Below are 72,089 nucleotides of genomic sequence, written 5' to 3'. Positions count from 1 at the left end.
CAGTTAAATTTTAATTACAATGAAAATTTTTAGTGTAAGTAAGTTCCAAGCATCTCATGGGACATACTTATACTAAAAATTATCCATTGTTTATCTAAAAATCAAATTTAACTGGATAGCCTGTATTTTATCCAGCAATCCTACTTACTCATCATAAAAGCCCTATGCAATTGGTTTTATCTTCCCCAATTACAAGTGAGGAAGTCGAGTCTCAGGATCTAAGCAGATCAAGATCACACCACCGGGAGGTAGCAGAATCCATATTAGAATCCAAAGCCCATATTTCAATCCTACATTCTGTGTACTAACTGAAATTACATTTCATATATTTAACAAACATATAGGCAGAGCTCCATATGTTTTATAAAAATTAGCTCAGTTAGTTCTCATTACAAAACCTATGAGGTAGGTACTATTATTATTCCCTTTTTATAGATGAGAAATTTGAGGCACAGTGAAGTTAAACAACTTGTCCCAAATCAGATAACAAGTAAGTGGTAGAGCCAGGTTTCAAAGCTGGGCATCAGAGGAGAGGGTATAGCTCAGTGGTAGAGCATGTGCTTAGCATGCATGAGGTCCTGGGTACCAGTATCCCCCATTAAAAAATTAATAAGTAAGTAAGTGAACCTAATTCCCTCCAAGACCCCCCAAAAAAGACAAACCCAGGCAGTAAGTCTCCAGGGAGTAAGGCTTGAGAACCTGGCCTCTTTCTCTCCACCCACCATTATGCAGTGTTGCTTGTAATAACACTGTCTCATTTCTACATTTTGAGTTAAATAACTTTGTAAAAAATGAAACAAAAAGTGCACATTGAAAGAAGCCTTAGAATGTGATTTGCAATTAGTGAAATTTAGATATAAGGAAGCTATGATGCTCCAGGTGATATAAGATATCAATGTCATGAGTAGAACAGAAATATTACATTTTGAGTTTTAATTATCAAGAAATATTAAGTTTAAATATAGTTATTTAAGTGAATATTAAGACATTGAGCTATTTTTAAAGTTTCCTAATGTAATAATTTTGAAGGTGATTGAGTTTCATATAATTCCTAAAGCAAAGCTTACTTTAAGAAAAATATTTCCCATGAGGTCATGTTAGCTCACTGACAATAATGTGAAGATAGTAGACATATCTGCAGTGGCCAGACCTTTCCTATTTTCGCTCCAGACACAGCTTCAGCTGCCCATGGGACTGTCATTATTCCTACTCTGCATCTCCTCACTCTCAGCTCTATTTCTAGACTCTCATAAAGCAAGCTTACTTCTTTCATCCATTATGGATATGTATCTTAGTAAAAGTTTGTAAGGAATAATGCTTTAACCTACCAAAGAATTTAATTTTAATGTTGAGGATTTTAGGCATAAAGACAAATTTTTAGAGGAGAAAATTTTGGGTTAGTCCACTTTTCCAACCAGTGAAGTGTAGCCCTTATATGATATATCAGTTTAAAATAATTTCAGCTGCCCATAACAGAAAGAAAAAGTAACAGTAGCTTAAACAAGAGGGAAGTTTATTTCATTTTCATCTAAATTAAGTCCAGAGATAAAAATTCTAGGGTTAGGTTAGCAGGATCACTGTGTCATCACAAACCTAGGCTCCAATCTTTATGTTCTGCCAACTTCTATGCATGGCTACTATATTCAAGAATACCTCCAGGACCAAGGCAGTGACTAGAGTTCCAGCCTTTATGTCTATATTCCAGGCTAGTACCTACCCTATCAAAGGTCTTTGAAGTCCTACAAGCTTCCACTTATATCTCATTGCCTGGAAATTAATCACATAAACACATGAGGCTAAAAGAGTTTGAGAAATACAGCCTTTAGCCAGCCACAGTCTTCAAGATTATGTTACAAAGGAAAGGGTGGGGAAGAGAGGGGGGATATTAAGAAGCAACTACTGGTTCCTGTAGAGTGGGACTAGTTATTTCACTTCTCAGCAGAGGTGGCCTTCCTATGACAATAAGAAATCTAAGATCAACTGGATATTTTATGTGACCCTTCAAACCCAGCTCCTGGACTTAACAAGTCCTAAAATCCCCAATGCTGCTAGACGGTCACTGAATAAAACACACATCCCTTTAGATTTTGTTTTGGGAATATATGCATGTGTTTATGTATGTAATGGAAGGTGATCTTAGATTACACTATGTACAGAAGCATTATATGACAATTACAATAGTTAAACACTGAAATAGAATGTCTCAGAGAATCTAAAAGATGCCATTCTTGAGAAAGAGCTAAACATAGTACAGGCATTCATCATGCTGGAAAAGAATTGGGAGAGGAGTATGGGACTAATTGGGCAGGGACATGACGTGGCAAAGTTCTTAGCTTCATGATTTTGTATGTGGATTCCAAGTGAATGACTGACATTTGAAAAAAATAAGCTCTTTACAATATTAGATAATCTATGTTCAAAATCTGATTCAAAGACACTTATTATAACTAATCATGAAATTTAAAAATCCAAGGTTTTTGGTTTAGATCTGTTAAAACTTGAAAGACCTCTACTCTGACTTATACTGAGATTCTAGAATCTCAATCTAAATCTGTATGTTTAATATGTTTAATATAAAATTAGCATGAGTTGCACTTATTTACATTATATTTCAACCTTGATTTTAGTATCCTATCAACCTTTCCTTTCTCTGACTATGCCCTGATGGTGACTGACATCTCAAAGTTCTAGCCACCTGTGAACAGAGTTTTAAATATCACCTTCTTGAATTAATTATGCATAATGCTCAAAATAGATTTCGAAGGCACTTACTGAAGCAGGATTAAGTCAGAAAGGAATGTGATGCCCACAAAAACTGTTTATCTTTTGTATAACTGGCAACTATCAGTATTTGTATAACAAACAATAAATTGAGATAAGCATAATTAAAATCACATATTTTGTGCTAAATTTATCAGTTCATGAAATGTCACTGTATAAATGTCAAGTCAGTCAACTAAATGTATAAAAATGACCCTTTTTATACTCATGAAGAGAGTTTTTAGGCAATATCTCTTTTTTCCCTGACAACACATTATTCTAGTTGGTCCTAACTCTGGGCCGTCTGAGAAAAGCAAATTAAAAGATATGGGCTTTGCCTTCAGGAGATCTGCAGTCTGCTGATGTAGAAACCATAAATATTAAGGAAATGCAAACATACAAACTATGAGTACTTAATTAATTTAGATCCAACTCATTGGTGTTTTTTAAAAATCCAGATACAATATGATAAAATTCTGAAACAATGTTCACTTGGATTCATATTTTGTGTGCTATTTTTTATAATGTTATCATGAACTTACTTGACTTCATTGAATTTTATCTTAGTTTCAACTTATACCTTTATTACTTGAAATGATTCTGCTTTTAAATAGTTGATAATGATGCTTTTCATATCTTTAGACAGAATCTTATCTCTTCCAGGTACTCATATTGATTCCACATATATTTTTTGAGCTTACTGTGTGCAGGGCACTACTCTAAGGACAAAAATTAATTAGGTTTTATTTTATGTCCTGCCCCATATGCAGCAGCATATCCACTTGCTGAGTCATTAACCATCGTCAAACCCCAAAAAACTTGTAAGTCATTTATTTTCCCATTTGTTTCCATTCCTTGCTCTTCCCAATGGCTTCAAATTTTGCCCCTAAGAAAATAACCTCTGATTCTTTTCTTCATCATTTGTGTCCTACTCAAATTTCATTCACATGTTACCAAAAACAAAAAACATTTGCATTTAGAAACCCTCTTTTAAACTGATCCTCTTCCAGCACATCCTTGACAGCCTATGGATACATCCTTGGCCATCACTGTTCCTCTGCCCTCAGGCATAGGCCTTCCACCAGATTTTCTGGACTACTTAATAGGAACCTTCTGGTCTACTAAGAGACCTTCATTCTGCACAACCCACAAGCCATGTTCACACTATTTCCTTTGTTCCTTCATAGTGTGTAAAAAAAAACAAAACAAAAAACACAATAAAACAAAGATCCCTGCCTGCATGGAGTCACATTCTAGTGGGGTTCTGATACTCTCCTGGGTGAATTAATAGTAACAGCTAACACTTACGGAGTGGTGTCTACATACCAGGCACTGTGCTAATTTATTGCATCCAACTCAACAAATATTTATCAGTGCCTAGAATGTTCCAGAATATCCTAGGTGCTTCAGCTATAACAGTGAACAAAACATACCCTATTAGAGGGAGAGAGATACTAAACAATGGCCATAATAAATAAGCAAATTATAGAATGTGTTAGAAGGTGACAGCTACGGAGACACACACACAAAAGTAGAACAGGATAAACTAGAACAGGAGCCTTTGCAATTTTAAATATGGTGGTTGGGGTCATAGTCATTGAAAAGGTAACACTTCAGCAAGGACATCAAGGAGTTGAGGAAGTTAACTCTGTTGCTATCTGAGAGAAGAGTACATAAGGAAGAAGGAAGCGCCGCGACAAATGTTCTGAGACGGCACGCCTGGCATGCTCTAGAGCAGCAAGGACGCTAAAGTCCGCCCTGAAGAGTGCAAATGCGGAAAGAGCAGATGAGGTCATAGGGGTAAGGGGTGCCTTTTGACTTTGACTCTAGGTGAAATAGGCAAACTTGAAAGTGAACAAAACTAGGATCAGTTTTAGGACTTGAAAGATATCTCCAGCTGCAATGTTGGAAACAGATCATAAAGGAACAAGGATACAAGTAGAGAGATCAGTGAGGAACCTAGTGCAGAAATCCAGGAAGAGGGGACGGGGTAGCACCCTCGTGCAGCAGGGGAAGTTTTACTCGATAAAGAAAAAGAGCCTTAGACAGAAGAAGTGACTTGTCTCCAGGCTGCCTCTTCAAGCTGAGCTCTTTAACTACTATGTCTGCTGCCTCCCACTGAGACCCCTTTCAGTTCAAAAAGTATCTTACTGAAATCAGTATGAATGATGCCTTAAAGATGGCAGATCATTTCATAAGATGAGGCTTCAAATTGTTAAAGGGAAAACTGCTTTTATAGCCAAATTTCAAGTCCTGCCCATCCTTTAAAGTCTGTATCAAGTTCTAAGAGCTACTCTGGCTCTTATTTTATATTTGATTTCATATGGTTTACCCTCATATCTCTGTGCAGGTTTTTATGATTCCTCAACTGTTTTGTGAATCCTTGAGGGCGGGAGACAGGATCATACCTGTATCCCCAACATTGCCTGGAACAAAATAGAGGTACTGATATTTTTAAATATTGATAGATTGATTTTCATTGACATTCCATTTTGAAAGTGGTCTAAGAGGGGAGGGTATAACTCAGTGGTAGAGTGCATGCCTATCATGCATGAGATTCTAGGTTAAATCCCCAGGACCTCCACTAAAAAAAAAATGGATAAGCATAATTACCTCCCCCCTCAAAAAAATAAATTAAAAAAAAAGAAAGTGATCTACAAACAATGCAAATATAAGAAAATTCTGATATGGAAGAGAGACGAGAAGATAAAATGTCTGTGCTGTGTATTAGACCTTGACAATAATAACAGGTGGTACTAAGTTAAGGAATTTATTATGAAAGCAACATTTCTCATGTTTATATAGCACACTAGTGTTTACTTAGTCCTCTCACCAAAAATATTTAATTTGATCACTGTAGTGCCCAGGGTTTTTTTTTCTCATATTGATACTTTCTTGAAAAGACCAAAATCATCAATAATGTTTGATGAAAGCTGCATAATGCATCAAGGGAAAAATCAATCCAAAGTGAAATTTAAATTCTGTGCACTGTACCTTTAGGATTTCTAACTTATAAGAATGAGTGAAAATGGAAAAAATAATTAAGAGTACCTTCTGCTGACCTGAAAGTAGTGTTAGTTCTATGGTGAATAGCCCTACTTTCTTCAAACACATTTCGCGCACAGATCCATACATACTACTTCTGACAGGTGAGTTAAGCCGACCTCTCCATCTTCTTTCAGCACCTCACCATTTGATGTGGGTTTTAAATGTCATCTCCTAGTGAGTCTTTTTTTCTTCAACCACACAAAGACCATTAATCATGGTCAACTGTATGCAACGTTGCAGAGTCTTATTAACTCCTATGCATGCCTGCAGCTCCCATACCTCTCAGATAGAATTACCACATCTAGCTTCTCAACCCTTCTGCAGATTTTCACCATGTTCTCCTTCCATCGAACTCTAAAGTACCTTAATACAGCCCCCTCTCTATTATCTGTGCCAATGGCACATCAGGGTAAGTGAGAGCCACAGAAAATGTGTGACCTCAACTTAGCCTTTGATCCTCCCCTTTCCTGCCCTTTACGCAAGTTGCTAATGAGCAGTGAAGATGACAGATTGAAATGTCAGCTCTTTCCACCCTCTGACACACGTGTTAATGAAAATGAATACGACAAGGGGCTGACAGGACATTAAGAAAAGGAAAGGAAGGGTCTGTCTGACCTATAGGACAGTCAACTCTTCTTCACAATTGAGTTTATTTTAATTATTTCTTTTACAAATTACCCCGTGAGTTGGGGTTGAATATCGATCGTACCCTTCTCATTCCTGACTTTGTGACCACGTGTCACTGAGTGCTTCCAAGACACAAATTTTCCTTCTATGCAGGTCATCTAACTAAAATATTCATGGCGAGCTCATGTCTCCAAAGTATAGGACGTAGCTTGTCATTTCAGATTTGTTCACTTTCAATTTCTCACTAATGAACCCATAAAAAGGCAGAAAAGAATTACAAATCATAACAGAAAATCATGACTCCAAGCCATCATGTTGCCAGGAAATGAGAGGATTTCCTACTGACTGCGTGATCAGTGGAGCTGACTTCAGAATCCCACGTGGTGCCTCATGCATATTTTGCCACCATAAAAGGAGTATACCTACCCAGCTGAAAGCAAATAGGGGGAAAGGTTGGACCCTCAAAACTTTCTAAATTCCTCCCAGAGACCATCGCAAATGGGAAGCTCAGCAGCCATCCTGCAGAAGAGGATACTTTGGGGAAAAAACCCTCCTCAAGGCCTATTTTTCTCCTTCTCTTCAGAGACAGTAATATTTGGAAACTAACGTAACAGGAAATGAGAGGGAAGAGAGCTAACAATGGTACCCCCCATGTGAAGGATCTAGCATTTTACTTGTTAGAGTCATAACAACAAGCTACCGAAACAGGAAGAACCCGGCAATGGCATAAACTGAGATGGAAAGTTAGAGTGTCCCTCTCAGGGGAAAATGCCGCTAAATCCAAAGAGGGTGGGGACTTGAAGAGAAGCTCTAAAACATCAACCTGTCTTCCAGTTGAAGATCTGAGAAGGGGGTTTTACCAAGGCCCAAGCAGTCAGGGAACCAGGACAAGTGGAAACCACTTACCCTGCCTACTGGCAAACATCAGGATTAGAGCTGTCACCCCAGAACGGGTGAGTGGAAAGAAAACAACGTGGAATCACGAAGACGTGGAGCAGCAGGAGAAATGGAAGGTCCGCCTGAAGGTTTAGAGTAAGAGCATACTTTTTAAAATAATTAACTACAATAGCCAGAAGATTGCTTTTTAGGTATTAATTATCAATTACCAATAAGATGTAAGATTTTATGCTTTCCTCTGAAACAGGAGAAAAAAAGTCATGAAAAGAGAACATGGAGATAAAATGACAACACAGTAAGTTATAAAGACAATATGTTGCAATGAAAAGGGATCTTGAGTGAGGCAAAGAAGGATGAAAAGGAATTAAAATGCAAAATGAGAAAGAAGATGATACTAAGAAGAGCAGACGCCAGAGATGCAGTCCCCAAGTGACAGATATTCCTGGAGGAATTTAGAGTATCTGAAAACAATGTAACAACAAAAGATACAATTGAAGAAAGAATCCCTGAACTGAAAAAAATTAGCTAAACATGTCAGTTGAAATGATCCACTTTATTCCCTGAAAAAAATTATTGGAAATAGACCTGTATTTAGATACATGCATTAATTTATTTTTAAATAAAATATTTCAGGTATACAGAGGAAACTGAGCCAGTTGCGTGTTTTCTTCATTTTCTATTTTTTAAAGATGTCATGAAATGTTTATTTATATCTTTAATTTTACCTGAAAGCTAGCTATATCTTTAAATGATACCTTTCTTTGAAAAGTATGTATTCTTTTTTCCCAGTTTTATTGAGAAGTAATTGACATATATCATGATATATAAGTTTAAGATATACAGCATAATGTTTTGATTTACATATATTATGAAATGATTACCACGATAGGCTTAGCTAGCACCCATCACCTCATATAGGTATAATAAAAAGAAAAGATCTTGTGATGAGAATTTTTTAGAGAATTTACTCTTTTTTTTTTTTTGGAGGGAGGTTAAACAGAGTTTATTCTAGGTGAAAAGTATATATTCTAATAATAAGTCCATTGCCCACATATGGGATCCCATTGTCTGGTCTATGCAGAGGTATGTTCATACACAGTAATGGCAACAGCTAAATTGTTTGCTGTATAAGGTAATGGGAATTGAGTTTCTGGGGCATCCTGAGTGGGAGAAGTAAAGAAACTCATAGGATTGTAAGAAGAATGATGTAAAGGAAGACAAAACTGAGGGCCCAGGGAAACATGATGTCAAAGAAATTCAGCTAGTGACAGATTCCTAGGCTTACTAAGAATAGGGGTGTTTTTGCATTTCCCCAAAAGTGTATGTATGTTTATCAAAAATATACACAAGAACATTTACAGTGCTATATCCATAATAGCCCCAAACTGGAAACTACCTATGTGCCCATCAGCAATAGAGCAGATAAATAAAATGTGACACATTCATAGGAGGGAATACTATAAATACTGAAGTACAAATGCAAACATAATAAGGAGTAAAGTACAATTTCAAATGATAATGAGAATGAATCTCACAAGTATAATTTTGAGCAAAAGAAGCCAGATGCAAAAGAATGCTTGCTAGGATTCCTTTTAATGTAAAGGTTGAAATAAGTAAAACTAATCTTTGGTGTTAAAAGTCAGGGTGGTGATCATCCCTGGGGGGCTCTTAACCAGAAGGGGACCTAGCGAGGGAACTGCTGAATGCTGCTAACGTGCTATGTCCTGATCTGGGTGCTGGTCACACCTCTGATCAGTGTGTAAAAGATCGTTGAGCTGTACAGTTACAACTTATGCATTTTTTCTGAATGTTTGTTATACAATAAAAAAAGGAAAAATAATAGGGCCGTTTGTACGTGGGGGATCCTTTTGTTGCCTCAAGAACGTTGGTAAAAGTCTACGACACCAGATCTCCTTTATGAATCACACTGGGTGGAGGCCAGGGCTGTCTGAGGCCAAGGCTGTCGGCGCCCCACGTTGGCCAGCGTGGAGCAGAGACAAGAAACGGGCTGTGGGAGGCAAGGTAGGGGGTTCCGAAATCAGTCGAGCGAGGTAATTGGAGCCAAAGGGGACTAGGACACAGCCAGGTCCAGAAAATCCCCGCAGGTGTTCCTGTGGGATGAGGAGCTGGGTCCAGTTTACTTCAGAACTAAAGTTAGGGTGACTCCACGAGTCTAGAGGCACTGGTATCTGTATCATGAAAGAAAGGAGCACGCAGGTTTTGATCATAACGCACACCTCCAGTTCTCTTATTCACTCACCTTCCCTCACAAGCCCTATCAGATGGTCTATTTCTGCTTTTTCCCCCTTTTTGTTCTCAATTTCCTGCTCCGTCCTCTGAAACATGGCTTCTGTCACAGCTGCTCTATTGAAACCACTGGTACTGAATTTCTTACAAAGTCTAGTGATCTCCTCTCCATTCTTCCTCTTTCATTCAATAAAGAAACCTGTATGGAGGAGCCACTATGTGTGGGCCACTGTCCTAACGGTTAGGGACGTGGAAGTAAATAAAACAGACCAAAATCTCTGGCCCTGAGAAGCCTGAATTTTCCATTTGGGGCCAAAGAAAAAAAAATGGCAAATGATCATTCTTTCTTAACTACCATTATCATATACTATGTTGGTACCTTACTACGTCTTCAGATTTCTCTGTAGATACTTCCTCCCGACGGCTAACTTGTAAGTGTTACTGGTCCTTTGCTTTTGTCTCGTATGCCCCCTTGGGGAGTTCATTTGTGCCAAGCTTCAAAACCAGCCTATATGTTAGGGCTTCCCGCTCCCTCTCTCCAGCCCTGCACACCTCGAGCCCCACTTCTCCAACTACTCCCATGAAAACTCCACTGGGACACTCTGTTCACACCGCAATACCATGTGCTGTTCATCATCAGACACTTCGTATTCTCCCTCTCAAATTCATCGTGTTTTTCAGTAAAATCACTATTTTCCACGTCATTTCAACTAAACCCTTGGAAACAATGTTTAGTTTTCCTTCACTTACTGCATCCAGTTTGTTCTTAAATCCGATTTGGTTTTTTATCAATGTCTCTAAAAGAGTGCAATCATTCAGTGCTCTGTCTCTGGATTACCACAATAGATTGGTGTTTCTGTTTCTAATCCCTTTCCAGCTTCCAGGACATCCTGCATACCATGGCTTGGATAACTTCCCAAGACCTCGCTTTCATGGTCAGACCCTGATGCTTAGACAAACTGGAGTCCGGGCCCTGCTGCCAGGTAGGAAGCAGTATCCTGGGCTAAGGACACTATTAAAGAGGCTGGGTGGGGTAACAAGGCATAGGTGTTGCATAAGAAGACAGAAATCTGGGCATCAGATGAAAGCAAATGACATTTTTATAGATTCTTTATTTCCATATATTTCTTATGTTTTCTAAGTTAAAGGCTTGCCATATTGTAGAATATGCAAATTTATAAATCCAAAAGAAAACATGTTTAGTGGCAACATTCATAGTATGTTTTTTTATGTTTCTGTTTGAGTTTTGAATTTTATAAAACAGAAACATAGAAACAAATTTCCACTTCAGAACCTTCAAGGGTGGGGGGAGTGTATAGCTCAGGGGTAGAGCACATGCTTAGCATGCATGAGGTCCTGGGTTCAATTCCCAGTACTTACATTAAAAAAAAACTTCAAGAGGATGTTACAAAATTCACCCACAGAAAAGCTCAGTCACAAGAGAGTGTCAGGAATAAGCACTGACTATTCCTAGACAAGAGCAGCCCAGGAGGCGACCAGGCTCTGAACGAGGCAGCATCTTGGAAGGGCAGTTACTAAGGGAAAGGATGTTCCTGCCATTGCAAGAAAGAAGGAAAATGCTAACTTTTCCCCTAAGAACCAATATTTTCTTTCCAAAATCACAAAGTTGTACTTATTTAGAATGACTGGTTTTTATCACACCATATATATATATTTTTTTTAATAGACTTTATTTTTATAGAGCAGTTTCAGGTTCACAGCAGAATTGAGCACAAAATACAGAGAGTTCGCACATAGTCCTCCCCCCACACACATATATACTCCTCTACCCTCAACATCTAATTTTTTTAAAATATAGGAATCTCACATGTATTTCAAAAAGTAAAAATCAGCATAAAGAACTTGGTAGAAAAACCTGTAATTTCTTGTTTAATAAAACTTATGGCACATAGTTTCTAAACTGTTTAAAAAACCCAAAGGCCTTGCTGGATATAGTATCTAATTTGTGGGGAACTTTTTTATCCAGTGAGATAATTGGTATTTTTAAAAGAAATGCTGAAATGCCCTGCATTTTGAGGTGCTGTGCAGCCTGCTGCTGCATTTTCTAGGCTTTCTTTTCCTGGTATTGACTGACTCTGAATGATTCCCCATAAAAAGTGTACAGCCCTCCCCAATAAATTACAGATAGTTTTATTCTGTGGTGAATATACCATTGCAACCATTTTTAAGTGTGCAGTTTAGAACACAGGCATTGCTCAGCAACTCTCACCGCTATCCATCTCCACAACCCTTTCATTTTCCCCTGCTGAAACTCTGTACCTACTAAACACTAACACTCCATTCCTCCTCCCCAGCACCCGGCAACCACAATTCTGTTTCGTGTCTCTATGAATTTGACCACCCTAGGTACCTCATACAAGTGGAATTAGATAATTTGTCCTTTTGTGCCTAGCTTATTCATTTAGCATTATATCTTCAAGATTCATCCACATGGTAGCATATATCAGAATTTCCTTGCTTTTTAAGGCTAAGTAATATTCTGTTGTATGGATATACCCCACTTGTGTATTCATTCACACACTGATGGACACTAGGATCGTCTCCACCTTTTGGCTATTGTGAATAATGCCACTATGAACGTGGGTATCCAAATATCTGTTTAAATTCCTGCTTTCACTTCTTTTGGGTATACACCCAGAAGTAGAAATGTTGGATCATATGGTAATTCCATGCTTATTCTCTAAGGAATAACCGTACCATTTTCCACAGTGGCTGAACCATTTTACATGCCCACCACAATTCAAAAAGGTTCCAATTTCTCCACAGTGTTCTCTTGACAACACATGTCATTTTATGATTTGTTTGCATTAATCATTCTAATGGGTGTGAAGTGGTTAGTCCTATATTTTAAACAACGTTAATTTTGAATAATAAGTCTATTCAATGGGTTTGCATGTTAACCAAGTCTCTCCCAAGATGGCCGACAATGTTTTAATTTATGGAATTTTCTGCTTAACTTTAATTGAAGTTACCTCAACAATGGGCCATTTACCTTACCACATTTGCTATTCCATATCTAGCAATGAGTTTGCTGAGCTTGAGCAGAGAAAAAAGACATGCATATGTTTGTCAGATATCAAGGCCACTGTGGAATCAGTGCCAGAATTCTCACCTTGTTAATCTGGTTCAATAGTCAAATATATTCAAGGTAACATGAAGCCAATAAAATGCTAATGTCTCCCTGTTGTAACATGAGAGAACTCCCAATGCAATTCTTATAACTATGTTTATGATTAAGACATTTTTCCGCTTGCTATCATTGTTCATTTTTCATTCTTTCCCCAAACTCCTTCCAAAAACAAAGTCTTAAATTTTGCCACATTTGCCTTGTTTCTAACTTGAACCAAAAGTGTTTTGAATTATAGGAAGAATGCTGTGTCAGAGCTACTTTCAAGGAAACTAAAACATCTCTGGAATAAATTTTAAAGATGGTACCACATAACTTAGTTTCTTCATGCACATACTTATAAGAGACAAAGTGTAAATTGATTTCTTTCCTACTGGAAATACGGTGGCTCTGGCACCTTGAATTAAGAGAAGGAAGGTGGTGGCACTAAACTACTTCAGCTGAAATTGGGCAAGTCATTGGCTACAGTTACAAGCTATGATATTAATGTTGAGACTTTCAGTACTCAGCATAACATGGGCTGAGGTCAATAGCTGCAGTTAATTGAAATTCTGAAACCAAATAATATATTACATAAAGCTGTTTACTGGTGATTTATAGTGAGTAATTTATTGTAAAAACTAAATTTTAAAATCTTTACTACTCTTCCTTAGAAGTTTCTTTTTTTTTACAAGAGCTAAAGAAATATAGAAAATGTTTTACACAATGGAAGCCAGAGAAAACAAGTTTTAGCCATCAATGTGATCTGAAAATGCCTTTGTCACTAAGGTCACAAAGCACATTATGTCAGAGTCCATCAGGAAAGCGACAGCACACTTAAACTGGCAGAATTTAATAGAGAGGATATCTACAAAGTTGTGAGCAGGCTTTAGGAAAGCTGACAGGAGCCTGTGCCATTCAGTGAGCCCTCACCACTCCTAGACCTGCAGGGGCAATGGAAGAGAGTAGTTTCCAGAACCCAGTGGAAGCATGAAACCAATCTGCAGGGCGGGACCTACAGGAGTATATACCCTAGTCTTTCCTCCTGGCCTCCCGTCACCCAACTGTCTGAATCCAATTGGAAGCTGGAGAACAATGGAGCCCACAGATGCGGCCCCTCAGGCTCCCGTAGCAAAGAGCTAGGTGGACAAGGAGGAGCAAATGCAGAATATCCAGCAGAGAAACCTCTGCCTTTAGTGACTGTGTGTGATTAACACTATCCAGTTAGAAGTAATAAAAATACTGGGAAGAAAGGCTATTCTAAATAGAAATTTTAAAGGATATATTTAAAATATATATTCCATATTCAGTGACTATATGTTAAATGTATTTCATATTTGGTAACTGTAATAAATCTTGGATTTTCAACATAAAGATGTATATATAACTTTATTAACTGAAAATTAATTTTTCCTCCCACTAGTAAACCAATGTGAAATCGATTCTAAGAATATTGGTTAGAAAGGGTGTCAGTGATCATTCTACCTGGGGCTACGTCTACAGAGATCCAGTTCTGATTGGACTGATCTAAAAATAATTGGACGGCCTGCCCAGTGTGCATTGTTTTGACATCTTTGATGGGGTGAGGTGAACATTTCTTCTAAATGTTTGTGATCAGTTATTCCATTTTGATTGATAGGCCAGCAATGAAATCTTAAAATTCTTAGCCTACAATAGATTTTCATCTTTGACATTATACTTTCCATCTCTATCCATTTGCTTGAGGTCTTTTTATATCCTCTATGTCTCTAGTACTTAACTTTTTTAAAACACGGAATACAAATACAGTAACTGTTTTAATGTGCTTGTTGGCTAATTCTAACATCTATGTCAAGTCTGGTTTGGTTTCAAATTGATTGATTATTCTCCTCAATATGTGTCATATATTCAAAAACATAAAGCACTACTTCTTTGCAAGCTGGTACTTTTTTACTGGATACCAGCTGTTGTGAATTTTACTTTGCTGGGCGCTGGATAATCTTGTACTCCTGTAAATATTCCTGAGCTTCGTTCTAGGACCTGATTCATTTACTTGGAAACAGTTTGGTCCTTTCTGTCCTGCTTTTCAGCTTTGTTAAGCGGGCCCAGAGCGGCTCTAATTTTACCGCCTTAGTGAGGAAAACCTCTTCTGAGTACTTTACCCAGCATCCTCTGATTTATCCCGTTTATCCTTTGTTTTCTGCTCTGGCTGGTGGGAAAAGGAATTATTCTTGGCCCTGTGTAATCTCCAAGGATTAATTCCTTGATTCTTTTCAGGTGGTTTCCAGCCTTGAGTGGCTTCCTCCAGAAGTCTGTGGTGATCAGTACTTTGCTGAAGACTTTAAAAGGACCCTCTGCAGGTCCCCAGAGGTCTCTAAGCAGCTCTCCAGTACCTTGCAAACCAAACGCTACCACCTTGGCCTTCCTCGTGTCCCAGCTCCATCTCCTCGACTCAGAGATGCTGCACAGCTCCACCTGGGTTCCCCACAGCCACCAGTGCCACGGCCTCCAAACTCCCTCCTAGAAGTAAGCTGGGGCCATGCCTTGAAAATTATTGTCTGCTTATGCCCAGTTTTTTGGTTGTTTCAGGTATAAATCCAGTCCCTATTAGTACCTCTCTGTCAGAGGTGGAAGTCCTTACTACAGTTAAACAGTACATTTAAAGCAGTTTTGGCTTTGGTTTAAAAGTTTTTAAAAAAATAATTAACAACATTCTTTCAGGTTTCATAGCTATAAAACATAATACAATTAGGACACCTATGGCTAACAAATCGCTCCAACCTGATTCGCCACCCAGTTTATGAAAGGTTTGTAAGTAAAGCTAAGATTGTTTCAGGTCAGCCTGGCCTATGTGCCCACATACTACCTCTGTAGCAAATGCACAACCCTGCATTTTCTGTATGTCCAAACTATGTCTGCTGACTGAACTAAAAGGAGATACAATAGTTTTCAGCATAAAGCAATATGCAGAATTAGACAATATGCGGAAATTCATCAGAAACAACAGTATGTGAAAAAGTGTACTCTGTGTAATATGCTTGTTTTTGAGGATACTAGAAAATACAACCTTAAAACTTAAGGAAGGGGAGTGGGTAACCTTGAGATTATAATTTCTATTGTGATGATGTTTAAATTCAAGACGCTTTCTGGAAACAACATGAAAAGGTAAGTTTATCAATAGTGAGCTTTTTACTGTGTGCTTTCCTAAAACTGTATTCTGTAAATATAAAATTTTATGCTCTTGGCATATGTGAAGGGTTTCAAAGGTACCCAGCTCTACTCAAATGGTTTATATGCTATTTCTTATATACAGCAAGCTCTGCCTAAATGATTTCTACATTATAAATGTTTCAGATCTCAAAAAGTCATTAGTGAAAATAACTTGTTGAAATTGTGATTGATATTAATAGTCTCTGCCATAAATGATTAATTGATATTATTAGAGTTGAAACCACAGAGCTGACTATTATGGGTTATACTAGTGAAGCAGCCCGTGCCACCTAGATGGGAATGGGGGCCTGTAACTTCTACACAGCCCACCAGACCACAGGCAGAGTGGCTGGGAACCACAGGGACACCCCTCTGATCTCCGCAGATGACATTTGAGATTCTTTCTCCTCCTCTGGGCCTCTGTCCTTCTACTGGAGCTGTGTTCTGACTCCTGTCCATCTCCTTAGCTCCTCCTTCCCCACTGTAGCTCTTTTTCTCTCACCAGCCCCTGACACTACCAGGATGCCTTTCCTACGTGTATATTGGCATACTGGAGTCATCGTGCATGTTTCTGATACATATAGGTGTTAAGAAACCCTGATTAACGTAGTTAGTTGAGATTATCTACAGCAGTGATGCTCCTTTGGGACCACTCTCTTTCCAGTTCATATTGTTTCAGCTCAGCAAAGGAGAACCCTTCCACAGCCTCGTGGAACCTAGGGAGTTCTTCCCCTTTCCTCCTTCACCCCAAGTCTTTCCTGTTTTCCTCTTTCCTCACTTGCCTTATGTTTTCCCAGAGAAATCACTATTCATTGTGCCCAGACCTGAGTTAGGACATCATCAATGGGAAGCTGCCAACCAAAACATTTCTTTGCCTTCATATAAAACAGTGTGACCTTTTCTAGATATTTTTACACATGGCTGAATGCCTTCTTGGGCTTCTACTGTTTACTCGAGGATACCTGCTAACAGAGTAATAGGCAAGTAGAGGGGGAAGACCTTTGAGGGTGCATTAGGACACTCCCAGAACCCCCCCCCAGGAAAGCCTCAGGACCTCTTTGCATGACTGAAAAATAATTATAGATTTTTTTAAAACTCTCCTAGGTTTCAGAATCCTCATTAGAAGGGTGACTATTTCACAAATTCTCTTCGTTGAATATTCTTCTGTTGTAAAAATAAGTCCCCAGGATATTTTTAATCACCTTTTTAATGATATATTGTTAACTTTTCCCCCCACACCAAAGTGAGGTGAGAATCTACTCTTCCTGGAAATGAATTAAAACGTTGAAATGATATTATCAGAGCAAGAAAACTCCTACTGACAAGCCGTTAGACATCCCCAGCATTTTATGGCACCCAGGTTCAGTTTAGAGACACGTGCACAATATGATCCGAAGACAAGATTGAACTGGAACTGGATATTTTTTATGAACAGATTAAAGTCTCAAAGGTCATTGCTAAGTCTTTTTGTTCAAAAGTATACACTCATCCTCTCACCCCACCTGTTGGGCAGAACAGACACACTTCTGCTCTGGTAGCACCTTTCCTTGTATCTGTGGAAGTTTGTAAATTAGGAGGTTCCTTATTAAAGGGAAGGCATTTTATATAGCCTACTGCTGCCGTCAAATCCTGCGGCTAGAGAAATCCAGTCAACAGTACCCTGTAGACTCTCCTGACTCTGAAGACTCCAACAGTGACTTAGCCTGCACTCCAGTCAAGACCGACTTGCAGACCAAATGTCCACCTGCATTTGGCCTTTTTGGTAGCGCATAGAATTGACACCACCTTGTTTCTAAATCCACTCTCAAACAGAGCCCCCAGTAAAGTTAGAACCATAGAGACAGTTGGATGTGTTTTCAGTCATTTTTTTCACAGATGTGTAAACTGAGGCTCGAAGAAACAGCTCTGGTGCCAGGTCACCCAGGAAGTAGAGGGTGGGAGTCCCAGCCCAGGCCTCCTGCAAGTGGTGATGTCCTTTAATAGTCCTGGAAGAGTCACGCGGAGAGTCAGAGACTTAAGGTGACAGTGCTTGTTGCTAGCTTGTTACCAATCCTTTGATTAATCTAAACCATGGTACTAAAGCCTTGCTTGTAAGGGATTTCACCCAGTTATTTCAGAAATCAAAATAAATGGTAGGGATATTTAAAAGGGAGATTAGACTAAAAAAAAATTTCTCCATTATCCAAGGAAAATCTGAGTATTTGAAATTCTAGATTCCAAGTCAGCCCACTTGCTTTTGCATAGCATTACTCCTTTTCTTAAATGACATTTCATCTGACAGCTGTAAGCCCCCCTCTCACCGGTTTCTTGGTTACACGTTCCAGTATAAATCCCCTGTGGTGTAAGAGACAGGGCATTCTGAGCGAAGGGCTTCCCCCCAACATCTGCTCCCATTCATCTCTGCCCTGCCTCGACTCCATGTGTGAGTGGCAACAAAAAGAAAGGCAGGCCCGGGGCTGGAGGTGAGTCCAGCTGAAGAGTTAGGTTATTGTCCTTTCTGTCTGTGGTTAACCAAAAATGTAGCTGCCCTAATTTTCGGATCTGCCTCTTCTCACAACTGAAGTGTTTTCACTCCACAACCCACTTTCCTCTGCAGCCTGGTTCTTTATCTTTCTGTCTCCTTTGACGACAACACATCCCAGAGGAGAATGGCCAAGAACTCCCCCGAGTTGAAGAGGGATCAGCTCCTCCACAACAGGATGGAAGGAGGGAGAGTTTAAGAAGCTCTTGTGCGTATTGGGTGTGATGGGCTGAATGGGTGGCACATTCTGACTTTTTCTAGGCAGACGGCTGAGTCTGAAGGGGGGCCCATCTGGTGTGTCGAGCAAAGCAGCAAGGCCATAGCTGTGCTAAGGACAAGCTGGGAGCGGCCCCATGGCCTGTGATGGCCCAGTGGCTTGGCAGTGTGGGTCCATACTCCACCTAGTGGTTAAAGAGGACATTTCCAGCCCAGGGGTGAGAACCAACCAACTAGGAAGCAGCATCAGACCTGGGCCTAGACCTTGAAGAACTCCAGGGGCACTGTTCAAATTCCACTCTATGCAACCAGCCAGACTAGGGCAGAACCCAGTGAAGGAAAAAAGATCAAGGAACAGGGATAAGAATAGCAGGGCATGACATGGCCTGATCTATGTTCAAAGAGATCATTCTGTCTATATGGAATGTAGCCATCAGGAATCCCTGTAAGAGACCCCAAAATCACTTGGAGGGAATTGATTAGTCCATGTTACTGAAAAGTTCACAGGAAGAAAGGGCTTTAGGCAGGTTTGATACGGGATTTTACTCCATTCCTCTGAGACTCTGACGGCCCTGCCTTCTAGTGTGGCAGCTTCATCCTCAGGCTGGTTGTGCAAGATGGCTGTCAGTCCACACACCCGCTTATGCCACCTCCTCCATGTGCAGGAGGAGAGAAGAGTATGGCTTCCACCAGCCATAGGACAAATGCCCTAATCTCTGTGCTTATTGGGCCATCTTGAACCCGTCCTTTGGCTGGATAGATGTCGGGGCTGATTGGACCAGTCCTGGGTTGTCCAAACCAATTACTGTTACAATAGGGCATGGATTTTTCCTGATAGGCTTTAAAACATCAGGGTTTGCCCTGGAGAGGGAGGTAGGGCCAGCCCCACATAACCCACCCAGCTGTCACAGGAGAGAGAGCTGACTGGAGGCTGTCATCTTACCTACTACAGGGAGAAAGAGAGAAAAGAGCAGAACGAGGCAGAATACTTTTGATATCATTGTCCAATTGAGAGAGGAGGGTGCCTTGGCATGGAATGGGGCAATGGAAGTAGAAATATGTGGATAGAATCAATATACTTTGAAGGTAGAGTCAAGAGGACTTATAGATTGAGAAATTGACACAACACTGTAAACTGACTATACTTCAATTTAAAAAAAAGATTTAAAAAAAAGAAACAATAAAGAGGACTTATAGATTGGGATGGGAGGTAAGGGTTATGTGTTAAATTTTTAAGTATGAAAAACAGGTGAGAAAACACTGAGTCTCTCGCACTTCTATAAAGATCAGGAGAGCACTATGAGTGGCAGGCTTGGCTCCCAGCCGATTTAAACCAGAAAACAGGCAGATGTGCTTTCCAATGCAAGTCCCTTTGAGGCAGCAATAGCAACAGGCAAGTCAGATGTGAAAAAAATAATTGGCATTTGTTGACATTTTTAAAAGAAGGAAGAAACTCAATGTACGTGTCATACCAAGAAGCTGTTGATCATGAAGCTTCAATTTAATCCCCTGACACACGACTCAGATTATTTTCCTCAAGATCTGGGTCTCTGTCTGAGGCATAAGCCCCTCCAGTTTTCCTCCCCAGATCCTTCTCACTGTATTACCATCATAGGTTGTTGCCTGAATAAATTCATCACAGTCCACACGCCAGGCTCTGTGCTGGGATTTACAAACATTGCCTTGTTAATTTGAAAGCCCCTCCATAAGATAAGTGTTATCCCCATTCCAAAAATGGAGACATTCAGGCTGGGTGGGCTGGAGATTTGAAGTGACAGAAATTACAATTTCTGAAAGCCCACTCTGGGTTGCTTCACACCTTCTGTGTTACATAACTGTCATGACAATGCTAACATTGTCACACAAATAAGAAAAACAAGACTCTGAGAGATTCAGTATTGTGTATAAGTTCACACACCAAATTACGGGAGGACTTGGGATTTCAGCCCTGATTTTCATTTTCTGGGTGCATAGTCTTTCCACCACACCGGTGTCTTTCTGGGCAGAGATGCCCACCACAGACTCCAATGGGGAAGTGCTGAGCTGAGCTTTGATGGAAGGAGAGACAGTAAGAAATCACCTCTAAGGAAGCCATCAGCATGATCTTCCTTCTGGGCTTTAAAGGGCCTCAGGCCTTTCTTGGGAGACTTCCTGAGCCCAGTGAATAAACTTTCTTCCATCAGCCCCACGTCTGTTCTGCCCACCCCAGCAGTCTCTTTGAATGTGGACACTCCTGACGGCCGTGCTCCATACATGGATGTGCATGGGTCAAAGACACGTGGGTGGGGGAATAAGAGCAGTAACAATCCATGCCGTAGCACTTTCAGACACTTTCATTCTCTTACTTGATCTTTCTGCAACTCTGAGAGAGGAACAGTGCATGTTTTTATTCTCTGCTCATGAAGAAACTAAATCTCAGACAGGTGAAGGGACTGATCCAACCCCATTTGGTGCCAGAAGGGATACATCTTACCCAAATGTATGTAAATGTATGCTACTGGGTGAGACTTCCATGTAAACAAAGAAATTGAGTAATTTTAATTTTTTTTCACCGTCTGACAACAGCATAATGGGCTAGGTAGTTACTTCATGAGCAATACTGTGGAGAAAGATGAGCATCTAAGTGGCCTCATAATTATCATAAAAACCCTCTAAAGATGCCCAGATTCCCCATCTGCAGGCGTTGCTGGAGGAAGCAGCACTCAGATGTGGATGGCTCTGAATGCTAATGCCGTATTGTTCTCTCCTGTCTGTCCAGGGACGCACCGCCCTCGCCACCGAGGTGCTAGGGAGGCCTTGCAAGCCACACACTCCCACCGTCTTTCAAGGTCAGCTCTAAGGTCACACTATTCTCCTCCAGGCTGGCATGGCTTCTCTTCTCACCCGGCAGGGCCCCGCACTGTCATCTGTCAAGAGCTTCCTCCAAATTTCAATGCAGATGAAATTCACCCACACCATGTGTGACAGCAATTTGAAAATAGCAATATGCACAGAAGAAATCTGAGTTCATTCACGCAAAAGGCACTTATTCAGCACCGATCATCTCCTGCACAAAATGCTGAAAGATGGCTGATTTAAGGCTATGGAAAATGAAGCATTTGAAATAAAATATAATATCCCCCAAAGTTAATGTTTGTGTGTATATATACATATGTGTGTGTGTGTGTATATATATATATAGCAAAAAGAGGAAAGTGGAAAAACATGTATCAGTGTGTTTCTCTTATTTATGCCATTAGAAAATAGTGTCTTTCAAAGCAGGAACCATACCTGCTGTATTATTATCTTTTCTCAGCACCTAGTGCAGGAAAGCCAAATAAATGCTACTCACTGATTCAATACAAGTCGTTCTGTTTAAATGAAAGAAGAATTGATTTCAACTGATGCCTATGCCTGCTTTATTTTCTGCCAAGAAAAAAAAAATGCAGTTAATCGCCTACCAAAAGTGACCCAAAAAATAATATTATGTAGGAAGATTGAATAAAGCTAAAAATATCTCTTTATTACCCTATGTGGCTATTTATTAGCATAAATCAAAATTATCATGTTGCAACAGGTCATTTTATTCCAAATGTGCTCACATGTAATATGTTTGTTGAGGATACAAACTAAAAGCAACGTGCCTTAAATGTATAAAATATTTCTTTTCAAATCTAGTTATTATGCCTCACAAATTACTTTGTGGGAATTTCACCTAACCGTTTTTGAAAAGAGAAACTATCAACAAATTGTAAATGATTACTTCTTCATTAAAATAACTGTTTTTTCCCTCGATTGTATGGAAAGGAGACCCTCTGTCCTCTGTGTGAGATGAAATCTCTCCATACTATGACCGGCACTTATGCCTAAAAGCCCAGTTCTCTAAAGCATCCTGGTCAAATAAAAGGGACCTTGGCCACATGTTCTTAATTTACGTATAAGATTTTAAAAACTGAAAAGTAGACAATTTCAGAATGTAGAACAGTCTGTAAGATGCTTCAAAAAAAAAAGTCAAATAATGTAAAAAAGAAACAAAAGAAGGCATGGACTGTTCTAGATTAAAAGAGGTAAAGGCAACAGCGACAAATGCAGTGAGTGCATGAAGCTTCATCAGACACAGGATTGAAACAAGGCTAGACAGTGAGGCATCTAGGGGACAACTGGGAGCGCATGAGTACATTTTCCACAACAGGGAATCATTATTCACTTTCTTTGGTGAAAGTAACATGACTATTTATTATATGATTCTTTTAAGTTTTTTGTCAGTTTAAGAACTTCAAAATAAAAAATTGAGGAGATAGGAACCCAAGAAGGAGGGAGTAAGTGTGAGAGGGGAGGGGCTCTACCCTGCGCCTGGCTGTCCACCAGGAGCACCTGGACAGGGCCTCCCTGGTGTTAGATGTCCGTTTACAAACAGGAAAAGCATTAACGTCAAGCTTTGCTACTGCTTACTTTTCATTAGTGGCAGCACCATTGAATATTCCACTGGCCAAACATGTACATTAATTCTTTTATCCCTCCAAGAAGTATGTGCCAAGTGTCCCCATGCCGGATGCTGGAGATGCAGCACTGAATAAGGAATCGAAGTTTGCCTGCAGGCTGCTCAGAGAGATCTGTGTGTTGGTGGACCATAGAATTTGTCCACACAGCATGTCTGAGTGAAAGGGAGTATGCTAACAATCAGTAAAATGTTCTCATTAAAAAAAATGTATTGAACAGCAAATTGTTTTTGTTTACTGATTCTATTTTATTACACTAGTAGTCTATTCAAAACTGTTTTTAAAATAAAATGACTTCTAAAAATTAAAAATAACATTACAATATGCATTTGAAATAATTTTCTGAAAAGGCTTTGTTATATTGACTATCTGAATGCTCTAGAAATGAAATAAACACAATAGTTACTTGGAGTAGATAGTCATGAATTTCTATCAGTTGCTTAGTTGCCTCTGTCAATTGTTACTAGCATTTTCTTGATGTGTTCTTTTTCAACATGATCATATTATTTTTAATTTATTAATCAATTGTAATCTTCAAAATTACTTTGGTCATTAACACATTTGAAATTGTTAACACCTGAAATGGGCACTTCGCTGTACTTTTATCTGATAAAATGCTTTTCCCTTCACATAGTATCAGAGGGCACATGACATCAACGTGACTTATCACTAGTGATGTTAATACTGATCACTTGCTTAAGGTAGTGTTTTCCAGGTTTCTCTACCATAGAGTTACTTTTCTTTCTTTCCATATGTTATTCTTTGGAAGTGAATCGCTAAGTCCAGCCCATAAGCAAGGAGGAGGGAACTGAGATCCAGTTCCTAGGGAAGGGGCCTGGTATTCACATACGTTATTTGGAATTCCTCTGTAAGAAAAAGTTTGTCCCTTTTTTCCCATTTATTTATCCTCAAAAAATACATACATATATATATATGTCTATGTGTATGTACACATGTGTGCACATGTGTATAAAATCAGCTATCATTCCACTATTTGTGAGTGCAGTACCAAAAATATCAGCTTTGGAAGCATTTACTGAGCAGCAATTATTCTAAAGAAAGCCTACGCCCAGCCCCCAGATTTTGGTTTCTAAATAGCATTCTCAAAAAAAATCAGTATATTTATAAATATAGAAAATGTAGATATTCAGCATAGACAAGACTTCTAAAGAGCCTGACTATGAAAGGAAGAAGATAGGCATTCGCTTGATGTGATCAAAGTTTTGAGTTGCTGTTTTAAAGTAGGAAATGGGAAATAAGCATATTTAAATTTCTATTAGAAAGAGTAAATAGAGAAGGAGTCTTTGATGGCGCAGGAAAGCCAAAGGAAAACTGATGGAGCCAAGTCCCCATGGAGGTAGGAGAGCATGAGGCCCAGGGTAAGTGGAAGGATGAGGCTCAGGGAAGGGAAGGGAAGAAAAGCTACTATGACAGGAGGTAACACTGTTAGGACAGCTGCAAGTAATTATACTGATTGGGGCAAGAAGTTGAAGGAGTTACTTCCTGATCTTTTCTATTTTCTCTGTGATGTAGGAGATGGTTTTAGGAAAGAGTTGGAAAAGCTACCAGAGAGAATACAAGAGTCAACTAAGAAGTGAAAAAGGCCTATGAGTTTATTCAGGAACCTCTCATCCTGTCTTCATCTGTGCAATCTAAGTCAGTTATCTGGGTCATCTGTGTTCCAGTTCACCTATAAAAGAGGACAGGAAGTCTAGAACAAGGAATTTTCTTTTTAAAAAGAAAAGTGGAATCTGCAGACATCCCTTTCACTCACACTCGTTGGTGAGAACTTAGTCCAATGGCCACCCTTTGCTAGGGATGCTAGAAAACACAGGAGACGAGAGGGATTGGCAGGGGGATCTGCAATCTTACAAGAATATCAAAGAAGGACAAAGAGGGAATGGAGGAAGGGGTTGCAGGATGGACTCTGGAGCTTGGGCCGAATCAAGGAGTGAAGAGAAGAAGAACTCAAGAGACTGTGGTCCTGGAGAGAACACAGCCTTTGCAGTAACAGTGAGAAGGGGACAATCGGCATTTGTGATCAGAAAGCAGAGTTTTAGATTTCAGAGGTGGAGAAGTTCAGGGTGGTAACTAGTTCTGAGCTATGACCCAGAAAGTGTGTGACCGATGTGGAGTAAAGGCAAAGATTATTACAGGATACTGTGGAAATTTACATTATTCATCTTTCCAGGTGTCATCTAACTATGGGCCTGTCCTAATGTTGTAAACTTGAGTAAGAAGTTTATTAAAAATTTTACTATAGGCCCTTTTTCAGTTAGAAAAGTTTATTCTAACGCATGGGATTGGCCAACCACCTTTTTTGTAGGTCCTAAAATTTGAATGGATAAAGGAGTTAGGGACCACACATTTGTGAGAACCCTGACCTCTTCAGTTGGCACTTAGTTGCCACTGCCACCAAGTGGCCAGTGGTGAGAACTGCATTTGGTGCTAGAATCGACTGTCAATGAGGCATCTGCTTTCCAAAATACAACTTTTCTTGTAACCTTTTTTTTTTTTTTGAAGGGAGGGTAATTAGGCTTACTTACTTCTTTATTTATCCACTTATTTATTTATTATGGAGGTAGTGGGGATTGAACCCAGGACCTCATGCGTGCTATGCACATGTTCTACCACTGAGCTATGCCTTCCCTGCCCCAAGATTCAACTTTCAAGCTGGGGAAGTCCACCAACTCTCTAGCGTAATATTTCTGTGACAGCTTCCCAGTGAGATGTGCAATACATCAATCTATCAAGTGAAAAATTACATAAAGTGTGTAGCCTGATAGATAATGTATTCTAGAACATTCACAATTTTCTCTGACAACTTAGGAAAAGGTTGTTTTCAGATTGTACACTTATGAAAAAAAAAAGAAACTCCAAAACATTGAAAAACAGAAAAAGTAAGAATTTTTTATAATACCATCTTTATGGACAGACTTGAGTCCTCAAATCCTTGCAAATTTCTCAGCTGAATGGACAAGGCGATGTGGCAGATGACATGAATATGCACAGGGGAAGGGTCATGAGCACGGCCCACTCATATACTCCCACCTTTTTCCTGTACAATGGAGCTATTTTTATTTCATATGTAAGGATACTGTGTACCTTCGAAATACACATTTGGAAGACAAAGAGGTGAAACTGGTCAGAACTGAGAAAAAGGGAGTAAACTTCTGGGTCCTCTCCAATCTCTCCTTGACTTTATTACAGCTTTTCAGTAAAACTAGGTGAAAAGAAAAAAATGGAAGCTGAATAGCATCTTCGTTTATTCAACAAACTCAACAGTTACTTACTGAGCCCTTCCTCTGTGCCAGGTTCAGTCCTGGCATTTCTATCTCAGCTCAAGAAGTGCTGGAGACATAGCAGAGGATTACTGAACCTGATGCAACAGGAGAAATATCAGTTGGGTTAAACCAGTCAGCTCACTTAAATTTGCTCCGTCGAAGTTTTTCATAAATTCCTGAGGATGGAGTTGGATATTTAGATCTACCTTCTCTTTACATACTATATATGGTTTACTATGTATAATTATGCTTAGGGAAACTGGTTAGTCCACAGTATGTAGTTCTCATTCCAAAGATGAAAGGCCGTGGTCCATAGTGAGTCTTTGCGGTTGTCTTCCCCAAAACTCAAACTAAAGCACTTTTCATGTATTTTCAAAGAAAGAAAGTTAGACTGAGTGTTCTCTACCTCAATAACCGGTCAGAATCCTGGTCCCCAGAGTGAGGAAACCCGTTAAAGTAAACCTTCAAGAATGAGGAATTAACATTTTACTTCTATCTGGAAATGCATACCATACCTCCATTTCATACTGTGCTATAATTATTTGTCTGTTTTCCCACAACACTGCAAACACCTCTCCTCACTGGCGGGGATGACACTTTGTCCATCTCTGTACCCCCAATGCCTGGAATAATTACTGGTGTGTAGTAGATGGGTTAGCTTGTTGGTTGGCTGGCTGACTGCTTGGTCCGCTCTCTAGTTTGTTGATTGGCTGGTTGGTTGATTTGTTTCCAATTCATTGTTGACTGTTTCACTGATTGGCTGATTAGTTGGTTGGTTGATTGGTTGATTATCTGGATGATTGGTGGATGGGCTGGTTGGCTAAGTGGTTGAATGGCAGGTTGGCTAATGTCTAGCTGGCTGACTGGTTGTTGAATAGAATGAGTGAATTAGGTCTGACAGTGAAACAGTCTTCCAGGTAAATTGAAAATACCCAACCCTTTAGCCCCTGGATGATTTATTTTAGGGAATGATTTTTATGTTATGGATAGAATTTTAAATTAAAACAAATATCTTCTATAACAAAATTTGAAATTCCTAAATAGTTCAAACTAACTGTTCCAATTGTCCTTTCTAATAATTTCCAAAACTTTTTATTGGTGCAACTTCATTATATCACAAAATCCAAAAAAAAGGAAATTAAGTAGTTCGTTATAACTCCCTTAAGCAGAAAATTATTACTCCTTTAAGGTGTAAAACCCCAATTTTAGCACAGGCTATCCCCAGGAGTATTTGCCAAGGCTTGCCAGCTGCACACAAAATATGACTGAGTGATTACTAAGCAGAATATTGTCAATATTGTCTAGTTTACCCCTGTCTCTCTGCCCTTATATACTACTTTCCTCAAGTCTCTAAGCACTTTGTCCTTGGAAATGGATGGCTTTAAGCATGCTCTTAAAAGTACCATTTAAATGTCACTTAGAAATAACAATGACATGTAGGTGACGAGGTGGCCGAGTGGTTAAGGCGATGGACTGCTAATCCATTGTGCTCTGCACGCATGGGTTCAAATCCCATCCTCGTCGTGCACACTGTTGTGTGGGAGTGAAGTTTTTTAGTGTCTTGTGAATGAGAGCCTGTGCTAGCAGCAGAAGAACTAATATGACAAAAAGAATCATGAAGTTTTACTGACACTTTCTTTAACAGATAACACCTTACCGTAGGCCAACCAATTATGAGTAAATACAATGTAAAAACAGAAATTCACCTAAGAAAAGGGAAAGCCATAATATAGGTCAACTGATCTTTCACTTTGTTTTAAGACATTCTTGGTCATAATGATTTACAGTGGTTAAAACAGCATATATGAGAATTTATGACCATTCTTTAAAAAGTTGGAAAAAATTCAGTATAAATTGTTGCAAGGACCACATCACTAATGGTAAGTTTTTAACATAAGCACCTGTGAGTGTTTGAAATGAACGCATATGCCAAGGCATCTTAAAGAACATAAACAGATATCAACAATGCCTCTGAGCATACAAAATAAACTAAAAGGGAGTCGTTTCCTACATGTTTCCTGAAAGCCCTGTATTCTCTTTGATGCTTGGCATTACAGCTCAGCTTGAAAGAGCTGAACTGTACATGCACCACATTTCTCAAAACTGAGGAGAAAATAAGAAGTATTCCAGGTTATTCATTCATGTTTTAGGCACCAACATGGCTTCTAAGTAAATTTAATAGTAACTTTAATAGTAAATATTAAATATGTAGTATTGGAAAAAGAAAAAAACCAATGAAAGTAATTAAAGTTGATCAATTTAATTCATTGGTCATTTATTTAAAATAAATGTTCCTATACTGATTATAAAATCATTCTAAAATATGGCTGGCATCAGCAGTGGAAAACAACTTTTAATCATTTAGAAACTTAGAGCCATACAATATAAGTCATTGATGTGAAATTAGCAGACTTGAGACGGTAAATGGGGACTTACTAATAAGCAAAGTTTTATAGAGTCTAATTGATTGGTAAGCCTTGAAAATCATTGTCAATTGTTCTAAGACTTCATCTCAGGTTTCTCCATAGCAAGTCTAGGATTTACACAAACTGACTGCCCTTAATAACTTAAAAAAATTCCAAAGTCTATGTTCTATTGAATATTATTATGATATAAAAGTACAAAAAAATGAGATGAGTTTGTGAAGAAATGGGTTAAAGCAACCCTTCTCAGAGCCATTAATGTATCAATGTGGATTATGACTCTCCAAGAAGGAATGAAGAAGTTACATAGTATACAGTGTGTCTCAAACTCTTTTGACCACCATCCCAGTTGTATATTGTCACAATAATTCTTGATGATAAACCATACCAAACTCAGTGGCTTAAAACAACCATCATTCATTCAGATTCAAAGTTGGACTGAAACATCTCTGCTTCAAGCTGCAGGTCTATGGACCGGGATGCTCCACACCTCTCTTCCTCTCCTCAGCCCAGCAGGCTGGCCAAAACAGTTCTTAGGCAATAGCAAAGGTGCAAAAGAGGTGGTGAAAATGCATGGTATCTCTTAAGTCTTAGGACTGTCATACTCTCTAATCCACATTCAACTGGACAAAGCAAGTCACATGACCAAGCCCAAAGTAAAGGAGTGATAAAGTATGATCTATCTGTGATGACATCATTGCAAGGAAGTGGATCCGAGGAGGACTAAAAGATCTGAAACCAATAATCCAATCTCTCACAATCATGAAACCCTGTGTGTATAGGCCACTTCACGGTGAGAAATAGACCCCAGGACCCACTATGTACCCATGTATACACGTGTATACACATGTGTGGAGCAAACTAAACCTCATTCGCATCAGCATGTGTGGTCCGTCATCTCCTTCACTCATTTTGTCAGTTTTATAAGACCAGAATCAATACAGCCCACCCAAAGTTCTTGAACCAGACGAAAGTTTATCTGATAAGCATAGTCAGAAAGAAATCCATGTCTGGGGTGGGACAAAAACAGGTCAGCAGCACCACCCACAGACACCACCAGTAACACTGAAGTGTTTGTCTAGAACCCCCCAGTCCAGTTTCCAGCTTAGAAAAAAAAGCATTAATATTTCAGGGGCAAGGTTTTAACTCTGAATTTGGGCTCCCCTGGGACTCTGTAAAGCAGATGACATCATCAAAAGAACTTGCAGTTTAGAGTACAAACTGGATGGGATTCTACTGTACTTCACTGCCTATTGTTTATCCTAACTTTTACCTCAGTTTCTTTATTAGTAAAATGGGATAACACCCATTCTGTGTACCTGCCAGAGTTGTTTCAAAAAAAATAAATAATATATGTAGTGACACTTTTTAAAGTGCATTAAAAAGGCCACATATCCTCTATCAACACCTAGGGAAATTGTCCAACATAAGCAAGGATGCAATCAAATTTCTTATGGTGTTATTTTCCTGAATAGTGGTCTCTCCCACAGAACTTTTATCTACAAATGCCTAGTAAAGCACAATGCAACACATTGAGCTAGGAAAAAAAAAATGGTTTCTTCAGTCTTACAATACGGCAACAACAACAAAAAGATATATTCATCCCTCATTTAGAGCACACAGTTAGATAGAATTTGACTGTCATCATATCATCATTATTAATCACTGGAACACAGGAGTGAAGTGGCAAATATTATTATTGAGACAGCTGCCTCCAGGTAAGAACTACAAGACACCTCACACCAGTCAGAATGTCCATCATTCAAAATCCACAAACGATAAGTCCTGGAGAGGGTGTGGAGAAAAGGGAACCCTCCTACACTGTTGGTGGGAATGTAATTTGGTGCAGCCATTGTGGAAAACAATATGGAGATTCCTCAAAAGACTAGGAATAGATTTACCATATGATCTAGCAATCCCACTCCTAGGCATATATCCAGAGGGAACCTTAATTCAGAAAGATACCTGTACCTTAATGTTCATAGCAGCACTATTTAGAATAGCCAAGACATGGAAGCAACCTAAATGTCCATTGACAGATGATTGGATAAAGAAATTGTGGTATATTTATACAATGGAATATTACTTGGCCATAAAAAATAAGAAAATAATGCCATTTGCAGCAACATGGATGGCCCTGGAGAATGTCATTCTAAGTGAAGTAAGCCAGAAAAAGAAAGAAAAATACCATATGATACCACTCATATGTGGAATCTAAAAAAAAAAAAAGACAGATGAACTTATTTACAAAACAGAAACAGACTCATAGACCTAGAGAACAAACTTATGGTTACCAGTTGGGGGATGAGGGTGGTAATGGATAAACTGGGAGTTCAAGATTTGCAGATACTGACTAGTATACATAAAATAGATAAGCAAGTTTATTCTGTATAGCACAGGGAACTATAGTCTATATCTTGTAGTAGCTTATGGTGAAAAAGAATGTGAAAACGAATATATGTATATTCATGTATGACTGAAAGATTGTGTTGTACACCAGAAATTGATACAACACTGTAAACTGACTATACTTTAATTAAAAAAAATTAAACTTCAAAAAAGAACTACAAGACAAGTAATCCTTGAGGTTACATGGAAAAGACTCAAAATCTGGTCAGGGATAGAAAAGTTGAACAGAGAAATATACTTCAAGAATTTAACTTGGAGAAAATGTAAAGTTTAGGAACTCATAATGGAGTACTACATTTTTATGTTATCAGAGAAACAGAAAATGCTTTTCAACAAGGCTATTGCAATAGAAGTTTCGATAACAGGTAAGAATCAGCCTAAGAGACAAATCAGATGGTTATTTTTTTTCCTCTTTCCTCAAAGGTGTTATGATGAAATCTCACTTGTTGCACTTACTAACAGATCCTCATACCCTTCTAGAATCTTGTCTGCTAAGTGTCATACTTTAAACTTTCTTTAAGTTCTTTTTAAATTCTCTTTCCCATATTCACTTCCATGGTTTTTCTGCAAGAGATTTTAGAGTACGTGATCATTTAGAGGCAATATCTTTTTGCTTACAACACTAAGGTAACTTCCAGTTGTAAAATGAATAATCAGTGACACTACATTTAAAAAAAATCTGATCTGCTGGATTTTTGAGCCAATTTCTCCAATCTTTCAAGCTTTTCTGATTTTTCTAATTTAATGTGTAAATAGATGACATGTCACCGAGCCACTCTGACCACTCAGCTTGTAGGAGGAGGAAAGATTCTGAAAGGTGTTGTAACTGCCATTATCATATCACTAACTGAGCACTTACTACAAGCCACTTACTACTTTTGCACATGTCATCCCAATGAAGCCTTCCAGCATCTCTGGGAGGGAAATACTACGATCTTCATTTTACAGAAGGAGCAACTGAGGATAAGAGACATTAAAGAACCTGCCCGAGGTCGTATGCCTAATAGAAAACCATAATGCTGGGATGGAATCAGTGTAAAGTCCCCAGAGGCTCCCTTGGGTAAGATGACTTGTGATCCCGCTCCAGCTTTGTCAATGCCACCTTATTTGCTAAGTAGCAACTGAGGCCAGCAGAGCTGATCGCGAGGAAAATACGAAGCTCAACGTCATTATCAAGTAGTTTTTCTGGGTTGAATTAATAGTTTCTCGGAATACCAAAAAGATTTAAACAGGCTAAGCCGAAGTTCCTAAAAAAGAAACCAGTTCGTTGGTGATGTTACAGGTTTCTTCTTTCCTCCTCTCTACCTCCCTCCTTTCTAATGAAACCTCGGGAAAGCGATAAGCGTCTGTTGAAATAAAAAGGTCAGATTTCCATTCCTTCACTTCTCAGCTGAAAACAGCTACAATGTTCACAGGAACTTAGGTGACTATAAGGGTGACTTAAAAGAGACAAGCTCCAGGAGAGCAGAGATGTTTTTACGTTTGATTCGCTAGATCCTCCCAAGCTCCTACAAGGGCGCCGGACACCCAGCGGGCGCTCAGTAAAGATGTGCTGATTGGATGCAGTGGCAAGGGTGAGGCCGCCGTCTGGGGCTCTAGCCTCTTCTTTCTTCCGACACCCCCTTGGAAATGGAGATGGAGTGGGTTCCCGACCTGCCTTAGACCACGGTTCTGGATCCAGACCCTCCCACTCCCCCGCCACCTCCCGGCAGCTGGAAGCAGCTGCGCGCGCTTTGGAGACCAGGGCTTGTCTGCTAGCGCTCCAGTCCCGCAGAGAAGGGCACTCGGGCCGCTTGCCGCCGTGACACTCACTCCACGGGGGGAGGACAGTGAGCATTCAGCTGACGCTTCTGCGGATGGGAGCCCGAGGCCCGGGGAGCAGACAGCCGGCGCGCCCAGGGTGCGGGGCCCGCGCGGGGGACAGCCCGCGCCGGCTCCACCCGCCGCTCCTCCCAGAGGGGCGGGTTCACCGACAAGTGTCGGATCGCTCTGAGCGTCTTCTCTGCAGCCCCGGAAGGTACAGAGTGGCTTCTGCGGAGGCGCCGGCGGGACAGGGGAGGGCAGGTGGCTCGCGGGTTCCGTACTCAGTAAAGAAAATGCAAACAAGTGGGAAAAGAAAGGCAGAATGGTTCTTGGGGTAGCGGCAGCCTCAGCTCAGAAAGCTGGAGAGCGCGGAGCTCATGTATCCTGCATCTCTCCGGGAGGAAAGGGGCTGAAATAGAGTGGCGAAGGCGAGGCATTGATCACTGGGTTATGTTTTCCTAATCAGGGGTTCAAGATGCCTTTTCTGAACTAGAAAATCCAAATCCAGTTCCTCGCCCAAGTTGACACCCCTTTCCCCCTCGGCCCACGTCCCGTGTTCACGCCTTTGGGCATTCGGTTAACCTTATATTACTCATATGTCACATGGTGCGTGCAAGGTCGTCTGAAATGTGCCGAAGCCCTTAGGAAGTTAGCAGTTGTCAGGGAACTGGGGAGAGTGGGAAGAAGGGAGCGTGAGCTTTTGCCCATCAGCCAGAGGCTTCTTACAGCCTTTGAGAAATTCTTTCTAAAAGTTCTTTTTTTAGCAACGAGAGAGAAATGCGCTCTCTTATACTCATTAGTAAGGTTTTGCCCCAAAGTCTAATATCTTTATCTGTAGTGGAATCTTCTTATAAAAATGCCCTGAAGCTACTACTAAATAAACAGGCAGATTTGTTTTCATCTGTGGCAAGCACAGAAATTTCACTGAACTTAACTTGGTGCAAATTTGGGAATGAGGTGTTCTCAGTGAATATTTTCTAACTTTTTAATATTGCGTTTTCTACTTAACCTGTTCGTTTGTATAACTTAGTGAGTAGAGATGTGGAGACAGGGTGCCGACTGGCTGGATATGACTGGATTGGTAGCCCATTGTTTGCTTTTCATGTGGATCATGACATCTGTTTAACGTCACAATTGAATTGGCCTTTTGCAGAGCAGACATGCTCTCATCATTGGTCTTGTGGCTATGACAAGATAATTACGAGGGCAATATTGTTTGACTCCTCCCCTAGCACAGACTGTGAAACTGCACAAAGTAATTCAATTTCAAGAACGGAGTTTTTCTAGCCAGGCAGATAAAGTGCCATCTATGCACGGGCCACCTAATGTTTCTGAAATATTCATGTAGCTTGTTAAATAGAGATTGAGTAGGAAAGAAAACCACCAGGCACTTTAAAGAGGACCCAGGAATAGTCCTATGGGTCCAAGAGGCTGTGAGAGAGCCAATCTCATTTTTAGTGTCAGCCTGCTTTCCTCAAACACCAGACATGGATTTGGGGGAGGACTACTGCTGTATAGTGATAAATCTAGTATCTATTTTCAGAGTTGAGCCTGTATCACTTAATACAAGTGATGGACTAAACGTATAAGGTGCAGCAATTGTCCTCCCAGAGACCCAAACTCCCCAGGTAACTAGGTTAGTCCCAGAGTAGGATATGGGACTTCCCTCTACAGAACCTTTCAAAGCCCACGAGACCCAATGGTCAGGGCAGTGTCTGGTCAGAGGCCCTGGGAAGGAGCATCCCAGCACCTCCTCCTCAAAGGACAAAGGATGGGAAATGCTCCTGTGCCCTGGACCCCACAGGCTGCCCCTCCCCCCTCCTTCCCCCACCCTCTGTCTCCACTTCTGCATTCTCTCATTCTCTGCCCCCAAACTGTCAAATGCCAGGGTTCCAGAATCATGGGTGTATATCCTTTCTCTCCCTGGGGTACCACCTTTTCCATCCCGCGCCAGCACAACTGAGGATGTTATAAAGATATCTCTGAATAAAGCAGGAGATGCACATCTAAGTGTGCCTTCAAGGTTTGTAGACTCCAGAGCCTGGTGCTTCCAAGCAGCCGAATCCCCTAGTAGATCATAAAGATGGGGTGAGGAGCAAGGGGCCTCAAAGACCATGAAATCAGAGTCTAGAATATGGAATTAGGTGCAAGATGTATGGGAGTTGTCAGGAGGGATGAAGATGGGAGAAACTGTTAATTCAGTCAGTAAGCATGTGTGGAATTCATACCATGTGTTTACAGTAGCTTACAGTTTGGGAGAAGGGGAATGTGAACACAGAACTAAAAATCATGAGAGACATACAAAACCTGAGAGCATAGAGGCAGGCGAGACTCAAGCACTGGAAAATAAACCAGGGGATATTTCTCCAAGAGAGTGAGCCATTCCTAAAAGGAAGGGGAGTTTTCCACATCTACAAAGAGGAAAAGAGACCTTCATACAGTGAGAACAGGAACAAAGGCACAGATGTGAGATTGACCGTAACAACAGCAGTAACAACACTGATGTCATGGTACCGTGTGCCCGGGATTCTACCTGCACCATTCGGTTTTCTCACAGTGACCTTATGAGATAGGTTGTATTATTCTCGTTAAACAGGTAGGAGGCTGAAGTTAAAAGAGGTTAAGTAATGTGCCCACATTCTCACTCCTGGGAAGGTAGATCCTGGATTCAGTTCCAGGATCCCCCTACTTAACCACACATACCATTGGCCAGTTCCCCACAGAGGATGAGGATTTTCTCAGAAGCCAACCCCCAGTTTTGAAGGAAACAGCTCTAGCCACATGCTTATGCTGAGCAGCAGATATTTTTCTTTATGGCTACCCTCTTCTTTGTTCTAGAAACTCTTCCCTGCAGCGACGTGTTTAGCAGAAAAGCATCCATCAATTTTATCTCAACTCTATTAAATATAAAACACCTATAAAACCTCCTGTAGGTGGTGGCCTTTGTGTTCCACAGCAATCTCGTGGATCCACAGGAAAGGAAGGAATTGTGGCACACGGTGGTGGGGCAGGGGAAGTGCCCCCTTCCATCTACAAACATTTCTTTCTTTGACTACTCTCTTTTTACCCTCTGACATCTTAAAGCAAAACAAGGTACTTGTGTAGGGGCAGGCCTTGCTGAAATAAGATTGGCGGCAGAGATGGGGCCAGCAAACGGATTTTGGAAAAGAAAAGTAGAATCACAAAGTTTGGAAGAAAGAGCTAGGCCACTGTAACAAGATAGTCTCATATTACTGGAAATTCAGTAGAGTAAGTATGGCCAAATGAGCATGCTAAAAAATGTATTAAGTAAATGAATATTTTGTCAATTTCATTTGCTCCAAAAATACTTGAAAGTGGGCATAAAAGTGTGAGGTACGGGAGCATTAAATAAGAGCTGTTACTTACGAGCACTTACTATATGTCTGTCACAGTGCTTTACACGCATGATTTCATTCAGTCCTCAGAGCAACCCTTATGTGGGTAGGTACCGCCATTCCCCAATTTACAGATGAATATTCTAAGGCACAGAAAAGTGAAGTGACCGGCCCAACGTCACAGCCAGCGTCAGACCCAGGACTTAGTCTTAGGCACTCGGGCTCCAAAGCCTACACTCTAAATCATGACATAAACCCCTGAGTCCTCTTAGTTCCTTTGTGAAATTCTTTGGATATATTAGTGGTTTAAGGAATATTTTCTGGGCTAGTCTGGATTCAGATCAAACACTCTTTCCCACAAACACTCCTCAGCAGGGGACACAACTTAATTCACTCTAGAGTGAGAAAGTTCAAGTCTGAAAAATCCTGGGATGAAAACCAAGTGTGTGCTCAAAAACAAAAACAAAAAACAAACATGAGTCACTATGTTCATTTGAGACTGCTTAAATAATGGTAGCAGATTTTCAACAACAAACAGCTTTTTTTGTCTTTCCAGGATGGGCACTCAAGTGCCTGGGATAGGGGTGATCAGGTGTCCATGCTTTTTTTTTTCCATAAACAAAACATCTTTGTTTTTTGTCTTCAATACAGAATACTAAGTGATAGATAAATGAATTGCTAATTTTTTATTTGCACCACAGCTTAGGACAATTTGTGCTTTGAAAATTAAAAACAATAATGATGATAATAAACAAGCAAATGAAATGTTACCTCTGATGACCAAGTTAAGGATTAGCAGCTAGGAAAACCGCTGTTTTTACTGCAGGGATTGCTGATATTCAGACTGAAATGTCTCTTAGTTTATGAGCACTTGACCTATTTGAAAGCACTGTACCTTATCTAAGGGTTTCCTTTGTTAAATTCACAATCCTATCTTGACATCCACTCAAATACATAATGACTTTTTATCATAAAACCTGCAGCAGAAACGAATACTAAGTTTTTCATGTATCCCTTCTGGGATTGTACCATCTGAATTAATATATCTTTTCTTTAATGTTTTGGACACTGAATAATGTTTTGAACACTGAATATTGACAGGATAAAGAATTTTTCCACATTCTCATTTCTATCATATATCTCACTTACAATTTTTAGGACAGCCAGGGTTCAATTAAACCCTGAAAATCCCAGTGTAGATGGTTGGTGGTGTTTAGTCTCTGGAAAGCTTTTATCAGCAAATTCCCTTTCTCTTTCTCTCTCTCTGTCTCTCTCTGTCTCACACACACACACACACACACACACACACACACACACACACTCACAAACATACCCATACCTCCATACAAAAGCAGCCTCAGTCTCAGCCTGCCCTGTCCTTACCTGGCAACCAGATGGTCCCAGGTAAGGTGATCTCTCTTTAGCATGCGAACAGTCCCGACTCAATGGAGTATCAGGGAGTACATTGACCTTCCTTTGGTCCATCTCAGTCATGGGAGAGTTCATGGTGCTGAGGAAAAGTCATATACCTGGAAACTAGTATGTAGCAAAGCTCCATAGCTGGTTGAGTAAAGCCTGCCAGTGTGCTTTTAGAATGCTTACATTCTTATTAATTTTTAGATAAACTGCCAAACAGAATAATCAGTATATAAATTGAAATGATCATATTAATAAAAAATTCTGTCCCAAACATAAGCCACTAGGTCACATGAGAGCACTTAAATAACACTAGCAGATTTTTAGCAACAAAAAACTCTCTTCTCTAAATATAAGCTTATAGATCAGCTGGGCAACTCACAAGAAAAGGTTTGTTTTTTTTAAACTGTCTTTGCCAAGCAGGAACATCTATTTTTCAGAAATTTTCTTCTTTAATCCTACTTAGAATTTTACCTCACATAATTCTTAAAAAGGATATGAGGTGCATTAGAATTATATTAATTAAAGGGTATTAAATTAATAACAATGTAAATAATTATTGTATAAATTATCAAGAACATTTTCTCTAGTCAACTTTCTAAGGCAGCTCTGTCCAACAGAAAAATAAGCCACCAAAGTAAGCCACATATGTAATTTAAATTTCCTAGTAGACACATTTAAAAGGTAAAAGGGAACAAGTAAGATTAATTTTAATAATATATTTTAACTCATTATATAAACATTATCATTCCCATTTACAATCAATTAACTTGTTATTAAGACACTATTTGATATTTTTTATATTTAGTCTTCAAAATCTGATGTACATTTTATACTTCTAGTCTAACTCAATTCAGACTAGCCATATTTCAAGTACTCAGTAGCAACATTGTCTAGTGGCTGCTGTGGTGCGAGGAAAAAGTCAATTTCACATGCATACTATACCACTTTATTAGGTAACAGGAAAAAATGATGAATAAAACATGATTCCTGCTCCCACTGAGGGAAAAGTGCAGGAATTCTTTCATGCTAGGGACCTTCCTAGGGGGTCCAGGGCTGCTAGCTTATATGTAGCTTTCTGCAAATTAGAGACTCTCTCCTTCCCTGAGTCACTTGACTCCCATCTGGCAGAAAATGGACATAATATGCTGATTTTACTAAAACTAGATACTCCACTACCATCACCCAGAAAACTGTTTAATAAGTATATGAGCCTATAATGTCTACAAAGTAATTGAAACACCACTGTCACCTCTGATCAGTGTACAACCTGCACAGTTGTCCCAGGAGCCCTACTGGTTCCCTTAGCTGAATTCTGGCCATAGCACTCCTCTTCCCAACTGCATCCTTGCCCACATTCCAACCAACATCAGAAAAATAGGACTCTCTATAATACCACTTCAGAAATTCCACTGCCCCCTCACCCTGATTATAACACAAATTGTGAAGAAGGGTACTTTTTTGGTGCCCTGCCCTCCTTCATCTGTACTTCTCACTCCCTTCCCTCCAACATGCTATCTTCCTCCTTTAAGAAAGGCCAATGGATGGCCTATACTTCTAAAGAGCTGCCTTGACCTCCCATGAACTCTTCTAGATTCTAAAAGCTAATAGCTAGGCAAAATCAGGAAATTCCCCCAACACAACCTGCTTTCAGAGAAAGTTCAGGTGGCAGTCCTTAACACTGCGTCATGTATTTAATATAGTACTTCATTTTCTCAGGGGTTTTCACATTATAAGCACCATCTTTACTGTGCGATAAAAGTCTACCTTCTCAGTTAAACTAATTTCAAGCATCATCAAGAAAGTAAGAGGAGGGGCATCTTCCTGTCATGGCTGAAATGTTGCCAGTTAAGCGGAAACCTACCTTGTCTCTGGTCGTGGCCCTGCCAGAAAGGGCCATCAGCCGTGCTTTCATTCCATTTCTCCATACCTCTGCCATATAACATTGAACTCTCTGCTTAAGTTGACCGACCCTTCAAGTAGTTTTTCCCCACCCTATTCAGTTTGTGGGTATAATTCTTGAGTTTACCACATATTAGAAGTATTTACATTCAGTTTACATTTATGTCCAGAAAAGTAATGCTGTGGCCCCAGATTCAATGTTAACATGATAAATTATCTTTATCATCTAGTAAACTTCACTGTGGTTGAATTAACTGGTGATGGCTTTGTTTTTAAGTGACTCCTTCTTCATTCCAAAGCTGAGGAAATCTTATGACATTTTGAGTTTTTAATTCAATTCTTTGCTATATATATTTTTTTTCATTGTAAGGGTAAGTGGAACTGACTTATCCATCAGGCAAAGAAACCACAGTGCCCAGGGCCCATGATACTTTTAGGGGCCAATGAAAATTTTCTAATTTTTTTTTTTAATGGAGGTACTGAGGATTGAACCAGGACCTTGTGCATGCTAAGCACACACTCTACCACTGAGCTATGCAGCCCACCGTCTCCTAATTTCTTCTAAATTCAGAAGGCAAAAATAAATGTAATATAACCTGGATTATATTTGTCTTTATACTCATGCCAACTGGAAAATATAATTTTTAATATCTTTATGGAGAAAAGAGCTCATGAAAGCAAAAATGGCTAAGGCCCATGGAAGTAATGATGCAGCTCTTCTCTGGGTGATGCTCCCAGCAACAGTCTCACGGACATCTGCTCTTCCTAAGCATTTTCCTTCAGAATTTCTTTCCAACTATTGTAAAAAAAAAAAAAAACTTCTCTAGCAAAATGATTAGCTGGAATTTCCTCTAAGAATCTAAATAGTCTTAGAAAAAGAAGGCCTAGAATGTGAGAGTCTAGATTCTCTAACCTGTTTTCAAATCAGCAAAGAACATGCCTTTCCAGCTAATACAGTTCAAGGTCAAGAGATATTTCAAATGAATTAATTAAAATGTCAGATATGACTTGAGCAGGGGAAAACTAATTCTCGTTCACACGTTTTTGTGAGTGATTCATGAATGAGTGGGATAACATGCCAGACTGTACCCCAGACCTTAGCTGTTTATCAAAAGTGAAGCATTTACTTCCATCAAACCAAATTCACTAAAATATAGCTTCGTAATAAAAGTGAAGTTAAAGTCAGAAGAAAATCAACAAGTCAGGTAAGCATCAGCACTACTGCCTCTATAAGCCTAAGATCGCTTTGGACACTGGTGAATCTGTGAGTTGCTGAGATGTGTGTGGCAAGGAGCCAGCAAGTGTGGGAGGCAAGAACAGCAGCAAAGGAGGCAAATCTCTTAAACTAAAGGCAAAACTGGAATTTGAGCAACACGCCCTGGATCCCAGCCAGGACCTCTTACCTTAGCAAGGCTGGAGCAATCCGTGTGCAGAGACCAGAAGGTGCCGATACAAAAGAAGCGGCCGGAAGGTGAGCTGAAGTAAGACACAGGGCCCTGAAGACCTGAGGGTTGGTGGGTGCACCAGTCAACATGAGGTAGCTGGGGAGCGCTGTTAGAAAGCCACAGGTGATCCGTCCTGAAAGCTGACAGACTGGGGCTTGCTGGCAGCAGTCACCCTGGGGATAGCGTTTTTTAAACAAGGTTCAGCGGTAGTTTGAAGGACCTACAGCAGCCCTGCTCCTTCACCCCATCAATCGCCATCAGCGGCTTCATCCTGCAGAGCTCTAATGCCATTTCCAGGTGCCCCAAAGCCACACAGAGTTGGTGCCACCAGATTATAACTTATTTTCATACAGATCGAAAATACTCAAGCATAAAAAAGTTGAGACCTGCGCAAGATCACATAGTTTCCTAAGGCTATAGATTCTGAACTGTGAGACAGATGACATTTTATAGTCATTATCATTTGAAGAGATAATTGAGTATTATGCAGCCAAAACATGCAGGAGAAAAGTATTCTAGAAGTTTGTCAGGCAAGGAATAAAAATGTCATATTCTTTTCCTGGATTTTGTGTTTGGGGTATTTTTCCCTTTCTAATATTTGTAAGGTGCTGTCTTTTCTCATTCTAAATGAATATTTGCAGTTGTTTGTACTTGTAAATTTGTATTTTTCTTAAAGAGCATCCCCCCCATTGTATGAGCTTAAGGACCCACAAGTTTCCTACATCTGCTCCTGACTGTCCGCATACCCAGCTATATGTGAGATCCAGTTCCTACGTCAATCCAGCGGAGAAAAACTTTTCTCTGGTTAGTTAGAAAAGGAATTCAAATGAAGGATGCCGTGAATGTTTGGGATTAAAAGTGAAATGCCTTTGTGTCGAGGGTGAGCACAAAGTTCAGTTGTTCAGGCTATGCTGATTGGCGTGTTTAGCTTCTGCTTATCCTAAGGAGATGGGTGAGAAGCAGAAATGAAGCGGTGGGTTTAAAACACACTCTCAGGTCGTTCTCTGTATCTGTGAGTCTGTTTTGTTACATTTGATCATTGTGTTATTTCTTAGATTCCACATACAAGTGAACATACAGTATTTGTCTTTCTCTGTCTGACTTATTTCAGTAAGAATAATACCCTCCAAGTCCATCCATGTTGTTGCAAATGGCAACGTTTTTAATGGTTGAGTAATATCTCATTGTGTGTGTGTGTGTGTGTGTGTATCTCACATCTTCTTTATCCATTCATCTGTTGATGGACACTTAGGTGGCTTCCATATCTTAGCTACTGTAAATAATGCTGCTGTGGTGCATGTATCTTTTCAAATTAGTGTTTTCATTTTCTTTGTATAAATACTCAAGAGTGGAATTGCTGGGTCATGTGGTACAGAGAGCAAACTAGTAGAGAGAGGTTGAGGGAGGGGCAAAATAGGTGAAGGGAATTAAGATGTACAAGCTACTAGGTATTAAAATAAAGAAGTTATGAGGATGTATAGCACAGGGAATATTAGCCAATATTTCATAACAACTTTATATGGAGTATAATCTATTAAAATAGTGAAATTGCTATGTTGTACACTTGAAACTAACATAATATTGTAATTCAACTATACTTCAGTTAAAAAACAAAACACTCTCCCATCCAATTTGATCGTATTTTTGCACCAGCTCCAAATATGGTGTGTTCATCGTTAAGACAAACCTCATCAGTCTCTTCTCTCCAGATTCTCCTTGTCCCTCAGAGATATACTGGAAACTATGAAGTGAGGGGTGGAATGGTCCTTAAAGGTTTTCTTTCTACCTGTGAGAGGTGACCAAGCCTGGTTTTCCCACGTCTGAGTCAGGTTATTGTAGCTGCTGTCCAGACAATCAATAGATAGAGACCGGTCATGAGAATGATACTCTTTTTCCGGTCCTCTTGACTTGAAGTGTTTTAAGCTATAAGATGTACTATGTTTTGTTAAAGCAGTCAAACAAGGGCATGGCTCTAATGCCGAGGTAGCTACATAAGCAAACCAAAAACTAAGCCAGAGTCAATGCACTAGAATCCAAGAAAATGAAACTTAAGAACAAGAACCACAAATAGCCAACTCAGCCTTCCCAAATAAGGCAATCGCTTCAACTACCGTCGATCAAATCATGTCCTGGCTTTGCCTGTGCACCTTTTCTATGAAAACCCTGAGGTCCTGTCAGTGGAGCACTCCTAACCACTTTCGGTTTGGTGCTGCCTGATTTGAATTGATGTTTGCTCAAATAAACTCTTAAAAAAATGTTAGTATGCCTCAGTTTGCCTTTTAAGTTTCTAAATCCACTCACTGTAGATTAAAGATTAAAAAGTGGCAGCCTTAACCTCAGTTCTGCATCAGTTCACAGCTCTTTTTGCCTACAATTCTTCCCACTTCATTCTCATCCCAGGATCCTATACCCAGTAGGCAACCTCTCTACTGCACAGTGATGGTGATAATGATGATGATGATGGTGATGACCGATGTTAACTGAACACTTACTAGGACACATTATTCTCAGCACATTTTCATATTATCACATTAATCATTACAACCATACTTTGAGATAGGTTCTTATTACTGTTCTACCAACGGGGAAACAGACTCAGAGAGATTGCTTAACCAAAGTTACAAATTGCAAGTGGCAGAATGCAGTACATTTACATACCCATTAACCCTTATATATTAGAATGTAACTCCAGGAGGTGGAAATTTTGTTGGTCTTGTTCTCAGCTATAGACACCATAATGTTTGTTGAGTGAATGAGTGACTTAACATAGAGCATGCCTGGAGATCATTAGAGATTTCCCAAAGAGAGGTTCAATAGAATGGAAGGAGATGTGTGGATCAGGCGAAAACAGTGAGAGTCCCCTTTGTTGGGCCATAACTTGGAGAGCACATTTATACAACTGGGACCCATGGGTGTGTGTGTATATGGGCAGCGGGGAGGCAGCTATATATATAGTTGTTATATGTTTTGCTTGGTGGTTATTGAAACATCCTTGATGATTTTACTGGTTATTAGCAGCAGGCTTTTTTCTCAGGTGATTTTCTTCTGATATTTAACTTGAAAGTTGTAACAAGACAAGCAGCCAAAAAGCTAGCTTGTTAGATTCATTTAATTCCATCATCATGACTATGTTTACTGAAAATTATTATATTAGGGTTTATTCTAAAAATAATCAAAATTGTGTGAAATTATCACTGAGATGTAAATAAACTCATCATCTGTTAGTTCTTCTGATTTATTCTCGACATCATGCTCCTCTTTGCCATATATGTTTTCTTATCACTTTTCAGACTCTTAACACTCTTTTTTCTTAAAAAAAAATCTGATTTCCTTTAAATTCATTCCTCGGTTTGCTTGTCCTAGTCATCATGAATAAATTGTGTATGTATGAAGATGTCAGTGTATATAGACAAATGATGTGAATTAGAATACATTAAACTGACGCTGTCAGTCTTCTTTTGACACCAACCTTCCAAGCATAAATATCCTCTTTTTTTTTCTTAAGGAAAAAAATCTTCCTACAAGAAGGTATTCTCAACTATTTAAGACCAGTTTTCCGGGGTTATATTCCAAGTAAGTGTCAAAACTTGCAACTTAATAAATGAGAAATAGCTTTACATCCAGAAAAGTTTCAACAGAAAGTATTTATTACCTGGGTGGATGGGTTCACGCCAGAGGTACCACGTAAAGACAGAGATAGTGCAGGGAGTTTTCTGCAAAAGAGTATTTATTACGTTAGCCTTATTTAAGCATTGGCTTTTTTAAATAATTTTTTTGGAGTAGGGAATAACTAGGTTTTTATTTATTTATTTATTTATTTATTTATTTATTTATTTATTTACCTTTTAATAGAGGTACTGGGAATTGAACCCAGGACCTTGTGCATGCTAGGCACACTCTACCACTGAGCTATATCCTCCCCCTAAACATTGGCTTTTATTGCCAAATTAGAGGGAGTTGACCTGGATGAAAATGGCCCTTAGATATAAGGAAATCATACTTAGCAATTGAGAGATTCTTCATATAAAAGATTCTAAAACATAACCTTCTGAATAAATATTAGTAATACTGAAAACATGAACAATTTAATTTAATAGTGCTTAAAACTTTTTCAACAGCTAATATTTAACAGCCTCAGTGAATTAATATTTTGTTTCTGTATATTAAACTAATGAGTAGTGTCTATTAAGGACAGAAAGATAGTTTTATGGTACTTGCTGAACCTTATGAAGCACCAAATACCACTGGACACTAGCTTTCCATGTTGAGCAGTCCTATACCTGGAGGGCAAGCGGGCCACCACCTGCCACAGCCAACATGACAAGGTAAGAACAAGGAGACCATCTTCCTTGACATGGATTTATTATTCGATTGATGAATTTCTGTAAGTTGAAATTCAGTGAATTGATAAAATACGAAATTTCTTATACATATGGCAGATGGATTCACAAAATTTTACTTAGAATTTTCACAGATACATCAATTTGCTTTCCTTACTTTGGATTCTATAAGCATGAGGCTTGAACTGACACCGGGAAAAACAGTCACAGCCAAGGTAACAGGGCTCGTGCTCTGTCAGATTTTTAGTGACATGAGTAAAGGTTTCAGATTACAGGTTGCAGATTCCTTCAGAGCTCTTTCCACACATCATATTATCTCACAGATGACTCCCTTTCCCACTCTCTGAGGTTCCCATCTTCCTCAGAGAACTTGAGAGCTGAGTACAGAGAGGTGGAAGGGCGAGGCTAAAGAGATCTGAGTTGAGATTTAAATAGCCTAGGAGTTGTCAAAACATTTTTAACATTCATTAAATGTTAAAAACATTAATATGTTACATACATACAGATTATACTCCCAAATTTTAGCTGTGAGACTGTTAGTCTTAGAAACATACTTATTAGCATGAATGTTGGCTAAAACTTGGGGAGTCATGCTCCTGTAGATTATATTTGGAGAAGAGATGTTGAAATACATAAATGATTTGGGAGATAATGGATATTGCTATACATAATTCATGGGAAGATGTTTGCCTATGTCTTAAACTTAAATCATCATTTCTAAAAGTGCATATGTTCACCAAATCTATTAATATGAATATATAATACATATTTTTTAAACTTGTGAAAATGCTAAAAAATAGTTGTCATAAAAGTTAAATTTTCACCTCTTATCTTGAATACTAGATTTTTGTGTATTCCCCCAAAATCAATCTCAAATATTGGCTTTTCATGATGTAAGTAACAGAATGAAAATTAAAATAAATTAGTTATCTTGACTTTTTCAAATAACCAGTTCTGTTGTTTTAAAATAATACGAGGTCACTGACTATGAATGTTTTTCTGTATGAAATTCTTCAGTGAGTTCAGTCAGTCGTATAGAGCTGTTTTGCCTGAAAAAAGCTCTTTTGCTAAGTTTTTGCATATATTTTGGCATCAAATTTCAACATAACAAAAACACACAAAGTTAATATTTATGTTAGCTGATTCTTAAAGTTTGAAATAACTGAATAGAAAAGTAAAGTAAACAGAGGCAGAGTGGGAAAATTAAGAGGAAGATAAGTATTAATAAAGAAGAAAGAACAGGACTTTGGATTATTGCCTTGAAACCACATGGTCAGATGTTAGACTACTTTTTAAAAACTATTTTTTTCTATTAATATAACCTGCAGAGCCATACATAAAACCCTCTGTTTAGAGATGACCATCAAACTGACTTACCCAGTTACTAATTCTTTGCTTTTCTTTATATCTTTAGCATTATTATATGCATCCCTAATAATATAGATTAGTTTTGCCTGTGTTTTAAAATTCTATCTAAATGTAATCATACTGTATGAATTTTTGCTTTTTGCCCAACCCTAAGAGATTAGAGGCATCCACGTTCTTGAGTGTCTTTATAGTCTGCTCCCATCTAGTGTGGTACAGTATTTCCTTGTGTCAGTGTATCACAGTCTATTTATCCATCCCATCGTTAATAAGCATTTTGATTATTTTCAGTTTAAGACATTTAAAATAAATATTTCTGTGAACACTCTGGGGCACTTATCATGAAACATATAAACATGTGTATCTCTAGTGACATCTCACTGAGGGGGAAGTTTCTGCTCTTGGATAATATGTAATTAGTCATCTTTAATAAATGTCTCCCTGTGTTCTACTGTGCTATATTAATTTATACTCCCAACAGTGGTCGGAGTTTCTGTGACTCCATATCCTCACTAACACTTGAAACTCTCAGACTTGACTTATTTTTAACCAATCTGATAGGTATGTATAGGTATCCTGTTGTGGTTTTAGTCTGCATTTGCCTTATCACCAATGAGTATTGAATACCTTATGAAATGTTTATCAACCATGTAAAGGCTTATTGAAATCTTTGGCCATTTTTCTGTTGAATTTTCTACCATTTTCTCATTGATTTGCATGTATATTTTATATATTCTGAACAAGAGCCTTCTTTTGGTTATGTAACTTACAAGTCTCCTGTGAGGCTTGCCTTTTTGTTATTGTAATGATATATCCTTTTTTTCTTCCAATTTTGATGTTACTTTTTATTTTGTGTGAATATATTTTACCAACAGGCTACTGACTGGAATATTCCATCAAGAACATAAAACATTCACTCTGCTCCATTTCTCAAACATTCATTTATTCCTCTCACATACATTTTTTTATTCTGATAAACCACACACACACACACACACACATAACATGACATTGACCCTCTTAACAAATTTTTGGATAAACAGTACAATGTTCAATGTTGAGTAAGGACAATGTTGTGCAGCAGATCTCTAAAACTTTTTTTATCTTTCATGACTAAAATTTTATTCCCAGAACAGCAGCTCCTCATTTTTTTCTTTCCCATGCCCCTGGCAACCACCATTCAACTCTCAATGAGTTTGACGACACTGGACACTTAATACATGTGTAATCGTGCAGTATTTGTCCTTCTGTGACTGGCTTATTCACTTATTCTATGTCTTAGAGTTTCATCCACATTGTAGCATATGACAGGATTTCTTTCACTTTCTAATACTGACTAATATTCCATGGTGTTCATATACCACATTTTTTCCAACTTTATTGCAGCATTATTGACATACAACATATTTAAGGGGTACAATGTGATGATCTGATACTTGTATATATTGCAAAATGATTACCACAATAAGGTTAGTTTACACCTCCGCCCACTCACGTAATTACCTTTTTATGGTGATAGTATTTAAGACCTACTCTCTTTACAACTTTCAAATATATAACACAATACTGTTAATTATAGTCACCATGATATACATTAGGTCCCCAAAACATATTCATCTAATGGATAGAAGCTTATACGCTTTGACCATCACCCCATTTCTGCCCCCACTTCCAAGCCTCTGGTAATCACCACTTTACTCTCTATTTCTACAAGCTCAGAATTTTTAGATTCCACATATAAGTGAGAACAGAACAGTATTTGTCTTTCTCTGACTTACTTCACTTAGCGTAATGCCCTCCAGGTCCATCCGTGTTGTCACAAAAGGCAAGATTTCCTTCTCTTTTATGGCTCAATATTATTCCTGCGTATGTGTGCAAGTGTGTGAGTGTGAGTATCACATTTTCTTTATCCATTAATCCATCAATGGACATTTAGGTTATTTCCATGTCCAGGCAATTGTAAATAATACTACAATAAACATGGGAGTACATGTATCTCAACATACTGATTTCATTTCCTTCAGGTGTATACCCAGGATTGGGGCTGCTGCATCACATGGTAGTTAAATATTTTTAATTTTTTGAGGAAACACCGTTCTGTTTTCCATAGTGGCTACACTGATTTACATTCCTACTAACAGTGCAGAATGATTCCCTTTTCGCCACATCTTTGACAGGACTTGTTATTTTCTGCTTTTTCAAAATCTATACAGGGGTGAGAAGATGTCTCACTGTGGTCTGATTCGCGTTTCCTTGATGATGAGTGAAGTTGAGCATCTTTTCACACACCTGCTGGCTATTTGTATGTCTTCTTTGGAAAAATGTCTGTTCAAGTCCTTCACCCATTTTTTAATTGGACTGTTTGTATTTTGCTACTAAGTTGTGTAACTTCCTTATATATTCTGGACATAAATTGCTTATCAGATGGATGGTTTAAAAATGTGTTCTCCCATTCCATAGGTTGCCTTTTCATTTTGCGGATTGTGTCTTTCTTGCGCCGAAGCTTGTTAGTTTAATGTAGTTCCGTTTGATTATTTTTACATTTGCTCCTTTCACTTTTTATGTCATATCCCAAAAAATCATTGACAAGACAAGTATCAAGGAAATTCCCCCTGTTTTATTCTCATAGTTGTACAATGTGTGGTCTTACATTTAAGTCTTTAATCCATTTCAATCAGTATATAAGCAATGCTTGTATTTTGACTGCTTGCTGGCCATTCCCCTCAAAAAATATTTTGAAGATTCTCTGAGGCCTTAGGATGGCTGTTTTTCCCTTCCAAAAGGGTTTGCACTTGCATCTTCCTGGTACCTAGGGGACTTTGCAGTCCTGGACCACCTCAGATTAAGTTCAAGTCCTAAGAGTCCCTGGCCAGCCTACTTAGGGTACAAATTTGAGAAAGGATTCTTCTGGACCTTCCCAGAAAAGGTCTGCTTTTCTTTTCTCTCTCTCTTTCATCATTCCACAGGCACCAAGGAAGATCTCTCAGCAGTTCCCAATGTTTGTGGAAGTAGGAGAGGAAAGTGTAAATCAGGTTCATTCATACCTAAGGATGTCATCCTTGGGGCTCTAGCTCAGAGGAAGAATTCTTCTGAAAAATTCTCCACCTTGACTTCCCTGTGGACATGAAACAGACATGGAACCAGGGCTCAGATGGTTGTGGCATGAATAAGTGCCTTCTGGATAAAGATAGTCTTGATGCTTCAATATTCTGTTTAATCCTGCAGTTACAGGATCTTATCCAAAAACGGGCCAGGGAAGGCCCACTAACTTTTCAGTTCATGAATATTTTTTAAATTGCTGTACACACACATCCACACATTCACACTTACATATATATACATTTTACCCAGCATATTTTATTGTCTTCAGTGGGAGGCTTAATCTGAGTTGCCCAGTTTACCATTAACAGAAACAAGAATTAGATAGTATCTTTTATCAAGATGGTTGGTCAAGCAAATAATTTTCCAGTTCTATTGATCTTGTTTGTTTAGTTGTTTATTTTTAGGTTGCTTGGTGGGCATTTTTTCCTGTGCTATAATTCTTCTTTGCACGCGGTACCCTAACTTGCTTTAGCCTTCCCACACTGTCTTTTCCTGATCTAACTCATCCTTCAAGATAGTCCAGAAATCATCTTAGAAAGTCTTAGCCCATTCCATTCCCAAACAGTCCGACTTGGTGCCCCACATGCACTTCATAGCAGACAGAGAAAATACATTTAACAACCTAAGTATTGGGGGAGTACTAACCAATCCGACTAGACACGCAGGCTAATGGAAACAGATGCCAGCTGTAAACAACCAGTACCAGCGTGCGCTGAGTAAATATTAGCTGTGCTTGAAGTATGCACTACAATAAGGCAGAAAACATGCGCGCACTATCATAGCATGCTGTTCAATAATTTGCTGTTTACATATCTCCTCTGGTGATTTGTCACACCATTATAGACAGGGAGCAATCACCCTGGAATCTTTTGTTGCATGGATTCTTGGTGCAAAGAAAGCCCCAGTAAATATTTTGTAATTAAGTTAAAGAAAATCTATATTGAGGGAACTGCCTCAAAAATTCACTTCCTGTTCCTTCACAGCTTTAACTACTGGAAGTTTGTAAACAATGAATTCACTTCATTCATCCTGTTGTAACACCTCTGCTGAACTTTTGAACAAATCCTGGAATCAAGAGTTTGCTTATCAAATGCTCAGCGTCGTGGATACAGCCATCCTCCCTTCCATGATTGGGATTATCTGTTCAGCGGGGCTGGTTGGCAACATCCTCATTGTATTCACAATAATAAGGTAAGAACGTCTTATTCTTTCCCGTAGTTTAGGGACATTCTATACTCCCTAAATGAGTCCTCTCCTGCCATAGTATTTTCCTGCCTGAAATCAGGTTTTGGAAACATTTGCTTAAGATAATTCAGAATGTTTAAATACACACAAGACAAGGCATTCATATGTGCGTTTGTGAAGTTTCCCTTTTAACTTCTAAAATTAATTTGGCCATTGAAAATCTGGTACAGATGGCATAAATTGAAGATGGTGTGTGTTTTCCATGTCAGTCCTCAGGCATCCCTCCATTTCTTCAGGTCCAGGAGAAAAACGATCCCTGATATTTATATCTGCAACCTGGCTGTGGCTGACCTGGTCCACATCATTGGAATGCCGTTTCTGATTCACCAGTGGGCCCGAGGAGGAGAATGGGTTTTTGGGGGGCCTCTCTGCACCATCATCACATCCCTGGATACCTGCAATCAGTTTGCCTGCAGTGCCATCATGACTGTAATGAGTGTGGACAGGTAAGTGAAGAGACTGGAATATCTTAACAGAATTCAAATGTGCCTGTACTTCCCCAGGGTCATCCCCACTGAAGCAATATCAGTGCTGGTTTATTAGAGCAAAATTCCCCTTCATTTGCCTGCTTCATTGTAGGACAGATCAGTTAATATTTTTCCAACTTTCACAGAGGTCAGTTTTTTTAGTGGAAAACTTAAAGCACTAAAATCTCCTTTTTCCCAATCATTTTTTATCTCGGTTTTATGCACAACTGACAGCAAGAAAAAATACCACAAAATCATGAAATGTTGGAAACCAGAATGAATGTCCCCTCCCCATCATTCCTGCAATAAGGAAGCTGAGGTCCTGAGAAGTGAGGGGACTTGCTAAAGGCACATAGAAAGCCAGTGGCAGAGCTGAGAGCTGAGGTAGGTCTCCTCACTCCCTGTGCAGGGCCACTCTGGAAAGTTCAATGTCTCACACACCCTTGTTATCATCTAGTGGCTTTAAGGGATCAGCGGAGTAGTGGCTCCCATGCAGCTGTGAAGAGATGTGGGAGGACAAGGAAGACCATATTTTATACTCATCATTACTGTTGCTGAGTCCAAGCTCATACTGCTCACCATGCAGCAGGTCAATAAATCAAGAGACAAGGTGTTGGGGAAAGGAATAGCAGACTTTGTTCAGAAATCCAGCAAACCAAGAAGATAGTGGGCTATTGTCCCAGAGAACCATCTTGTCTGAGTTAGAATTCAGGCTTCTTTTATACTAAAAAGGGGAGGGAGTAAAGTCAAACATTTCGCGGTTCCGGTCAGCCTCCATAGAGGATGTGTTCATTTCTGCCTGCCTGCAGTCATTCACAGGTGGGCCTGGTCAGTATGTTTCCTGTGAGCTAAACAAAGGTATGTTAGCTTAATGCTCATTACCTGGGAGGCAGGATTCCCAGAAATGGGCCATTATGTATAATCTAATCTTATAGGCAACAGCCCTTTATTGATTGACAAGCAATAGATACAAAGGTTAAAGTAAAGGAAACAGATCTAATATAGAGTCAGATCTGTTCTTCCCTATTACATTATGATTGGTTAACATATATGCTGCCATTTTACATCATTAGAAATTTGTTGGACTGTGTCCTGGAACATGCCATCACCAGATTCACCAACCACATAAGCTAATGTTACTTGAGGAGATGATGGCAATAGTGAGTGCGTATGAGGCTGGTGAGTGGTGGAGCCCAGTTCAGACCCAGGCTGTCCAACTCTAGAGACTGCAAGTACCTAACGTTCTTGCAGGCACTTCGCTGGGAAGCATGCGAGCTAGATTGCACCCTGCAGCATCCCAGTGCCCAGACCTCCACACCAGGCCTTAGCAGCTTCCCCCTACAGAAGCAAGCCCCGAAGACCAGAGTAATCAGCACCACAGCAATGTGCTGTCTTGGAGAGCAGTCCATTTAGTATCTCCGTCCACCTTCTTCTCACCCCAACCCCAACCCGGCACACTTGGTTCTCCTTGTTCTGATCTACTTTTTCTTTCTCCTTTGCTTCAAATATATTACATAATTTAATTTACTTTGTGTATGGAGGTATGTGTGTGTTATTTATTGTCTAGCTTTCACTGCCCCTCAAATGTAAATTCTACAAAGCCAGGGTCTTTGATCACTTTAGTACATCCCAAGTGTCTGTGTAACAGTGCTTGGCACATGGCTGCTCAAAATCCACTGATGAATGAATGAATAAATGAATGTGTGTCTTGAGGGCTGTGTTAAATTTCCCTGAGTCCATCTAGGACTCCTCCCTGAGTTCTGCTTTTGCCTTTTACCCTTCCAAGTGGGCCTTTGGGATTGGGAATTGATGAGCAGTTCTTCAAATGGATAAACAAAGGAATAGCAGGATTCACATAAATCATTCACTGGATCATTAGTACTCAGGTATGAATAATGATGCTAATGTTTAATGCATTTTTTATATCCTACTGCTTTTCTGCAAAAGAATTCTCAAAATACGTAGAATGTACTCCTCAATTTATCATTAATAACATATTTTTTTAATCCATGTACTGGGTAGGTAGATCTGGTGAGTTCAGCTGACGCCACCAGTGCTGAAGGTATCTGGAGTAAAACCAGGGTTCCAACACCAGGGCCAGGGCCCTGTGCAGGTCAGGCCCACAGCAGACGAACAGGTCTCACCAGGCGTGAGCCCATTCTCAGAAAAATAGAAAGCTCCTTCATACCGTGCACACACCATGAAGGCAGGAGAGTAATGGCTTTTTCTTTAAAGAAGGGAAATGACCCCTCTTCTGAAAACCTCTTCCTGCAAATAAACTGAAAGCATATCGTCTGCCTTAGAACAGACCACAGAACCTTTCCCAATGTTCACAGGTTTTTTTCGGAGTGGATGTACGTGCATGTATAGTGTGGGTTTTTTAAATCTTACAGACACAGAATGCTAAAGTTTTACTTTAGAATTAAGACGCTCAGGCTTATCCTTCTCCCTGCCCGTGCTTTAAAGGATCACATGACCAGAGACAAATGAAGATTTTGTAAAACTGAACCTTTTCTCCCCACCAACTTGGCATTGCTTGCAGCTCCAACTCTACCAAATTCATAAAAATTCAACAAAATCTACAATTTGTAAGACAGGAATGGACTTTGCTTTGTTAGGCCAAAAGTAAATATCGGTGTGCCGTCAGTATGCCTTATCATTTATACATTTAAGTCACTTTAACTCTCAATTTTACGGATCATAAATTTCAAGTGTTTCCTGTAACTCTTTCATTTTTCCTTCCCTGATTAGTTAATAACTGCAAGTGTGTGGAATAGTTTAATAGTGGGTTCCTACCTCCAAAGCAGTATAAAAAAATTTGTAAACATCCAAAATATTAAAAATATTTCCCTCTAGGTAAAAGCTACATAGACTTTCATTAGTGGTCACTTTTGTAAGTAAGTTTGCTAGAACAAGAGTCAGTAAGTTGGAGCCAAAATTCCCTATTCATTCATTCAACAAATATTTACTGAGCTGGGACCATATGCCAGGTATACAGCAGCATTAAACTAATCGCCAAGCCTCCTGCTTCATGGAGCTTCCACTCCAGGGTGTAGACAGACAGTAAGTGGAGAGCCCCACAGGTAAACGTGTTCTCACACAGTGATACACACCAGGAAGGAAGAGCTCCCTGACAATCCGCGTTTATAGTCATGGGTCCCTGTACAGAGTGAGTGATCAAGGGGAGCTTCCTTGGGAGGGAGACCTAAATGGGGACTCAGAGCAAGAGCAGGAGGAAGGGGAGGCTGAGCCTGTCCAGCAGAGGGTAGAACAGCACGTGCCTGGCCCTGAAAGAGGACAGAGCTAAAAAGAAGGCCAGAGAGAGACTGGCACACGCTTCAGCCTCAGTGACAGTAGGGCCAGGTGGAGAAAGACCTTGAGATTTACGGTGAGAATTCTGAATTTTATCTGAAAGGCAAGGAAAAGCCACTGAAGGGTTTTCAGCTGAGGGGATATGATTGGAGACGATTCTCTAACCGATTGATGCCACTACTCCATCATCTTAAATCTCAGACAGAATGATAGCTGAGGTGCAGTCACTACCTCATTCCCTTCCTCAGCAGGGAGGGAAGGGGGCCTTCTCTCCTTAGCGCCAGGTAATGCAGGTGGCGGCGGCCGAGGCACCCAGGGCCACAAGCCTGGCCCTGCATGCCGAGGTGCCCCTTAACTGAGTGCAAAATGTCCTGCTGCTTGTGTAAAATTGAAAGACAAAGGGAACAGAGAACTTTTCACTTTCATAAACCTTCACTAAGTAGCTCTACAAAAACTTGGAGAAAATTAAAGGACCGTTGACCATATTTTGCACTTATTCAGTGTATACTAATGCCACATTCCACCACCCTACACCCCAGCGAAACTATGCTTTCTCAAACACCCTCCTGTGGATCTGAGCTCCCTTTTTCATGCTTTAGTTTTCAGCTAGCTATGAAAAATTTTTCTTGGATTTGCTGGAAGGCCAAATATATTTGATATGTCAAGATTTCAAGTTTGATTAATGATCATCCCTTTTTTTTTCTGGATCAGAATGAAAAAAAAAAGGAAAAGGAAAAAGAAAACCTCTTCCCCATGAAATTAGTCCATTTCCCCCCTCCAGCCTGCAGCCGAAGTTCCCTGAGGAGTTTGCGTTGTCTGTACTAGTCACGTTTGTTTATCCTCACTGTGATGTCTGTGAACTGAACCTCCAAGAGCCTGGGGACTTGGCTGTATGACCATCCAAGCAAAACGTCTGTCCCCAGGTGCCTGAACCTCTTCCTGCTGGGGATTCTTCCACAGCTAGTTAACTCTTCTCCTTCCTGTCCTACATCATCAGCACACCCCCACTTCCCATCCTGCATCAGTAAACCCTACTTCCCATCCTGCATCAGCACACCCCACTTCCTGTCCTGCATCAGTACACCCTACCTCCTGTCCTGCATCAGTACACCCCACTTCCTGTCCTGCATCAGTACACCCCACTTCCTGTCCTGCATCAGTACACCCTACCTCCTGTCCTGCATCAGTACACCCCACTTCCTGTCCTGCATCAGTACACCCCACTTCCTGTCCTGCATCAGCACACCCCACTTCCTGTCCTGCATCAGTACACCCTACCTCCTGTCCTGCATCAGTACACCCCACTTCCTGTCCTGCATCAGTACACCCCACTTCCTGTCCTGCATCAGCACACCCCACTTCCTGTCCTGCATCAGTACACCCTACCTCCTGTCCTGCATCAGTACACCCCACTTCCTGTCCTGCATCAGTACACCCCACTTCCTGTCCTGCATCAGCACACCCCACTTCCTGTCCTGCATCAGTACACCCCACCTCCTGTCCTGCATCAGTACACCCCACTTCCTGTCCTGCATCAGTACAACCTACTTCCCATGTTACACCAGTACATCCTACTTCCTGTGCTGAATCAGTACACCCTACTTCCTGGGCTACATCGATACACCCTACTGGGAAGAGGACCACCCCTCCTGGAGGAAATCCTCATTCAGAGACAAAGTTTTTCAGAGCCTCGTGTGCAAGGGAAGCACCTTTGTAAAGAAAGAGTTTACGTGGCAGAATTTTATGATTTTCAGTGTCTTCACGGAAGTCACAGTTGTATTAGTGAGTGGTTTATTCAGACTTACAGGGTCAAGAATTGTTCTCCCTACAGGTTCCAGCCAGCTCTTCAAAAATACAACTTTCTCTCACCCTGGCAGAGGTGTGCTTCAGGGAGGATAATAATACTAATAATTTACTCTTGTTGTGAACCTTTCATCCTTGGCGCTCAGTGCTTTTATTGATTCTTCCCAAACCCTTCTTAACTGGCTTTGCAGGTACTTGGCTCTTGTCCAACCATTTCGACTGATGAGTTGGAGAACAAGGTACAAGACCATCCGCATCAATTTGGGCCTTTGGGCAGCTTCCTTTATTCTGGCATTGCCTGTCTGGGTCTACTCGAAGGTCATCAAATTTAAAGACGGCGTTGAGAGCTGTGCTTTTGATTTAACATCCCCTGACGATGTACTCTGGTAGGTTGTTAAAACTTCAGAAAAATGGAGTTGAATTAAGTTGTGAAGTGCTTCATGCTCCTTGTCAACACGTGAGCAGCCGTGCAGAGGGTCCTCGGGGAGCCTCTTCGGGGCAATCTCCCCTCTTAGTTCTCTGCTTCCCACCATTGAGTTGATAGTTTGATTTTAAGGAGAGGGTAATCTTTAGAAAAAGATTTTGAGTTTAATCATGTAACCTCCGTGGCTGGAAATATATTTAAATATGGATTTTAAAGATCTGTGGCAGCCAGACTCAATGGGAACACAGCAACCAAGGGAGGGGTGGACTTTACAGAAGTGTCTAGGAGATGCTGAGACTCAAACCTTATCAATATGCAGCTGGAGTTTGGTTGTGTCCCCCCAAAATTTGTCCTACCTGCAGTACTTGTGAATAGGACCTTATTTAGAAATAGAGTCTTTGCAGATAGAATCAAATTAAGATAAAATCTTACTGGATTAGAGTGGCCCCTAAATCCAGTGATTGGTTCCTGATGAGGGGGAGATTTGAAGGCACACACAGACAGGGTGCATGTGAAGACAGAGGCAGAGAAGGGGGTGATATGTCTGTAAGCCAAGGAATACCGAGGACTGCCAGAAACCACCAGAGGCGAGAAGAGGGGCCTGGAGCAGGTAGGTGCTCCCTCCCCCAAACCTCAAAAAAGAACCAACCCTGCCAACCCCTTCATTTCAGACTTTCAGCTTCCAAAACTGCGAGACAATAACTTTCTGTTATCTTAAACCATCCAGTTTATGGTAATTTGTTACAGAAACTCTGGGAAACTAATACAGCAACGAACGTGGGCATTTCTTACATTTGAATTTGAAAAGAAAATTAAGCCAAAATTTTTCTGATTGAAACTTTGAACAAAGCAGTGGAATCGCTGACTGAAATTTTTCAGTCACCTCCTAAGGGCCAGATACTGTGCTGGGTGCTTTTTACATACATTCTGGCAAGTCAGTCTGGCAGATTCCTTTTCCCCATTCCACCACTTGTTCAATAGATGAATCATTTCTGCATCAGAGAGACACAGCCCAAGAGGGACAGAGGTAGAGACCCAGCCAAGCCACAAATCCAGCAACAAAAATCTCCAGAGGAGTGCAACATTGATACCATTGATTTTGTACTTGCTGTTCCTCACACCAGCTTTGGCTCCACTCACAGACAAAAGCATCACCCATCTAAAGGTGAAATGATATTTAATCACTGTGGCTGATAGGATTAACCTGAGTCCCACACTGTCTAAAAGGAGGGCAAGACCCGGGGCTTGCTGTACAGTTACATGACTTTGGCCTGTGTCAAATAAACAAAGACTAACTATTTTGCACCAACAGCTGTTTATGCTATTTTCAGTTGGTTATCGTAAGGGATATTCTATTTCAGCCTCTGTTGTTCCTCCCAGAATTAAGTCCTTGCAGTGAATTGGGATTGGAACTAGTGTGTCGCGTTTAGAGGTCTCTTGGTCCCGGGGCTCCCTCTCTGCCATCCTGTCTGCACCCACCCAATCCCAGACTCCTCTCTTCCAGGACAACGGGGTTCTGCCAGGAAGGACACCTGCAGTCTGTGCGGAAACAGAGTTGGCTCACCCAAGAAATCCCTCTGGCGGAGAACCAAGGAAAAGACCAGCTGATTTGATAACTGGTCCTCCTCCGTGCCTGCTGAGAGGCCATCCTGAGCCTTGGTTACAAGCGTGGGCTCTGGAGCTTGAGTGCCTGTCTGGGTTCAAATCTCACCTCTGCCACTTACTAGCTTAGTAACCCTGGGCAAGCCACTGACCCCTCTGTGCCTTAGTTCCCTCCTCTGTAATGGGAAGATACTAATGGCATTTTAACTCATGGAGTTGCACAAATTCAGTGGGTTAAAATATGTAAAACACCCTGAACAGGGACTCCCATACAATAAGTGGTCCCTCGGTTGCCTGTTGTTGTTAATAACACTAAATAAAATGGTAATAATAAGCATCCCCACCCATTTCCCAATCGGGAGTGTTGGCTACTGAGAAGGGTTGGCGAGAGAAGCCATCGTCAGTGAACAATGGAAAGCACATCTTCTCCATGTGGAAGCGCCCAAAGATCCTCAGCTTCCCCCAAACGCTTTTATTCTGAGCCCTGAAAAATCAGAGAGTCATACACGGTAAAACCGGTTCCGAGCGTCATGAGTGTAACAGTCATGGCTTCTCTCTCTCTCTCGTTTTACAGGTATACTCTATATTTGACGATAACAACTTTCTTTTTCCCTTTGCCCTTGATTTTGGTGTGCTACATGTTAATATTATGCTATACTTGGGAGATGTATCAACAGAACAAGGAGTCCGGATGGTAAGTGTGTGCCGTGTTTTGCTTTATTTGTTGAAACAACAATTCAGAGATCTAAGACATCTACAACAGAAGCTTAGGTGACAATCACTTGAAACATGCCACGCTCAGACATATGGGCATTCACCTCCATATATGGCATTTTCTGGGGAAAAAAAGACATGTTCTGAAGCAGCTATTTGAGGATCTATCAGTGATAAATATTGTAATCACTGATGTAATGGGTTCATAAAAATGTAAACAGAAATCAAGATTCTATTTAAAGAATAATTTTGTACTTGCCACCAGCAATATCATTTAAATATTTTGCAGAATTGTGTACAAATTTAAATATCCTAGATGTTGTGTATAATTTATAACCTTTTCATTTTTGTGGGAGGTTTTTTTAGCATAGAGGAGCAGTATGTCATTACTATTTGTTCACTTAGGACAAGGTTAATTGATACTAAATCAAACAAAAGACTTACCTAAAGACAATAAACTTAGGAAGGACCTTTAAAGATATTTGTCTCTAAATACTGTATAATATCACTCATATATGGAATCTAAGAAATACAACAAACTAGAGAATGTAACAAAAAGAAGCAGACTTACAGATACAGAGAACAAACTAGTGGTTACCAGTGGGGACAAGGAAGGAGAGAGGGCAAGACAGAGGTAGGAGATTAAGAGACACAAACTACTATGTATAAAATAAATAAGATACAAGAATATGTAGTACAACACACGGAATATAGCCAATATTTTATAATAACTGTAAATGGAAATAGCCTTTAAAAATTGTGAGTCACTATATTGTGCACCTGTAATTTGTATAATATTGTATAGCAACTATACACCACTAAAAGAAAATAAATAAATATTTGTCTCCAAAATTATATGAATAAATCTAAATTATTTTATACTAGAAATTGTATATATCAAGTTGCTCAAATGAGTCAGTGATTATATAACATGTTAAGTTAAAAATCATTATTCCAATTGGTCTTTAGAATAGATCATTGTATTTCTTTTGTAAAGACAAGGTTGCTGGATTTCCCCCGACACTGTGGGGAACAGTTGTGAACAATTTAACCACCATTAGTCAAAATTCATGGCAAACTCTGATATCAAAGGTTTAGGTAGTCATTTGGTTCATGACATTTTTCCTCACTTCTTTAAATTCTTTGGAAATACCACATTATTAAAGAGTAATCGATTTAGAATGGGAAAGGGAAGCAGCCACAGTTACAGGGGGAAAAATAGCTTCTAAATGTATCACAGGGAGCTGACATGATGAGAAGGGTGAAATGGAATCATACTGAGACATTGACAGCTAGAGAGGATGCTTGAGCCCTTTTAAAACAGTTCTCCAAATCTGCTCACTTTGCTCCCAACGCTTTCCTCAGAAATGGTAATAGCATCTTATGGAACAAAGTTCATACCTTCCAGTCACCCTCAAAATGCAACGACGTAGAGGAATTATGGTGTCTACTTTGATGAACTGCAGAGGAATCATTACCTTAGAATGATCTTCATCTGCCATGCCTTTTAAAATATTATTCCCCAGGCTTATTGATCTGCTCCAGTGATGTCCCATGGAAATTTCTATTAAATGTCTAAATATGATACAACATGATAAAATTTGGGGATTTTAAGTATTTTGATTTTAGAATAATTTTAAATTTATGAAGAAGTTGCACAAATAGTACAGAGTGCCCATAAACTCCTCACCCAGCTTCCCCATCATCTTACCTTACCATGATGCATTTGTCAAAACAAAGAAAATGGCATTGGTACATGCTATTAACTAAACTCTACCCTACGCTGGACTTCACCAGCTTTTCCATCAAAGTCCTCTTTCTGCTCCAGGATTTAATCCAGAGGATCACATTGCATCTAGTTGACATATCTCCCCAGTCTCCTCTGGTCTGGGACAGTTTCTCACTCCTTCCTTGTTTTCCATCACTTTGACGGTTTTAAGTACTTAAGGAGTACTGGTCAGGTATCCTGCAGAATGTCCCCTAGTCTGGGTTGGTCTGATATTGTATCACAATTAGACTCTAGTTACATGCTTCAGGAAAAACATATATTCACAGCATTTCAGGGAGTGCATGATAACTGCACGACAGCTCCATTGATGTTAATCTTGATCACTTATTTAAGGTAGTGTCTGCCAGACTTCTCCACTTTTACTATTTATCTCTTTCTCTGATGACTTTGGAAAAGAGTCACCAGGCCCACCCTCAAGAGGGGAAGAGAATTAAGCTCTGTCTCCTGGGGAGGGGAGTATCTACATATATTATTTGGAATTTTTCTGTAAAGATTTGCCTCTTCTCCCTCATTTTATCCAATCTTTTATATTAGCATAGATGCATGTATATTTATTTGCTACTTTGGATGATAATTCAATACTATGTTATTTATTTTTGTTTTTTAAAATGCTCCAGCTTTGGAAATTTTGGGAAATTTTTAACAGGAATAAAAAGAATACGGTCACAGTGCTCTGAATAAGTAAGGATAAAAATGAGCTTCATATTTCACTGCGTAGCCCTTAAGAACTGTCCAAAAAGTTCTGGGAAGTCATTGCCCTCGAATTTCTATGGTTGTTTATGTTCTGTCTCTCCAACCGTTTCCTCTACAGCTACAATCCCAGTGCTCCGAGGCAGAGAGTGATGAAGCTGACAAAGATGGTGCTGGTGCTGGTGGCAGTCTTTATCCTCAGCGCGGCCCCCTATCACGTGATACAGCTGGTGAACTTACAGATGGAGCAGCCCACGCTGGCTTTCTACGTGGGCTATTACCTCTCCATCTGTCTCAGCTATGCCAGCAGCAGCATCAACCCTTTTCTCTACATCCTGCTGAGTGGAAATTTCCGGAAACGCCTGCCTCAAGTGCAAAGGAGAGTGACTGCGAACAAAGTCAATAATATGTAAAACACCTTGAAACAGAGCTTTTAGGAGAGTCTATGGCTCTTGTCTGTGTTAATAGTGTTATCAGAAAGGGCAGGTTTAGAGCAGGGTTGTATAGCTCAAGTGGTAAAGTGCATGCTTAGCATGTATGAGGTCCTGGGTTTAATCCCCAGTACCTCCATTAAAATAAATAAGTAAATAAACCTAATTACCTCCCCCCAAAACAAATATAAATTTTTTTAAAAAAAATAAAGGGCAGGTGTGAGTGCTCATATCCATCCTTCTTGTGTCCTTGTGACTCTGGGACAGTAGTATAACCATTCAAATGCAGGGCATTTAATATGCTAACTTTAGTGAAATGTGAAATGTTTGTCTGGGTGGGCACTAGGCAGTGGAACAGTCTAAGAGAACCAGACTCCGTGGTTGTGGTTGTTAGTTCAGCATGTTATAAACTAGCCACTGATGAAAATGACCATCCGTGACCATCGATTCAAAACTCACCAAGGAATTTGACCTTGCTGTCCACACTGTGGCCTCACTGTAACAGTGCCCTTGAGGTTCCTAAGAGGGGACCACCATGCAGTGAGATCTGAAGTTTAGCCATTTTATTTTTATCTACAAAAATGTCCATTTCATCTGGTCTAATCTAATGCTGTCAATAATCAGCTCCACCTGTTAGCATGACAGTTACCATGTACTGAAGAAACACAACATGTAAGATCACATGTAACAAGCCTATGAGGTAAATACTGCCTCAGTCTACCGAGGCTCAGAAAGGTTAAGTGATAGTTCTCACTCTGCACAGCTACATCAGAGCCAGGATGAAATCCAGGTCTGCCTGTGCCTACCTTTTCACTGCATCACCTTGGCAACCTGTACCTGTCATACTAGAGAAAGCCAATACCTGGGGCTTGTTGTTGATGTTGTTTTGCTTTCTACTACACCCCTACGAGAAAAGAACTAAAATCTGAAAGAAATTAGTTCGTGTTCTTAAAACAATCAGTTTAAGCAAATTCTTTTGCATTTAGCTTTGTTCTCCTCCCTGCAAATGATAGAAACTAGCACCTGCGTCTTAATAATAGTATTCTTCAGGATGTTAAGCACACTTAGACACATTCTCTTTAGGTGACAGTATATATTGTTGTTCAAAGGAACAGAGTGTAATTAGCTCAGTTTCACAGATGTTCATTATGCCTATCTTTTCCTTGTTTTGGCTTGCATAAAACATGCACTTTGATATAGTAAAGAAAATTGCTTTTAAAGCCTATATTCGCAACAAAGGTAAATATTCCATTTGTGAATGAATCTGCAAACCCACCTCCTACATCTAAACACATAAAACCACTTGCTTCATAGGCATCTGAAACTGATTTTTAATCAGTAATCAGTCTTTTATATAGAAGAGTCACAGTGACCAGGTTTTTAACAACCTGATCTCCATTTTTATATCTCAACTGTCAAGACAAACGACTTTTAACCCAATATATTTGGTTCTAGATCTTTTAGAGAACTTTTTGGAACAAGGTAATATCAAAATGCATATCGGGATAGAATGTTATAAAAACTTGAAAATTAGAAATAGGTGACATCTGAGATATTTTAGGTTTTTAAAATTTTTTTATTGCAGTATAGTCAGTTTACAATGTTGTGTCAATTTATGGTGAGCAGCATAATGCTTCAGTCATGGTTGAACATACATATATTTGTTTTCATATTCTTCTTCTTTATAGGTTACTAAGATACTGAATATAGTTCCCTGAGCTATACAGAAGAAACTTCTTGTTTATTTTATATATAGTAGCTAGTATCTGCAAATCTTGAACTCCCAGTTTATCCCTTGCTACCTCGTTTCCCCTCTGGTAACCATAAGTTTCTTCTCTATGTCTGCAAATCTCTTTCTGTTTTGTAAATAAGTTCATCTGTGCCTTTTTTTTTAGATTCCACATATGAGTGATATCATATGGTATTTTCTTTCTCTTTCTGGCTTACTTCACTTAGAATGACAATCTCCAAGTCCATCCACATTGTTGCAAATGGCATTGTTTTATTCTTTTTTATGGCTGCATAGTATTCCATTGTGTAAATATACTGCAACTTCTTTATCCAGCCATCTATCAATGGACATTTAGGTGGTTTCCATGCCTTGGCTATTGTAAATATTGCTTCTATCAACAGTAGGGTGCATGTATCTTTTTGAATTAGAGTTCCCTCTGGATATATGCCCAGGAATGGAATTTCTGGATCATATGGTAACTCTGCTTTTAGTTTTTAAAGGAATCTCCATACTGTTTTCCATAATGGCTGCACCAAACTACATTCCCACCAACAGTGTAAGAGGGGTCCCTTTTCTCGATACACTCTCTAGCATTTATCATTTGTGGACTTTTTATGATGACCGTTCTGACTGGTGTGAGGTGATACCTCATTATAGTTTTGATATGCATTTCTCTGATAATTAGTGATATTAAGCATTTTTTAATGTGCCTATTGTGCTGAGTTCTCTTATCAGCTCTAGTAGTTTTTGTGGGGAGCTTTAGGGTTTTCTATATATAGTATGTCATTCACATTTAGTGACAATTTTACCTCTTCTCTTCCAATTTGAATCCCTTTAATTTCTTTTTATTGTCTGATTGCTATGGCTAAGACTTCCAATGCTATGTAGAATAGACGTGGTGAGAGTGGACATCCTTGTCTTGTTCCAGATTTTAGTGGGAAGTTTTTCAATTTTTCACTGTTGAGTATTATACTAGCTGTGGGTTTGTCATAAGTAGCTTTTATTATGTGGAGATACGTTCCCTCTATATCCATCTCCATAAGAATTTTTATCATAAATGGGTGATGAATTTTATCAAATGCTTTTTTTTTCATCAATTGAGATGATGATGTGATTTTTGTCCTTTCTTTTGTTGATGTGGTGTATTACGTTAATTTGTGTATGCTGAGCCATCCTTGTGTTCCTGGGATGAATTCAACTTGATCAAAGCATATGCTCTTTTTTATGTGTTGTTGGAGTCTGTTTGCTAATTTTTTTTGAGGATTTTGCATCTATGTTCATCAACAATATTGGCCTGTAATTTTCCCTTTTGGTAGTGTCTTTGTCTGGTTTTGGTATCAGGGTGATGGTGGCTTCATGAAACGAGTTTGGGAGTCTTCCCTCCCCTTCAGTATTTTGGAAGAGTTTGAGAAGGATTGGTATGCATTCCTCTTTGTATGTTTGATAGTGTTCCCTGGTGAAGCCATCTGCTTCTGGACTTTTGTTTGCAGGGAGGTTTTTTATTGCTGGTTCTATTTCATTTCTAGTGATCAGTCTACTCCAATTATCTATTTCTTATTGATTCAGTTTTGGTGAACTGTATGTTTCTAGAAACTTGTCCATTTCTTCTAGGTCATCCAATTTGTTGCCATACAGTTGTTCATAGTATTCTCTTATGGCTTTTTGTATTTCTGTGGTGTTGGTTGTAATTTCTCCATTTTCATTTCTTTTGTGTGTGTGTGTCCTCTCTCTTTTCTTCTTGGTGAGAAGGTTGGGAGAGCTACACACAGAGGCTGGATGCTCTTTTATAATTTTGGTCAAAACCTGTGTCATGGCTACAATTCCAAGGCCCTTCTATCTCACTTTTCTAAGGTGCAACAGTCAGGGTTCAGTGAATAATCCTGACATCTGATGACCCAACATGATGGGTCATAAATGTACGTTATTATTTGATAATTGAAGAGCAGTTGAAGAGTTTACCTCTATTGTCTTTTTTCAATGCAGAAGATATGTTTAAAGATTTAAATGGTTTTAAACCAACAGACATTTTCTAATAACATTTCCAATAGACCTCAAATAATTCCAGTATATAAATTGGTCAATGAATTATTTTAATCTATATTTATTTAGAGTTGTAAAAAAAAACTTCAGCATTTAATTGAAGTATGAAAGAAAAAGGGTGACTATTAAATTTTTGTGCCTTTATATAGCTTCTCTATGCATAAGCATATATATGCAGATTTGCAAAGGTGGTTTGACAGAGATTCTCTATGTGTTTTGTATTTTTGCTCGTGATATGTGTACATATTTACTTTCAAGAGACGTTAATGATTAGTTTCACATATCTAATTAATACTTGGGTATTTGTCATTATGTAAAATCATAACTGTGTCCTTCCTCTATCTTATTCAATTTTAGGTGACTCATCAAAATTTTGATTGATTAATATAAATCAATGAATAAAAATTGCTTGTATATTAATTTATTCCTGGCTTGTAGCTTCTATTCTTAAGGTTTTCTACATAAAAAAAAAAGATTTCGTATTTCCTTAATATAGTTTCTCCTCAACAAAGAATAAAGATTTCAGAATTAGTAAAATGTGTCCCAAATACGGCTAATAGTCTAAAGGCACTCATCATACCAGATTCTCAGAAATCTAGGCACTTGTGTTACACCTGAAGTCCCAGGAATTACCACTTCTAAAAGGTATGATGTCTCAGGGATCATGGAACCTTGGGCCTGAAATATATTTTAGAGATTCTACGTTTCTAACAAGTTTGCAGATGATATCAATGCTGTTGGTCCATAGACCACACATTGAACTGCAAGGGGTTATGTCCCATGAAAACACAAAAGAGGAGAGAGACAGGAGGAACTTTCCAAAATTAAAGTTGGTTATGCAGACTGAGAAAGAGAGAAGGAGAGGAAAAGATTTTGAGGTTTCTAGGCTACGGGAAAGTTAACGATTGACAAAAGAATCCTGGAGAAGAACCAAATGCAATCTGTATTCGTTAAATGGAGTTCCTATCTGTTCCTAAATCAATTTTAAAAGGGGGTTACTGAACCCACTCTCTTAGCAATTATTGAAGTCAGGCTACCAGTAGTACTTAACAGTATATACACGTCTATTTACTTATTCAACTCTATTATTTATTAGTAACCCAGCCACAACAATAATCTGTTCCTATACAATCATCGATTCTTTATAGTTTTGTATCATTACTTAAATAAGGGTTGATTTGCAATGGAAAAGCACTATATAGACAGCAGGGATTAATTTCTACATAAACAGTACAGAAAAGGGAGGGAGGAGGAAACCTCAGGCTGTAAAGTTAGTCAACTTGTGTTCGGATCCTTCAGTTGCTACATACTAGCGGCAAGACCTTGAGCAAGTTCTTTAACTATTCTTACCCTCAGTTCCCCTTCTATAAATTGAAGATGATATCATCCACTTCATACATTTTTGGGGAGATGTAAACACTTAAAGCACTTAGAACACTGCTTAAATCATATAAATAGTACTTTTAGTATCCTCATCATCCTCATCATCTTCATTGTTATCATCACCTAAAAATACTCAACAGATTGAGAAACAGGCACAATGTTTCATAATCCCTCTTATGGAGAAGTAGGTTCTATTTCCCCATCCCTTGAAGCAAGGCTAACTTTGTGATTTCCTTTGACCAAAGACCTTGAAGCTTCCATTTTGCCCTTTTGGAATCCTACACTAAGACACTATGTAAGAAAGCCAGGCTAGCCTACTGGAGGATGAGACGTGACATGGAGAACTGAGACACCCCAGGTGGTAGCCAACACCAACTGCCAGACGTGAGTGAGACCATCTTGGACCGGACAGCCTAGCTGACTGTCCAGCATTTACAGTCAGGTGAAAGCAACAGAGAAGCCATCCAACCAATCCACAGAATTGTGAAAAATAATAAGTTGATGTTTTCACTTTTAGCTTTGGGGTGATTTGTTCTGCAGCAATAGGTAACTGAAATGGCATCTATGAAAGTAAAAATTAAAATGGTCCTTGGTGATAAACATAATTGTGTCTCTAAAGTCTTGCAGTTATTATGAATCTTGATTCCTTCCTTTCTCCCTTCATTCTATAAATATTTATTAAGCACCTGGCATATTCTAGGTAATATATTAAGTTTCAGATATAGATTGATGAACAAAATATTTTCCCACTCTTGCACACTTTATGATCTAGCTAGCATTAAAAATGCTAACATATGAATAAGTATATAATTATAAAGTGTGATAGGTGTCTAGAGAAGAGAATAATGGAGACAGAACTTAGCTGTATCAGACAGTTTTTCATCAATGCTTAGACACAGAGCAGCTGTGAAATAAACTCTCACACACTCCCCCATTGACTTTATTCTAAAAGAAATGGTTATTGCATCGAATTCAAAATGTCTAGAGTATGAGGAAACTGTTGTTCCATCTCTTATTTAAAAGAGTAGATATAAATAAACTGCCTGCAGAGATGGAGAAAACAGATGGATTTGAAAATTCAAGCTCACACTGAATATAATTAACTTGGAAAGAGAGAGAAGCCAAGGATGCCTGAGAGCATAGGTGCCTGGGAGACAGGCAAAGGGCTAACTTATTTTTAACACCACAGTAGTCTCAGCAGTAAGGAAAATTCAAACTCGATTAAAGTCTCTGAAGAGGTGAAAGAGCAAACAAAGAGAGGAAAAAATGTGGCTACTGGAGAGTCATTAACATTTCGACCCAGTTGCCAGCCTGGATAGGTGTGTGCTGCTGATTAACAGAGCTTGGGCTTCCCCGTCATTGCAAATGAAAAGGTTTTGGGAAGCACTCTTGGTGTTGTTTACTGTCTGATTCTGAGAGATGTACACCTGAAGAGACAAATGGGCTTAATTAAGCAAAGTCCTTCTTCAGCAGAAATGGAGGGTTGCCTTCTTCACAGAGGGGCCTTATTCGCATACCCAAACAGAATGCTCTGGGATGACTGGATCAGGCAGATAACAAACTGACCCTTGGCCTTGAAGGGCTTGATAATGTCCACGCCCCAGGCCACTGGGACTGAGACTTAAATAGAGCCTGGTGTACAAAGTCCCTCACCATTAAACCCCAGGGGCCATTCCCCCTACTCGTCCTACAATTTGGTCAGTCCTACACATGGAGCAGACATTCACAAATCCATGCTTTTTTGTGTGCCATTCCTGCTACCTAGAATAACCCTTTCCCTTCCGTCTAACAAAATCCTACCCTTTAGACTTAATTTAAATGTTAGTCTTCTATACTCTCACCCCAAAGCAAGCCAAATTAAGCATCCCCTTGTTGGGGATGTTGTTAAACATACTTTATGGCTCCCTTTACTATAGCATAACCAGCAATAGCATTTGTGCAATTGTCTTACCCACTGCTTTGTAAGCTCCTCCAACATTGTAAGCTCCTCAGGTGTGTCTGACTCATTTGGTTACTACTGGTGGTGCTTAAGTAGCTATCACATAACAGCTATTCAAGAAACATTCAATTGATGGAATAAATAAACAAAGTAACTGATGAGAAAGGAGTATATTTGAAGAGATGTTGAGTGTGTATGTATGTGTGTGTCTGTATGTGTGTCTTTGTGAGTGTGTTATGTATATACATATATATATATATATGTATACATATATAACATATTTATATCCATAGCCTTTGTGTGGAAAGATATATAGAGAAAGATGTTAATATAGGAAGATTTCTCAAATAAACTATAAGAAGACTTTTGTGATTGAGGTGGCTTACAAGTCTCTTTAAACTTCTTTTCTTTCTTTTTTTTTTTGATTGTAGTTTTATCATAATGAAAGGAATTACAAATTAGAACCAAACAAAGAGATACAAATGGCAGAATCTGGAACTGAGAGGATTCCAAATGCAAACTTTTGTGTCCTCAAGAGTGTGTTTCCCTCCTGGCATCGATGTGTGGTAATACGTAGAGTACTGCCAACCCAAAAAGCTCATTCACATGCTTTGTATATTCAAGAAACAGCAAAAATTATCTTCTTTATCCTCTTTATTTGAATATAGTCATAATGCACTGGCATATCATGTATGTGTTAAAACACTTGCAGACATTTTACCTTTAGTTAGGTTTTAAGCAAGGGTTTTCTAAAACGTAACTAATTTGCACTCATAAGATTTAAGGTGAAAAATATAAATAAATAAGATTAAAAGATTTAATGTGGTTTCAAATGTGAATCTTTGAGAATGATATTTAATAAATATACAGTTGCTTAATCTAAAGCTTGCACCTCTCTAAACCAATTTCTAAACTTCAAAAATACCTAGTACTTTTTAAGATCATTTGAAAGTTCAAAGAATAACCTTTTCAAAATTGTGTAATTACATCAGGTATCAAGTGGGAAATACTCAGTTCTGTCTTCTTTTTCAATGAATCAAAATCCCATAATTGTTAGAAAGCAAATAATCACAGATTGTAAGACAACTGTTTCTACCTGATACTTTCTCTACATAAATAAATCCTTTCCTTCTTCAGTAGAATTATTATAACTTGATGAGCATTTGAATGATGATTCAAATACATTCTTGCAGCCAAGATGTGTTTTTAAATAATGTTTTTTCTCTAAATTTGTAAGATATAAAAAACTCATTGTAGAAAATTTAAACAACAGATAAGTAATTTTCTTTAGAAAAAAATTAAAACCATCACAAATTCAGAAGCCCAAGATAATTATTGCTAATATTTTTATAGTAACATTTCATTAGAAAAATAATATAAACATAAAATTTTGACATACAAAAACAAAAAATAAAATGAAAATTACAATTTTTCTGTACTAGTTTTTTCTAAGTATAGATGTTATTTTAACACAATTTGGACCACAGTATATATTTTTAAATAAAATTTTGGTTACTCCTAGTTTTTTGAGATTATAATTAATATTGCAATGGACTCTGAATTTATTTATCTGAGTTTTTAACTACTTTTTTGGAACAGATGCATAGAAGAGAAATAAGTAGAGCAAAAAGCACTTACTTTTGAAATCTCTTAATCTGGGTTGCAAGAGTGTTTTCCAAAAAGCTGCCACCATGGAACCTCCTACCTGCAGTAGATGAGAGCATCTGTTTTCCATCTCCTCAATAATGTTCAGTAATGTTCTTTTTTTGTTTCTGCTGATATGACAGGCCAAAGTGGTTTCTGAATGGTTTTGTGAGTTCTCTGATTATGAAGTGAACTTAGGCATTTTTCACATATTAATTGGCCGTTTGCATTTCATTTACTGTGAATTAAGCTCCTTGAGGACAGGGGTGTTTGTCGCAAGACCCTCCATGTCTGTCACATTGTAATCACTCAATAACTGTGGTAGAAAGAACCAGTTTCTTTGACCATTTGTTACACTGGTTTTTAATGTTTTTTGTCAACTTCTAGAAGCCATTCACATCCTAAGTTTTAATTCAATTATTTCTGCCTGATTTCTCATTTTCCTTTTAATCTTATTTATGGTGTTCTTTGATGAACAGTCTCATTTTTATGTAGTCACCCATTGGCCTTTTTATTTTCTCTTATTCTATTTCTATTCACACATCTGTAAGTGATTTCTGCTATTGCTTTATGCTTTATGAACTCCTTTTCAATTCTGAGGTGGTTTTCAGTGTAAACATAACTCACCATTATTGTTGGGGAGGGGAGGGTATTTACCATTTCTGTAAATGTGTTTAACTTGCACAAAGAGATTCAGTGCCTCCTGAGAATAACTTGAAGACTAACCATGTGTCCTGCCAGTCCCTAAAAAGAGAGAATGGGAGGCTTGGGAGGGGGTACATTTTTCCTTACAAGGATTCTTAATTTGGGGTGAGTCCTCTGAGCCTGTAAGATTCAATGTACACTTTTCTGGGTAGGGTCTGAAAGGATCTGTGATTCCAAAATGCTTTAAAATCATCAGAAGTTCTTCAAGGAATGT

The 72,089-nt window shown here is 39.2% G+C and overlaps 1 protein-coding gene and 1 non-coding gene across 3 annotated transcripts; both read left to right on the top strand.

The window, feature by feature from the left end:
* Positions 1–27,836: 27,836 nt before the first annotated feature.
* Positions 27,837–27,918, top strand: TRNAS-GCU (transfer RNA serine (anticodon GCU)). Its single transcript has one exon. It is a non-coding gene; the product is annotated as a tRNA-Ser (tRNA).
* A 5,265-nt stretch (positions 27,919–33,183) lies between these two features.
* MCHR2 (melanin concentrating hormone receptor 2) lies at positions 33,184–62,449 on the top strand. Of its 2 annotated transcripts, XM_072966291.1 has the most exons (7): positions 33,184–33,243; positions 44,654–44,721; positions 50,939–51,146; positions 51,437–51,646; positions 56,974–57,168; positions 59,383–59,502; positions 62,123–62,449. In XM_072966291.1, exons 3-7 carry the CDS (start codon positions 50,965–50,967, stop codon positions 62,412–62,414), a joined length of 999 nt encoding a protein of 332 aa, XP_072822392.1. In that variant the 5' UTR covers positions 33,184–33,243; positions 44,654–44,721; positions 50,939–50,964; the 3' UTR covers positions 62,415–62,449. The 2 variants fall into 2 exon arrangements, with proteins under 2 accessions (XP_072822392.1, XP_006200316.2); XM_006200254.3 differs by lacking the exons at positions 33,184–33,243; positions 44,654–44,721 and adding an exon at positions 45,422–45,473.
* Positions 62,450–72,089: the final 9,640 nt, after the last annotated feature.

Source organism: Vicugna pacos, chromosome 8 (genome assembly GCF_048564905.1).
Source record: "Vicugna pacos chromosome 8, VicPac4, whole genome shotgun sequence".
NCBI classification, from domain to species: Eukaryota; Metazoa; Chordata; class Mammalia; order Artiodactyla; family Camelidae; genus Vicugna; species Vicugna pacos.
This window is presented reverse-complemented; position numbering and strand designations above follow the sequence as displayed.

Bases quoted from the DNA above. Each gene is read 5' to 3' on its own strand.
- MCHR2 (XM_072966291.1), top strand. From the start codon at position 50,965: ATGAATTCACTTCATTCATCCTGTTGTAACACCTCTGCTGAACTTTTG. The intron at 51,647-56,973 runs GTAAGTGAAGAG...CTGGCTTTGCAG, and splicing joins ACTGTAATGAGTGTGGACAG to GTACTTGGCTCTTGTCCAAC. The intron at 59,503-62,122 runs GTAAGTGTGTGC...TTTCCTCTACAG, and splicing joins CAGAACAAGGAGTCCGGATG to CTACAATCCCAGTGCTCCGA.